This window comes from Arachis hypogaea, chromosome 20 (genome assembly GCF_003086295.3).
Source record: "Arachis hypogaea cultivar Tifrunner chromosome 20, arahy.Tifrunner.gnm2.J5K5, whole genome shotgun sequence".
NCBI lineage: Eukaryota > Viridiplantae > Streptophyta > Magnoliopsida > Fabales > Fabaceae > Arachis > Arachis hypogaea.
The window spans coordinates 21,330,307-21,402,395 of NC_092055.1; the positions used below are offsets into that span (position 1 = coordinate 21,330,307).

General features: G+C 38.2%; 2 protein-coding genes, 1 non-coding gene and 1 pseudogene across 15 annotated transcripts; 3 read left to right on the top strand and 1 right to left on the bottom strand.

Moving 5' to 3' along the window:
- The first annotated feature begins 12,609 nt into the window (after nt 1-12,609).
- LOC140182993 (glutathione S-transferase T2-like) lies at nt 12,610-13,340 on the top strand. Its single transcript, XM_072230980.1, has 2 exons — nt 12,610-13,077; nt 13,266-13,340. Exons 1-2 carry the CDS (start codon nt 12,610-12,612, stop codon nt 13,338-13,340), a joined length of 543 nt encoding a protein of 180 aa, XP_072087081.1.
- Nucleotides 13,341-29,261: 15,921 nt separating this feature from the next.
- On the top strand, nt 29,262-34,405 carry LOC112782568 (MAG2-interacting protein 2). Of its 13 annotated transcripts, XM_072231736.1 has the most exons (9): nt 29,265-29,503; nt 29,834-30,311; nt 30,463-30,638; nt 31,500-32,142; nt 32,382-32,470; nt 32,697-32,956; nt 33,059-33,490; nt 33,588-33,680; nt 34,027-34,405. In XM_072231736.1, exons 4-6 carry the CDS (start codon nt 31,701-31,703, stop codon nt 32,730-32,732), a joined length of 567 nt encoding a protein of 188 aa, XP_072087837.1. In that variant the 5' UTR covers nt 29,265-29,503; nt 29,834-30,311; nt 30,463-30,638; nt 31,500-31,700; the 3' UTR covers nt 32,733-32,956; nt 33,059-33,490; nt 33,588-33,680; nt 34,027-34,405. The 13 variants fall into 13 exon arrangements, with proteins under 13 accessions (XP_072087830.1, XP_072087837.1, XP_072087831.1 ...); XM_072231730.1 differs by having other exon boundaries at nt 29,265-29,612; nt 32,697-33,490; XM_072231732.1 differs by having other exon boundaries at nt 32,697-33,490.
- A 1,414-nt stretch (nt 34,406-35,819) lies between these two features.
- LOC112787549 (small nucleolar RNA R71) lies at nt 35,820-35,927 on the top strand. Its single transcript, XR_003194956.1, has one exon. It is a non-coding gene; the product is annotated as a small nucleolar RNA R71 (small nucleolar RNA).
- An 11,955-nt stretch (nt 35,928-47,882) lies between these two features.
- Nucleotides 47,883-47,978, bottom strand: LOC112787087 (small nucleolar RNA R71; annotated as a pseudogene).
- Between the last annotated feature and the right edge of the window lie 24,111 nt (nt 47,979-72,089).

Genomic DNA, 72,089 nt, shown 5'->3' on the forward strand with positions numbered 1-72,089 from the left:
TCAAGAGTCTCCAATTACTCAACCAAAGCCAAAAGGAGAGAAATCTACACTAAAATCCAACTAAGCATTTTATCAAACACTTGGAAGGCATAACATAAAAACATAGATAACTAGCAAGGAATATTAAATCCAAAATAACCAATTGCAAACATCAATGACTCACAAATAATAGAAGAAGCAATAAATATGAAATACCTCAAATTGCATTAAATGGAAAATCAAATCTTAACATGAGAATTCATAAACTAAATTGGCAACATAAAGTAATCAACAAGGGAATGAAATAAACTAAAATGCTAAGCCAAATAAAAGTAGAAGAGAAACTAATTAAACTAAGATAGAAATCTAAAATTGAAAATAGCTAAACCTAGGAGTCCTAAAACCTAGAGAGAGTCTCTCTAGAAAACTACATCTAAAACCTAAAATTATGTGAATGAATTGTTGTATTGTGAATGAATTGATTTGATTCCCCCACTCTGCAGCCACTAATCTGTATTTTTTGGGCTTGAAACTGGGCCAAAAATAGCCCAAAAATCGCCCCCAGCGATTTTTGATACGTACAGCACGTGGTTCGGTCACGCGTACGCGTCACTTGTCTGCCGCACCATCCATGCATACGTGTGATGCACACACACGCATTCCTAAACGTCAGGAAACTATGGCAAATTTTATATTATTTCGAAGACCCGGATGTTAGCTTTCCAACGCAACTGGAACCGCCTCATTTGGACCTCTGTAACTCAAGTTATGATCGATTTAGTACGAAGAGGTCAGGCTTGACAACTCAGCAATTCCTTCAATTTCTTGTATTCCTTCCACTTTTGCATGCTTCCTTTCCATCCTCTAAGCCATTTCTGCCCTATAAACCCTGAAATCACTTAACACACATATCAAGGTATCGAATGATAATAAGAGAGGATTAAAATTAGCAAATTTAGGGCCAAAGAAGCATGTTTTCAATCATAGCACAAAATTAGGAAGGAAAATGTAAAACATGCAAATTCAATGAAAAAGTGTGAGAATAGTGGATAAAATCCACTCAATTAAGCACAAGATGTACCACGAAATAGTGGTGCATCAAATCTCCCCACACTTAAACATTAGCATGTCCTCATGCTAAGCTCAGGAGAAGCTACAAAGCAGTGAAGAGGAATGGTAGAAATTATGAAATGCAACCTATCTATATGAATGCAACTAAATGCAAAAATACTTCTACCTACTTGGTTAAAAGTAAACAAATTCTCCAAGACAAACATAAATCAGATTCCACTAATTCAAATTATACAATAAAAGACAAGTAAACTTGTAGGAAGATAGCTCATGAAAGCAGGGAACATAGAATCAAGCATTGAACCCTCACTGGAAGTGTATATGCACTCTAATTGCTCAAGTGTCTAGGGTTAATCCACTCTATTCTTCTCTAGTCATGCTTTCTAAAATTTTGTTCTTCATCTAACCAATTAACAATTATCAAGTGTACAAATACAAATATCATGATGGCTTTTCAATGTTGTAATGGGGCTAAGGTAGGGGTGAGGATATATGTATGGCCAAGTGAGCTATAATTTGAATCTTTGACTAACCTAAGTTCTCACCTAACACACACACACACTCTATATAATTCTAGAATCATGCCTAGCTACCCTTTTGTATATTTCACATACTCATGTATCAAATTTTCTTTAATTTCATCACATATGCATTGATCTTTTTATTGGACTTAACATTGGGGTAATTTTATCCCCTATTCATTCATTTATTTATTTATATTATATATATAATTTTTTTTCTCTTTTTTTTTTAAATAAATGAAAATATAATATATCAATGCATATGGTTTTTCTGATTTCACATGAGTAAGCACCCAAATTCCCAATATTTATCAGTAAAAACACAACACATTTTCATCAACCCAAGTTCCCACATGTCCACACTTAGTTGGCACACAATCTCTATCTTAAGCTAACCAAAGATTCAAATAAGGTAATTAATTGTTTTTCCGCTTAAGGCTAGTGATGTGGTAATATAAAGAACAAAAAAAGGGGGTTAAAAGGCTCAAAGTGGCAAACTTGGTGCACGAAATTGTGATCTCAGGCAACGGCGCCAGAAACTCTGTACGCACGTCTTAATAAATCGTTTTTCATTCACAACTTCGATACAACTAACCAACAAGTGCACTGGGTCGTCCAAGTAATAAACCTTACGTGAGTAAGGGTCGATCCCACGGAGATTGTTGGTATGAAGTAAGCTATGGTCACCTTGTAAATCTCAGTCAGGCGGATATAAAATAGTCATGGAGTTTTCGAACATAAATAATAAATAGATAGAACATAAGGATAGAAACACTTATGTATATCATTGGTGAGAATTTCATATAAGTGTATAGAGATGCTTTCGTTCTTCTAAACCTCTACTTTCCTGCTGTCTTCATCCAATCAGTCTTACTCCTTTCCATGGCTGGCTTTATATAAGGACATCACCGTTGTCAATGGCTACTTTTTATCCTCTCTGGAAAATGGTCCGATGCGCTGTCACTGCATGGCTAATCGTCTGGCGGCTTCACCCTTGTCAATGGCTGCATCCCATCCTCTTGTGAAAATGGTCCAAATGCTCTGTCACAGCACGGCTAATCATCTGAGGTTCTCGATCATACTGGAATAGGATTCACCCTCCTTTTGCGTCTGTCACTACGCCCAGCACTCGTGAGTTTGAAGTTCGTCACAGTCATTCAATCCCAGAGTCCTACTCGGAATACCACAGACAAGGTTTAGACTTTCCGGACTCTCATGAATGCCGCCATCAATCTAGCTTATACCATGAAGATTCTAATTAAGAGATCCAAGAGATACTCATTCAATCTAAGGTGGAACGGAAGTGGTTGTCAGGCACGCGTTCGTGGGGGAATGATGATGATTGTCACGTTCATCACATTCAGGTTGAAGTGCGAATGAATATCTTAGAAGCGGAATAAGTTGAATTGAATAGAAAAACAGTAGTACTTTGCATTAATCTTTGAGGAACAGCAGAGCTCCACACCTTAATCTATGGAGTGCAGAAACTCTACCGTATGAAATTACATAAGTGATAATGGTTTAGGCATGGCCGAATGGCCAGCCCCCATGAAAGTCTAAGATAGCATAAAACTGATCAAAGATGTCTAATACAATAGTAAAAAGTCCTATTTATAATAAACTAGTTACTAGGGTTTACAGAAGTAAGTAATTGATGCATAAATCCACTTCCGGGGCCCACTTGGTGTGTGCTTGGGCTGAGCTTGAATGTTACACGTGTAGAGGTCAATCTTGGAGTTGAACGCCAGTTTATAACGTATTTCTGGCGTTCAACTCTGGCTTGTGACGTGTTTCTGGCGTTTAACTCCAGACAGCAGCGTAGAACTGGCGTTCAACACCCTTTTACGTCGTCTAAACTCGGCCAAAGTATGGACTATTATATATTGCTGGAAAGCCCTGGATTTCTACTTTCCAACGCAATTGGAAGCGCGCCATTTTGAGTTCTGAAGCTCCAGAAAATCCACTTTGAGTGCAGAGAGGTCAGAATCCAACAGCATCAGCAGTCCTTCTTCAACCTCTGAATCTGATTTTTGCTCAAGTCCCTCAATTTCAGCCAGAAAATACCTGAAATCATAGAAAAACACACAAACTCATAGTAAAGTCCAGAAATGTGAATTTAACATAAAAACTAATAAAAACATCCCTAAAAGTAACTAGATCCTACTAAAAACATACTAAAAACAATGCCAAAAAGCGTATAAATTATCCGCTCATCACAAACAAAGACAAATGAAATGGTAGGCTATTTGGGATAAGTGAGCTAATAACAAATGATGGCCTCAATCACATATATGCATGAATATACTAAATAATGGACATATAGAATGGAACAAAGTAAAGATTGTAATCATAGAGAAGAGAACACACAAGAATAAAAATTATGGTTAAATAATGTAACCATATAATTAAGCTCAAAATCTCACAGGTTGTGTGTTCTTAGCTATGGACCATGTTCCAAATTACAATCTTCAAACAAGTTTAACATAAATTTTCAATTTGAATTAGTGAAATGCTATAAAATAATTTCTTGGAAAAGAATTCATCGCTTCAACCAAGCAGTGGTAGAATATGCACAAAATCAAGCAAACATGCAATCAAACATGCAAATGCAACAATTAATTTAAAGAGGAAAATTAAACATTGGTGTTGAAATAGGAAATAACTAACCCACAGAAGTCGGTATCGACCTCCCCACACTTAAAGATTGCACCGTCCTCGGTGCATGCTAAGATGTGCAAGTGGATGTGTTGCTACATTGATACTTTTCTCCAAAGATTGTGCAGATGGACTTATCTGTTGCCCCATTGAGAAGCTTTTCTTTTCCCTTCTTGGTGGCCATCCTGAAAAAAAAAGGGAAAGGAAGAAAAGTAACCCAGAAATAAAGATGGAAAACCAATAAAATATGGTTGGATCAATGCCAAATAATGAGGGTCTCAACTACATGGTAGCTACAACATGCAAGTGAGAAAAACAGTAGAAGCAAATGGCATATCAATAATGCAAAAATTGCAACAATGGGGAAGAGAGAGTGGGTAAGGAAAGACAGTATAAGTGCATATCAATACAAATAGAATACAAGTATGATAAAAATTAGCATTGACTTATAATTAATAACACCCAAAAGTTTAGAACAAGTCACGAAACACCAAAATAATTCAAGAAAAGATGCAACAGTTGAATAAGAACATTTAACACCAATGGTAAAATAGGAAGTTAGAAAAGGAGATAAAAATATGAATAAAATTAAATTCAATGAAAGAAAGTATGCAAATGCAGTATGTAAAAGAGAATGAAAGAGAACAAGGATGAGAAGAAAGTGAGAAAAGAATAAGAGGGAGTAAGAGAGGAGAAAGAAGTAAAAAATGAAAAACAGAGCGCGACGCGCGCACATAGGTTGCGCTTGCACGTGAAAACGGACATGGCCATGCGACGCGTAAGCGTCTAGCACGCGTACGCGTGGGTGGTCTGAAAGCGAAAGGATGCGCACGCGTCAGGGACCCGTACGCGTGGGTGATTTTGTGCCTCTAGCACAGTGCCAGCCCCAGACCAGCACAACTCTCTGTTCAGCACGCTATTTACGCCGATTGCCATATCCACGTGTGCGCGTGCTTGACGCATACGCGTGGATTTCCCAGGTTGCAAGTGACGCGCACGCGTGGGTCGAATTGTGCGCAGAGCATGCTTTCTGCCCCACTCCCGCGCAACTCTCTGTTCAAACTTAATGTTTTTTGCATTCACATATGACGCGTGGGCGTCCTAGATGCTTGCACGTCGAATGCGGTTTTTTTTATGCAGAATGCAGGTGATGATGCAGAAATTATGAATGAACACTGATAAAAATAAAATAAAATAAAACTAAGAATGAAAAAGGAACGATCATACCATGGTAGGTTGTCTCCCACCTATCACTTTTAGTTATTATCCTTAAGTTGGACATTTGGTGAGCTCCTTGTCATGGTGACTTGTGCGTGAACTCATCTTGAAACTGCCACCAATGCTTGGACTTCCAATAAGCTCTAACATTTCCGAATGAGTTCACCAAGCCTTGATGGAGTTTTTCACAAGCTTTGAACTCCCAAAATTGATCCTCTTGTATGCTGGGATCCCAAATCTTGTTTCCACACCCGTCTTCAAGTTGATCATCATGATTCCATCCGGGTGGTTTAGCCTTGGAATTCTCATTTAAGCACCCAAACATCCTCCTAGACCCATTCACTTTGGTTCTATACCAACCATTGTTATCAAATCTTGAGCGTGCAACCATCATGAACCTAGAGTGATGCTTCCAACCACCACACAATTCTCCCTTTCTCTTCAATCCACAGAGAGCTCTAAGTTGACCATCCATTTCAAGCAACCCATACTCAAGTAGAATTAGAAAGCCTAGAGATAAGAGATTTAACAGAGCAAGGTCCACTCCCTTGTGCTTCTCTTTGATGATCTCCACCTCTTGACAAGCTTCTTCAATATTAACCTTGTCTTCAAGTTCAATGGGAGAGGATTCAATTGTGGATAGAAATTTGTTGATTCTTGAATCCATCTCTTGATCAACCTCCTCCAAGTTTTCAACCATGACATGTCTTAGAGGTTGTACACCCTCCTCAACATCAAATTCAAACGTCTTGGAAGGAGGTTCTATGACTTGAGTTTCCCATGGAGGTTCTGCATCTCCTAAGTCCTCGACCACTTCCTCTTCTTCGATAACTTCGGTTTTCTCCACTTGCTCTAGTACAAAATCGAACTCCTCTTTGATAACTTCCACTTCTTGACAACTTTCTTCAATCCCCCCTAATTCTTCAACTACTCCTTCATCTTCAAGGGTCTCTCCTACCTCCACTTTTTGGGCCTCCTCTTGCTTCTCTTGAAGTATGTATGCGTGAAACCGATCCATTACATCCCTAAGATGATCCTTTCTCTCTTGTTCCATGTCACTAGCATAACTGGGATCGTGTTGCTCTTGGATTGATGGATATGGATGTTCTTTCATAGAGGATGGTGGTGTACTAGAGCTTGAGGGTTGAGTATTCGAGGTAGAGGCTTGATCCATGCGGGATATAAAAGCTTGGATAGTAGAGGTTAGACTAGTGAAAGCAAAGGTAAGTGTGGTTTGAAGCTCTATTTGCCCTTGGCGAATAACATTAAGGGTGTTGTCATCCAGTGGAGGTTGGGGTGGATAGGAGGGTTCATTTGTTGGGAGAAAAGGCTCATAATACGGAGGTGGTTCTTCTTGATAAGGGTATGGAGATGGTGTATATTGAGGTGGTGGTTCTGGGTATGGTTCATATGGTTCGTATTGTGGTTGGTATGGTGGATAAGGGTTAGGGTTATATGGAGGTGAATGGTGAAAAGGGGCTTGTGAGTATGGTGGTTCATAACTATGTTGAGGAGGGGGTTCATAGGCATATGGTGGGCCTTGTTGGTAACTACAAGGGGGTTCACCATATCCATTAGATTGGTATGCATTAGGATTGGAGTTATACCTATATGAGACTGGAGGAGGTTGCTGCCAAGAAGGTTGATCAAATCCTTGTGGCTCCTTTCATCTTTGATTGTCCCAACCTTGATGCATGTTCTCATTGTAATCTCCACTTCCTGCTACATGATTGTAACCACACTCATAGCCAAAGGGGTGAGAATTCATAGTAACAAAAGAAAATAAAAACAAAAACTAATAAGAAAATAATGAGAGTAAACTCCTAAAACTAGAAACAACTAACAAAGAAACGAAAAAGCAAAATTATTCAAAATATTTACAATAACCAATAATAAGGCACACGTTTGAAATTCCCCAGCAACGGCGTCATTTTGATAAACAGATTTTTGCTGGTAAAGAATTCACAATAAATTCTCGTTGCTAGTATAGTTTCTAAACTAACAAAGAATTCTTTCATACAAAAGTTTGGTTGTCACAAGTAACAAACCCCTAAAAATAATAACAGAAGTATTCAAACCTCGGGTCGTCTCTCAAGGAATTGCAGGGAAGTGTTCTTGTTATTGGTTATAGGATTGTATCTTTTTGGGATTTTTGAAATAAGGAACAAGGAAAGTAAATGGCAAGAAAGTAAACTAACAGCTAAGAAAGCTCTTGGCAAGGTATGAGAATTAGAAGTCCTATCCTCATTATCTTCCTCAATTGTGACATCAATTGTCCATTGCTCCCACTTAGTTAATCTCTAACTATGAAGGAAAGTCAAGTGGACAAATCAATTCGATTCCTCAAGTCCTAGTCAACTCTTAAGGAAAGACTAGATTTAGAGGGATTCAAATCAACTAGCAACTTTCAATTATCAATCAACAAGGGAGTTTGATAACTCAAGAGTCTCCAATTACTTAACTAAACCCTGTTTTGGGAAGATAATTGGGTTCAAGGCGGCCTCTGAAAGCGAGTTTTCCAAGACTCTTCTCCATCTCAAACCAACAAGGTGGGGTGATACGGGATTGTGGATTCTGGGATGGGTTAGAGTGGATTTGGAATTTTCATTGGAGGAGGAAATTGTTCCAATGGGAACTGGAACTAGTCCATCAACTTCATGATAGGTTAAGGCCAATTAAGCTATCAACGGATCGGGAGGATAATGTTGTGTGGAAGTTTGATAAGAAGGGTGTCTTTTCTACTAGTTCTTTCTTGCAGGTCATCCAATTGGAAACTCTAACGGATGAGATCACAAGTTATAGTTTTACCAGTGTGATTTGGAGAAGCGTGGTGCCTCCGAGAGTGGAGTTATTTGGATGGTTTGTGCTAGTTGGTAGGGTTAATACCAAGGAGCGGTTGAGCTGGTTGGGTGTTCTTCCTAATAGTGATAATGTTTGTGTTCTGTGTAAAAAGGAGATAGAATCTGTGCAGCATTTGTTTCTCCTGTGTGAGGTTACATGGCAGATATGGTGCACTTGGTTGAGTTATTTTCGTACAGATTGGGCTGTTCTTGGTACCATGAAAGGGCTGTTTGAAAGTTGGACTGGAATACACAATAGAAAACAAGAACAGAGGAAGTGGCTGACTGGGTTCTTTGCAGTATCTGGAACATCTGGTAGGAACAGAATGATAGGATATTCAAAAATAAAGAAGCAGGTGTTGAGAAAATACAAAGTAGGACGGTTTTGAGCTACCAAGAATGGACCTCAAGTGATCCTTTTGGGTGTTGATGGCAATACTGGGATGCCAATGGAATGGATAACTCTTGTGTAGACTTCTTTTATTTTTGGGTTATTTATGCTCCACTCTATTGTATTGAGCTTCTTTTGTTTCAAAAAAAATAAATATAGACATATTAAAACTCCCAACAATAATTTTGACATAGATACAAGTATTTTGAACAGAACTTTTTCAGCGCACGCAATATTTATTGGCAGAAGAGTTGGCATAAAAATAAAATAAAGAGAAGCAAAGTCAATCAAATATTTCCCATAGTCGACGAAGGAGGATGATCAAAGGTCTCCCAGTTGGTTGTAACAACAACATGCTTTATTCTTGCATTAGATATCTTAAGTGCATCCAATGTTTCAACACATTTCTGCACTTTCTTTTCCTAAAAATATGTAACCATCAAATTTAGCATATAACTCATCATTCCTCTTGAACTTGTGTGATAATAAAGAATGGAATTAAATACCTAAACACTTTCTTGTGCAGAAACATCTTCTCTAGAAATGCTTTTTAATTTGATTGCTTGTCTTATAAACATCTCAATTAGTGTCAAAATCTGAATTTCAGGTGCTGTGTCCCCATTCGAAATGGACTTGTCAATTGCAGACATCTATAGATCAGGGAAACAGAAACAAATTCAATTATATGTGTGTTCATTATGCATTAATGAGAGGAGCTTATTATAGGGGGTTGTTCTCTCTATAAATTTTAATATGGCCTAATCAAATCAAAATAAACATACAATGAAGAGCATTAAACGTCTTAACCTACATAATTTGTGAGCATAATTCAACTGCCCTGTGTCCACCAAATTACGAAAGAGTTGCATAGGTATGTACCTGTTGTGCGAGGTGGTCGAGTTGGAGGATAATATCGTTGATTGCACCAATCGCAGTCTGAATCTAAGCGTTCCTATGCATCTATATGAATTTGCGTTGGATGCTCGAAAGGTCTTCAATCAGAACCAAGTTTGATCTGTCTTTCACTCTGCAAATGTCTAAGTACTCTCCGTTCTCTATCTCTCTCTCTCCCTTCCTCTGTACACCAAGCTCTGTTCATCAACCTGCAACCCCATTTCCACACTCAGAACCTTCTTCACCTCGAGGAAGCTGCTCATGCAACTCACGCTGATCTCATACCTCAATCCACCATAACCAATTGGTTCAGCCATCAATTTACTAAGTTTAGCTTTTGTTTTTCTTCATTGACCGAGCTTGTTCCCTAAGATTGTGTTGGAGTTCTAACACTGTTAGTATGTCAAATTAGTTCATGATTACTTCAATTTATACTATTTAATTAATCTTTGATTTAGCTTTATAATATGATGACTAGTTGAACTGTTTATGTAGCCTTATATTAAAATGAAAGTGAGGAAGTTTTGTCTAGTTGGTCTAAACAGAACAAAGCAAAGTTCATTCTCTTACTGTGCCTTCATTCTTAATCCACTAAGTTATACATAATATTTTACTGATTAATTGTTTTTTTCCCTGGACAAGTCATATTCATTGTTCTATTATTCTAAATTTGTCATGAATTGAATCTTGCATGATTGAAATAGTTAGTAAGAAAAGTCAATCCGGAAGATAGATATCTCTGAAACCTTAACTGTTTTCTCCATATATTTCACAAACAATTTACTGCTTGCTTTCTGATTCTTTGAATTACTGTTTGATGCATTTGAACTCTCAACACTCTTTTCTGTTTGTCTAACTAAGTTAATCAACCGTTATTTCTTTGTCCATCAATCCTCGTGGGATCGACCCTCATTCACTTGAGGTACTACTTGGTACGATCTGGCGCACTTGCCGGTTAGTTTGTGGACTTTAAATTCTGCACCAAATTTTTTGTGCCGTTGCCGGAGATTGACTGTGATTGGCAACTATTAGTTGTCTGATTGCTTAGATTAGGCATTTTAGTTTAATTCTATTTAATTCTTGCTTTACAATTTTCGAAAATTAGTACTATTGTTTTTCCTTAATTTCTGAAAGTTTGGTGTTACCTAGTTAATTTTATTTTTATTTCCTGTTTAATTTTCTTATTAAATTTCGAACTTCCTAGCTTGATTTTGGTCATTATTTTTGAAAATTTTAGCCTTAATTAGTAAGTATTTTTTTATTTATTTTTTTACACAGGTTACCTCATTGGGAATTCTCTACACTCTGACGTAAAGAATCTCATTTTTCTTGTCTTCTGCCTGTTTATGAGCTGGAACAGGGACAAGAAACCTCTTATAGAATTTGATCCTAAACCTGAAAGGACCTTGAGGCGGTGCTTGCAACAAGCTAGACTTTACAAGGCTAGTGAAACTCTTGAAAGGAAAGCTGTAGAGTCCACCATGGATCAGAATCGTGCTGTGAATGCCAATATGGCAAATCTGAATGAGAATGAGCAACCTAGAAGAGTGCTTGGCTCATACACTGCTCCCAATGCAGATCTTTATGGCAAAAGTATTGTGGTGCTTCCTATAGCTGCAAACAACTTTGAGCTGAAGCCACAGCTAGTCACTCTTGTGCAACAAAATTGTCAGTATCACGGACTCCCTTAGAGCATCTCCAACGGTAAAGAAATAAAGGACCCATTCACTATAGGTCTGACAAAAGATGAAGACCAACTGTTGGAGCAACATAAACATGAGTCCCAGCACATTTTTCAAAGCAAGCAAGGCCCTGCTCAGAGGGACTTAGTTTGTTTTCATTGTAATCAATGATATTTTAACATGTGGCACTTAAATTAAAAAAAAATTAAATAATATGATATTAATATAATAACTAACGTTGCATAATATGTTATCAATAAACGGTTGGTGTTCATCTTATTATATACCAATTTATTTAACTTTACGTATATAATTAAATATTATAATTATTTATAAATTAAATATGATTTAAGTATTTAATTTAGTTATTTAAAAAATTATATTAAATAATTAAATTATATTTAATTTATTAATAATTATAATAATTAATTATAATTCTATTTAATTAATAATTTATATTAATTATTTAAATCATAATTAATATAAGTAATTAAATTAATATTGAATATTAATTATATTATTATATTAAATTAGTCGTTGTAAAACTAGCCGTTGCAAAATTAGCTGTTGGAAACTACCCGTTACTATGTTACCATTATCATTAACAAATTAATATTTTGTTACTCTATATATATCACTTAGATACACTTCTATTCTCACAATTTCTACTACTCTTCTTCATCTTCTTCCAAGTTTACAAAATCAAAGTTCTGCTAATATTATTTTTTGTTCGAAAGAATGGATCCAAACCAACTCAACTCTTTCTTCAATTACTTACAAAATTCTTCTCAAATTCCAAATACCCAACAATCTCAAACCGCAAACTCTCAAGTTCTAAATTAAAACTTCACACTACCGAATACATTTCAAAATCCAAATCCACAAAATCTTTCTAATTTCAATTTTCAAGCTCCTTATAATAATCAATTTCCTATATTCCAACCGTAAAATCAAAATTCACAAACACCACATTTTCTATTTTCATCCATATTTAACCCCTCTATCAGAAATGTTACTCCAACTTTCTTGCCGTTTCCAACTCAATTCAATGCATCCAGACATAACTCATCTGGTATTGGTGGCTCTTCTAACCCATCCTCTCAAACTCCTATACAATCTAGTGCAAATTCGCAATATTCAGAATTTATCAACCCTCGTGGATTAGATGCTATCGCCTCAATGATGATGATATTGAAGATCGGAGGCAAGATAGTATTCAACACTGGCATTGAAAAGAGGATGAGATGCTGATCAGTGCATGGTTAAATGTTTCAACTGACCCTATAGTTGGTACCGATCAAAAGGGGAAAACATTTTGGAGTTGAATTTATAGCTACTAAGTAGAATTTTGCTCCGACATGACAAGGGAGGTTGTTGCATGTAAGAAACGATGGTATAAGATCAACAAGACTATTGCACAATTTGCTGGTTGCTACGATCAAGCTAGTCAAAATATAAGGAGTGGTTCAAATGCTGATGATATAAAGGAGTTGGCCTATAAATTTTATTCCATAAATTATGGTAAAAAATTCACTTTTGAGAGGTATTGGAACATGCTTCGGTTGGAGCAAAAATGGAAAAGCCAACTACCTACACAGAGTGGCGGCTCGAAGAGAACCAAGGTTAGTGCAACTGGAGCATACTCATCCTCATCAAACCCAGAAACACCGTTGGCTGACGAACCCGGTGTGGACTCTCCCATTTTCCCACAAGGATCAAAGAAGAGCAAGCGAAAAGGTAAGGGAAAAGCACAAATGTCTGAAAATTTTAACGAAAAGAAATCATCGGTTGTTAAAAAATTATCTCTCATGGAAGAAATTAAGAATGTTAGAGAAAAGGAACTAATGGATAGGGAAAAAAAAGAGAAGAGGAGAGGATATATAGAGCAAAGATTATGGCAATCAAAGAGAAGGAGTTACAAATTCAAGCGGCAATGAAAGAACAAGAATTACAAGCTCAAGCGGCAATGAAAGAACAAGAATTACAAACTCAGAGGTATATTAAAGAAATGCAGATAAATGCAAAAGAAAGGGAAATGGAAAGGATGGCCAAGGAAACGGAAATGGATATTGGTAGTGGGAAATCGTGATTCACACTTTTCACAACTTCGCACAACTAACCAGCAAGTGCACTGGGTCGTCCAAGTAATAAACCTTACGTGAGTAAGGGTCGATCCCACGGAGATTGTCGGCTTGAAGCAAGCTATGGTCATCTTGTAAATCTCAGTCAGGCGGATTCAAATGGTTATGAGGTTTTGATAATTAAAATATAAATAAAATATAAAATAAAATAAAGTTACTTATGTAATTCATTGGTGGGAATTTCAAATAAGCGTCTGGAGATGCTTTGTTGCTTCTGAACCTCTGCTTTCCTATTGCCTTCTTCCAACCATGCGTTACTTCCTTCCATGGTAAGCTATAAGATCCTCTCAGTGAAAATGGTCCTCTACGGTTTCTGCACGGCTAATCAACTGTCAGATTTCTCGTCTCGGATGAAAAATACCAGGTATAGCTACCGCATGGCTAATCATCTGTCGGTTCCAACTAGCGTCGGAATAGAATCCATTGATCCTTTTGCACACTGTCTCTTGCGCCCAACATTCACAGGTTTGAAGCTCGTCACAGTCATCCCTTCCCAAATCCTACTCAGAATACCACAGACAAAGTTTAGACTTTTCGGATCCCAGGAATGCTGCCAATAATTCTAGCCTATACCACGAAGATACTAATCTCACGGACTCGGTCCGTGTATTAGATATCCAAGAGAATATACTCCGGATGTCGTCCAATGACTACGTTGAACATCATGTAGACCGCTTTGTGGTTGTCAGGCACGCGGATCTTGGCTAAGCGACTAACGAAGATTGGGTGATTGTCACGGGTCACCCCTTCATTCTGACTTAACTGAATTAAGTACGAGAGTATATCTTGGAGAAGAAGTAGGCATGAATTGAATAGAAAAACAATAGTACTTGCATTAATTCATGAAGAACAGCAGAGCTCCACACCTTAATCTATGGGGTGTAGAAACTCCACCGTTGAAAATACATAAGTGAAAAAGGTCTAGGCATGGCCGTGAGGCCAGCCCCCAAACGTGTACAATGGTCTATGATAGCATAAAACTGATCAAAGATCAATAGTGATCAAAAGATATAAAATAAATCTCTAAAAGTAGTTTTTATACTAAACTAGTAACCTAGGTTTACAGAAAATGAATAACTAAGTGCAGATAGTGCAGAAATCCACTTCCGGGGCCCACTTTGTGTGTGCTTGGGCTGAGAATTGAGGTTTTCACGTGCATAGGCTATTTCGGGAGTTAAACGCCAGCTTGGGTGCCAGTTTGGGCGTTTAACTCCAATTCTGGTGCCAGTTTGGGCGTTTTATGCCAGAAAGTTTTAGGCTGGGTTTGGACGCCAGCTTGGGCCATCAAATCTCGAGAAAAGTATGGACTATTATATATTGTTGGAAAGCCCAGAATGTCTACTTTCCAACGCAATTGAGAGCGCGCCAATTGGGCTTTTGTAGCTCTAGAAAATCTACTTCGAGTGAAGGAGGGTCAGAATCCAACAGCATCTGCAGTCCTTTTTCAGCCTCTGAATCAGATTTTTGCTCATGTCCCTCAATTTCAGCCAGAAAATACCTGAAATCACAGAAAAACACACAAACTCATAGTAAAGTCCAAAAATATGATTTTTGCATAAAAACTAATAAAAATATAATAAAAAGTAACTAAAACATACTAAAAACTAAGTAAAAATAATGCCAAAAAGGGTATAAATTATCCGCTCATCACAACACCAAACTTAAATTGTTGCTTGTCCCCAAGCAACTAAAAACAAAATAGGATAAAAAGAAGAGAAAATACAATAAACCTCAAAAATATCAATGAAGATTAGCTTCAATTAGATGAGTGGGACTTGTAGCCTTTTTGCTTCTGAATAGTTTTGGCATCTCACTTTATCTTTTGAAGTTCAGAATGATTGGCATCCATAGGAACTCAAAATTCAGATAGTGTTATTGATTCTCCTAGTTCAGTATGTTGATTCTTGAACACAGCTACTTTCTGAGTCTTGGCCGTGACCCTAAGCATTTTGTTTTCCAGTATTACCACCGGATACATAAATGCCACAAACACATAACTGGGTGAACCTTTTCAGATTGTGACTCAGCTTTGCTAGAGTCCTCAGTTAGAGAGTCCTAGAGCTCTTAAGCACACTCTTTTTGCTTTGGACCATGACTTTAACCACTCAGTCTCAAGCTTTTCACTTGACACCTTCACGCCACAAGCACATGGTTAGGGACAGCTTGATTTAGCCGCTTAGGCCAGGATTTTATTCCTTTGGGCCCTCCTATCCATTAATGCTCAAAGCCTTGGATCCTTTTTTACTCTTGCCTTTTGATTTAAAGGGCTATTGGCTTTTTCTGCTTGCTTTTTCTTTTTCTTTCCTTTTTCCTTATTTTTTCGCCATTTTTTTTCATATTTTTTTCAGAAGCTTTTGAATTTCACTGTTTTTTCTTGCTTCAAGAATCAATTTTATGATTTTTCAAATTATCAATAATATTTCTCTTTTTCTTTATTCTTTCAAGAGCCAAAAATTTTAACATTCATAAACAACAAATTCAAAAATATGCACTGTTCAAGCATTCATTCAGAAAATAAAAAGTATTGCCACCACATCAAAATAATTAAGCTAATTTCAAGATAAAATTCGAAATCCATGTACCTCTTGTTCTTTTGTAATTAAAAACATTTTTCATTTAAGAAAGGTGAAGGATTCATAGGACATTCATAGCTTTAAGACATAGACACTAGACACTAATGATCATGTAGTAAAGACAAAAACATAAAGCATATAATTCGAACAATAGAAAAATAAAAATAAGGAAATTAAAGAACGGGTCCACCTTAGTGATGGCGGCTAGTTCTTCCTCTTGAAGATCTTATGGAGTGCTTGAGCTCCTCTATGTCTCTTCCTTGTCTTTGTTGCTCCTCCCTCATGGCTCTTTGGTCCTCTCTGATTTCATTGAGGATAATGGAGTGCTCTTGGTGCTCCATCCTTAGTTGCCCCATGTTGGAACTCAATTCTCCTAAGGAGGTGTTGATTTGCTCCCAATAGTTTTGTGGAGGAAAGTGCATCCCTTGAGGTATCTCAGGAATTTCTTGATGAGGAATTTCCTCATGCTCTTATTGAGGTCCATGAGTGGGCTCTCTTGTTTGCTCCATCTTCTTCTTAGTGATGGCCTTGTCTCCTTCAATGAAGATGTCTTCCTCTATGACAATTCCAGTTGAATTGCATAGGGTACAGATGAGATGAGGGAAGGCTAACCTTGCCAAAGTAAAAGGCTTGTCCGCCACCTTGTAGAGTTCTAGAGGTATGATCTCATGAACTTCTACTTCCTCTCCAATCATGATGCTGTGGATCATGATAGCCCGGTCTATTGTAACTTCAGACCAGTTGCTAGTAGGAATGATAGAGCGTTGGATGAACTCCAACCATCCCCTAACCACGGGCTTGAGGTCAAGCCTTCTTAGTTGAACCGGCTTGCCTCTTGAGTCTCTCTTCCATTGAGCTCCTTCCACACAAATGTCTCTAAGGACTTGGTCCAACCTTTGATCAAAGTTGGCCCTTCTAGCGAAAGGATGAGGATCTCCTCTCATCATTGGCAAATTAAATGCCAACCTCACATTTTTCGGACTGAAATCCAAGTAATTCCCCCGAACCATTGTGAGCCAATTCTTTGGGTTCGGGTTCATACTTTGATCATGGTTCCTAGTGATCCATGCATTAGCATAGAACTCTTGAACCATTAAGATTCCGACTTGTTGGATTGGGTTGGTGAGAGCTTTCCAACCTATTCTTTGAATCTCACGCCGGATCTCCGGATATTCACCCTTTTTGAGCTGGAAAGGGACTTCGGAAATCACTTTTTTCTTGGCCACAACTTCATAGAAGTGGTCTTGATGGACCTTTGAGATGAATCTCTCCATCTCCCATGACTCGGAGGTGGAAGCAATTGCCTTCCCTTTCCTCTTTCTAGAGGTTTCTTCGACTTTAGGTGCCATTGATGGTTATGGAAAACAAAAAAGCAGGGCTTTTTCCACACCAAACTTAAAAGGTTTGCTTGTCCTCGAGCAAAAGAAGGAAGAAAGGAGTAGAAGGAAGAAAGGAGTAGAAGAAGAAGAAATAGAGGAGATGGAGGGTATTATTGGTTTCGGCCAAGGTGGGTAGGAGTGTGTATGATGTGTGAAATTGAAGGTGGTAACGAGAGGTATTTATAGGGTAGGGGAGAGAGGGAATTCGTGTGAGAATGGGTGGGTTTGGGAGGGAAATGGTTTGAATTTGAATGGTGAGGTAGGTGGGGTTTATGATGGATGGATGTGAGTGGTGAAGAGAATATGGGGAAGAGGGTAGGATTTGATTGGTCAAGGGTATTTAAGGAAGAGTTAATGATGGGATTGGTCAATGGTATTTGGGGAAGAGTGTTATGGAAAGGTGTGAAGAGGAGAGAAGAAGAGGTGGGGTAGGTGGGGATTCTGTGGGGTCCACAGATCCTGAGGTGTCAAGGAATTCTGCTCCCTGCACCATTCTGGCGTTCAAACACCCTCAGTGTGCCAATTCTGGCGTTAAACGGCTCTGCTACCTTTCCTGGCGTTAAACGCCAGTCTGCTGCCTATTTCTGGCATTAAACGCCAATATGTCTGCCATTTCTTGCGTTTAACGCCAGCCAGACGCCAGATAGCCTTTTCTGGCGTTAAGCACCCAGAGTGTTATCCATTCTGGCGTTTAACGCCCAGAATGCTGCTAGGCTGGGCGTTAAACGCCCATTCTGCTATCCTTACTGGCGTTTAAACGCCAGTAAGCCTGTCCTCCAGGGTATGCTATTTTTGATGCTATTTTTCATTTTGCTTTAATTTTGCAGTTATTTTTATGACTTCACATGATCATCAACCTAAAGAAAACATAAAATAACAATGGAAAATAAATAAATATAATTAAATAACATTCGGTTGCCTCCCAACAAGTGTTTTTTTAATGTCAATAGCTTGATAGTGGGCTCTTAGAGAGCTTCACAGAGACTCAGAGCTTAATGGTGGCCTCCCAACACCAAACTTAGAAGTTTAGTGTGGGGGCTTTGTTTGACTCTGTATTGAGAGAAGCTTTTCATGCTTCCTCTCCATGGTTACAGAAGAAGATCCTTGAGCCTTAAACACAAGGTAGTCCTCATTCAATTGAAGGACTAACTCTCCTCTGTCCACATCAATCACAGCTCTTGCTGTGGCTAGGAAGGGTCTTCCAAGGATGATGGATTCATCTTCATCCTTTCTAGTATCTAGGATTACGAAGTCAGCAAGGATGTAATAGCCTTCAACCTTCACTAAGACATCCTCTACAAGTCCATAAGTTTGTTTCCTTGAATTGTCTGCCATCTCTAGTGAGATTCTTGCAGCTTGTACCTCAAAGATCCCTAGTTTCTCCATTACAGAGAGTGGCATGAGGTTTATACTTGAACGAAGGTCACACAGAGCGTTCTTAAAGGTCATGGTGCCTATGATGCAAGGTATTAAGAACTTTTTTGGGATCCTGTTTCTTCTGAGGTAATTTCTGTTGAACCAAGGTATTTAGTTCATTGATGAGCAATGGAGGTTCATCCTCCCAAGTCTCATTACCAAATAACTTGGCATTCAGCTTCATGATTGCTCCTAGATATTGAGCAACTTGCTCTTCAGTAATATCTTCATCCTCTTTAGAGGAAGAATACTCATCAGAGCTCATGAATGGCAACAGTAAGTTCAGTGGAATCTCTATGGTCTCTGTATGAGCCTCAGATTCCTTTGGTTCCTCAATAGGGAACTCCATAGTGGCCAGTAGACATCCATTGAGGTCTTCCTCAGTGGAAATCACTGTCTTTCCCTCCTCTACAGGTTCGGTCATTTTGGACATATTGATGGCCTTGCACTCTCTCTTTGGATTCTCTTCTGTATTGCTTGGGAGAGTACTAGGAGAGATTTCAGTAACTCTTTTACTCAGCTGACCCACTTGTGCCTCCAAATTTCTAATGGAGGACCTTGTTTCAGTCATGAAACTGTGAGTGGTCTTACTTAGATCAGAGATTATGGTTGTTAAGTCAGAGAAGCTCTGCTTAGAATTTTCTGTCTGTTGCTTAGAAGATGATGGAAAAGGCTTGCTATTGCCAAACCTATTTCTTCCACCATTATTATTATTGAAGCCTTGATTAGGCTTCTGTTGATCCTTCCATGAGAAATTTGGATGATTTCTCCATGAAGGATTATAGGTGTTTCCGTAGGATTCTCCCATGTAATTCACCTCTTCCATTGCAGGATTCTCAGGGTCATAAGCTTCTTCTTCAGAGGAAGCTTCTTTAGTACTGCCGGATGCAGCTTGCATTCTAGTCAGACTCTGAGAAATCATATTGACTTGCTGAGTTAATATTTTATTCTGAGCCAATATTACATTCAGAGTATCAATCTCAAAAACTCCTTTCTTTTGAGTTGTCCCATTATTCACAGGATTTCTTTCAGAAGTGTACATGAATTGGTTATTTGCAACCATTTCAATGAGTTCCTGGGCTTCTGCAGGCGTCTTCTTCAGATGAAGAGATCCACCAGCAGAGTGGTCCAATGACATCTTGGACAATTCAGATAGACCATCATAGAATATACATAAGATGCTCCATTCTGAAAGCATGTCAGAAGGACACCTTCTGATCAATTGCTTGTATCTTTCCCAAGCTTCATAGAGGGACTCGCCTTCCTTCTGTCTGAAGGTTTGGACTTCCACTCTAAGCTTGCTTAACTTTTGAGGTGGAAAGAATTTGGCCAAGAAAGCATTGACCAACTTTTCCCAAGAGTTCAGACTCTCTTTAGGTTGTGAGTCCAACCATGTTCTAGTTCTATCTCTTACAGCAAAGGGGAAAAGCATAAGTCTGTAGACCTTAAGATTAACCCCATTGGTCTTAACAGTGTCACAGATTTGTAAGAATTCAGCTAGGAACTGATGAGGATCTTCCAATGGAAGTCCATGAAACTTGCAATTCTGCTGCATTAGAGAAACTAATTGAGGCTTAAGCTCAAAGTTGTTTGCTCCAATTGCAGGAATTGAGATGCTTCTTCCATAGAAGTCAGAAGTGGGTGCAGTAAAGTCACCAAGCATCTTCCTTGCATCTCCACCATTGTTGTTATTTTTGGCTGCCATAACTACTTCTTTTTCGAAAATTTCTGTTAGGTCCTCTCCAGAGTGTTGTGCTTTAGCTTCTCTTAGTTTCCTCTTTAGAGTCCTTTCAGGTTCAGGATCAACTTCAACAAGAATGTTCTTATCCTTGCTCCTGCTCATATGAAAAAGAAGAGAACAGAAAAGAATAGGAATCCTCTATGTCACATTATAGAGATTCCTTTATGTGAGTAGAAGAATATAAGAATAGAATGAAGAAGGAAGAAGAAGGAGAATTCGAACACAGAGAGAGGGAGAGGGTTCGAATTATAAGAAGAAGAGAAGTGTTAGTAAATAAATAAATAAATAGAAAGAGATGAGAAAGAGAAGAAATTTGAATATTAATTTAAAAGAAAAGAAAAATATTTTTATTTTTATTTTAATTATTAGTTAGAATTCGAATTTAAGAAGGAAAATAAAATAAAATTAGAATTTAAAACAATTAGTTAATTAAAAAGAATTTTGAAAAAGGGGTTAGTGATTTTCGAAAACCAGAGAGAGAAAAGTAGTTAGGTGGTTTTGAAAAAGATAAAAAATAGTAACTTTTAAAATCAAACAAAAAGTCAAGTAGTTAATTGAAAAAGATTTGAAAATCAATTTTGAAAAGATAAGAAGTTAGAAAAATATTTTGAAATTAAGTTTTGACAAAGATATGATTGAAATTTATTTTGAAAAAGATTTGAAAAGGAAATTAAAAAGATTTGATTTTTGAAATTAAAGTTGATTACTTGACTAACAAGAAACTAAAAGATATGATTCTAGAATTTAAAGATTGATCCTTTCTTAATAGGCAAGTAACAACTTGAAAATTTTTTACTCAAAACATTAATTGTTAGCATTAATTTCGAAAATATGAAATAAAAATAGGAAAAAGATTTTGAAAGTAAATTTTAAAATTTTTGAAAATATTGAGAAGAAAAATGAAAAGGATTTGATTTTTGAAAAATATTTGCAAAGATAGAATTTTTAAATTGAAATTTTGACTTGACTAATAAGAAACAACCAAATTTTGAAAAGTTTTGACTAAATCAATCTAAAATTTCGAAAATTATGAGCAAAATAAGGGAAAGATATTTTATTGATTTTTTAATTTTTAATAAGGAGAGAGAAAAATACCAAAATGAAACAAAACATAAGAAATTAAAATCAAAAGGACTAATGCATGCAAGAACACTTTGAATGTCAAGATGAACACCAAGAACACTTTGAAGATCATGATGAACATCAAGAACATATTTTTGAAAATTTTTAAGAAAAGAAAGTCATGCAAGACACCAAACTTAAAAATTTTTAATGTTTAGACACTATGAAATTGAAAATGCATATGAAAAACAAGGAAAGACACAAAACAAGAAAAATCAAAGATCAAACAAGGAAAATCATCAAGAACAATTTGAAGATCAAAGAAGAACACATGATGAATTTTTGAAAATTTAAAGAAAAATTAAAAAGATGCAATTGACACCAAACTTAAAATTTGACACTAGACTCAAACAAGAAACGCAAAATATTTTTGGTTTTATGATTTTATTAAATTTTTTTGTATTTTTTGAAAATTATTTGGAAAAAGAAAATAAAGGGATACAAAATTTTTAATAAGAATCCCAGGAATCATGCAATGTTAGTCTAAAGCTCCAGTCCAAAAGATTTAGACATGGCCAATGGCCAGCCAAGCTTTAGTGAAAGCTTCGGTCCAAAAAAATTAGACATGGCCAAATAGCCAGCCAAGCTTTAGCATAAAACATACAAGCATGTCAATGAGAAGTGGAAGCCTCAGTCCAAAAGATTAGACATGGCTTCACAGCCAGCCAGGCTTCAACATATCTCATGAAACTCTAGAATTCATTATTAAAAATTCTGAAGAACACAAAATTTTTTGGATTTTTCGAAAATAAAAATGAAAAGCGTAAACATAAAATAAAATTACCCAATCTAAGCAACAAGATGAATCATCAGTTGTCCAAACTCGAACAATCCCCGACAATGGTGCCAAAAACTTGGTAGTGGGAAATCGTGATTCACACTTTTCACAACTCCGCACAACTAACCAGCAAGTGCACTGGGTCGTCCAAGTAATAAACCTTACGTGAGTAAGGGTCGATCCCACGGAGATTGTCGGCTTGAAGCAAGCTATGGTCATCTTGTAAATCTCAGTCAGGCGGATTCAAATGGTTATGAGATTTTGATAATTAAAATATAAATAAAATATAAAATAAAATAAAGTTACTTATGTAATTCATTGGTGGGAATTTCAGATAAGCGTCTGGAGATGCCTTGTTGCTTCTGAACCTCTGCTTTCCTATTGCCTTCTTCCAACCATGCGTTACTTCCTTCCATGGCAAGCTGTAAGATCCTCTCAGTGAAAATGGTCCTCTACGGTTTCTACACGGCTAATCAACTGTCGGATTTCTTGTCTCAGATGAAAAATACCAGGTATAGCTACCGCATGGCTAATCATCTGTCGGTTCCCGCTAGCGTCGGAATAGAATCCATTGATCCTTTTGCACACTGTCACTTGCACCCAACATTCGCAGGTTTGAAGCTCGTCACAGTCATCCCTTCCCGAATCCTACTCGGAATACCACAGACAAGGTTTAAACTTTCCGGATCCCAGGAATGCTGCCAATAATTCTAGCCTATACCACGAAGATACTAATCTCATGGACTCGGTCCGTGTATTAGATATTCAAGGGAATATACTCCGGCTGTCGTCCAATGACTACGTTGAACATCATGTAGACCGCTTTGTGGTTGTCAGGCACGCGGATCTTGGCTAAGCGAGTAACGAAGATTGGGTGATTGTCACGGGTCACCCCTTCATTCTGACTTAACTGAATTAAGTACGAGAGTATATCTTGGAGAATAAGTAGGCGTGAATTGAATAGAAAAACAATAGTACTTGCATTAATTCATGAAGAACAGCTTGTGCACGAAATCGTGATCGTTCATTCCTTGGTAACGGCGCCAAAAACTTAATACGCACGTTCATAATCTTAATTCTTTGTCACAACTTCGCACAACTAACCAGCAAGTGCACTGGGTCGTCCAAGTAATAAACCTTACGTCAGTAAGGGTCGATCCCACGGCGATTGTCGGTTTGAAGCAAGCTATGGTCACCTTGTAAATCTCAATCAGGCGGATTCAATTGGTTATGGATATTTGATAATTAAAATATAATTAAAATATAAAATAGGATAGAAATACTTATGTAATTCATTGGTGAGAATTTCAGATAAGCGTATGGAGATGCTTTTATTCCTTCTGAACCTCTGCTTTCCTACTGCTTTCATCCAATCATTCATACTCCTTTCCATGGCAAGCTGTATATTGGGCATCACCGTTGTCAATGGCTACATCCCGTCCTCTTAGTGAAAATGGTCCAAATGCGCTGTCACCACACGGCTAATCATCTGTCGGTTCTCGATCATGCTAGAATAGGATTCAATAATCCTTTTGCGTCTGTCACTACGCCCAGCACTCGCGAGTTTGAAGCTCGTCACAGCCATCCCTTCCTAGATCCTACTCAGAATACCACAGACAAGATTTAGACTTTCCGGATTTCAAGAATGGCCGCCAATAATTCTATCCTATACCACGAAGACTCTGATCGTAGATCAGGAGGCTAAGAGATATGCATTCAAGCTTGCTTTCATGTAGAATGGAAGTATTTGTCAGGCACGCGTTCATAAGTGAGAATGGTGATGAGCGTCACATAATCATCACATTCATCATGTTCTTGTGTGTGAATGAATATCTTAGAGAAGAAATAGGCTTGAGTTGAATAGAAAAATAATAGTACTTTGCATTAATTCATGAGGAACAGCAGAGCTCCATACCTTAATCTATGATGTGTAGAAACTCTACCGTTGAAAATACATAAGAACAAGGTCCAGGCATGGCCGAATGGCCAGCCCCCTAAACGTGATCTCAGAACATAAAATTATTCAAAGACTAACCAGATATGATCAAAAGATGTAAATACAATAGTAAAAAGTCCTATTTATACTAAACTAGTTACTAGGGTTTACAGAGATAAGTAAATGATGCAGAAATCCACTTCCGGGCCCACTTGGTGTGTGCTTGGACTGAGCATTGAAGCTTTCACGTGTAGAGGTCTTCCTTGGAGTTGAACACTAGTTTGTAACTTATTTCTGGCGTTTAACTCTGCTTTGCAACTTGTTTCTGGCGTTTAACGCCAGAATAGGGCAGAAAGCTGGCGTTGAACGCCAGTTTGCGTCATCTAAACTTGGGCAAAGTATGGACTATTATATATTGCTGAAAAGCCCTGAATGTCTACTTTCCAACGCAATTAAGAGCGCACCATTTGGATTTTTGTAGCTCCAGAAAATCCACTTTGAGTGCAGGGAGGTCAGAATCCAACAACATCTGCAGTCCTTCTTCAGCCTCTGAATCAGATTTTTGCTCAAGTCCTTCAATTTCAGTCAGAAATACCTGAAATCACAGAAAAACACACAAACTTCTAGTAAAGTCCAGAAATGTGATTTTTAATTAAAAACTAATAAAAATATACTAAAAACTAATCAAATCATACTAAAAACTATGTAAAAACAATGCCAAAAAGCGTATAAATTATCCGCTCATCACAACACCAAACTTAAATTGTTGCTTGTCCCCAAGCAACTGAAAATCAAATAGGATAAAAAGAAGAGAATATACTATAAATTCCAAATATCAATGAAACTTAGCTCCAATTAGATGAGCGGGACTAGTAGCTTTTTGCCTTTGAACAGTTTTGGCATCTCACTTTATCCTTTGAAGTTCAGAATTATTGGCATCTATGGGAACTCAGAATTTAGATAGTGTTATTGATTCTCCTAGTTCAGTGTGTTGATTCTTGAACACAGCTACTTTATGAGTCTTGGCCGTGGGCCTAAGCACTTTGTTTTCCAGTATTACCACCGAATACATAAATGCCACAGACACATAATTGGGTGAACCTTTTCAGATTGTAACTCAGCGTTGCTAAAGTCCCCAATTAGAGGTGTCCAGAGTTCTTAAGCACACTCTGTTTTTGCTTTGGACCTCGACTTTTACCACTCAGTCTCAAGCTTTTCACTTGACACCTTCACGCCACAAGCACATAGTTAGGGACAGCTTGGTTTAGCCGCTTAGACCAGGATTTTATTCCTTTGGGCCCTCCTATCCACTGATGCTCAAAGCCTTGGATCCTTTTTATTACCCTTGCCTTTTGGTTTTAAGGGCTATTGACTTTTTCTGCTTGCTTCTTTTTTCCTTTTCTTTCTTTTTTTTCGCCTCCTGCATTTTTTTTCTCAAGCTTTTCTCTATTCACTGCTTTTTCTTGCTTCAAGAATCATTTTTATGATTTTTCAGATCATCAATAACATTTCTCCTTTTGCATCATTCTTTCAAGAGCCAACAATTTTAACATTCATAGACAACAAATTCAAAAGACATATGCACTGTTCAAGCATTCATTCAGAAAATAAAAATTATTATCACCACATCAAAATAATTAAACTAATTTCAAGGATGAATTCGAAATCATGTACTTCTTGTTCTTTTATTTTTAGAACATTTTTCAATTAAGAGAGGTGATGGATTCATAGGACATTCATAGCTTTAAGACATAGACACTTAAACACTAATGATTATATAGTAAAGACACAAACATAAATAAAACATAAGGCTCAAGAACCGAAAAACAGGAAAATAAGAACAAGGAGATTAAGGAACGGGTCCACCTTAGTGAGGGTGGCGTCTTCCTCTTCTTGAAGAACCAATGGTGCTCTTGAGCTCCTCTATGTCTCTTTCTTGTCTTTGTTGCTCCTCCCTCATAGCTCTTTGATCTTCTCTAATCTCATGGAGAATGATGGAGTGCTCTTGGTGTTCCATCCTTAGTTGTCCCATGTTGGAACTTAATTCTCCTAGGGAGGTGTTGATTTGCTCCCAATAGTTTTGTGGAGGGAAGTGCATCCCTTGAGGCATCTCAGGGATTTCATGGTGAGGAATTTCCTCATTCTCTTGTTGAGGTCCATGATCTCTTGTTTGCTCCATCCTTTTCTTAGTGATGGGCTTGTCCTTATCAATGAGGATATCTCCCTCTATGTCAATTCCAGCCAAATTGCAGAGGTGGCAAATGAGGGGAGGAAAGGCTAACCTTGCCAAAGTGGATGACTTGTCACCCACCTTGTAGAGTTCTTGAGGTATAATCTCATGAACTTCCACTTCCTCCCCAATCATGATACTATGGATCATGATGGCCCGGTCTACAGTAACTTCAGACCGGTTTCTAGTAGGAATAATTGAGTGTTGGATAAACTCCAACCATCCTCTAGCTACAGGCTTAAGGTCCGGTCTTCTCAATTGAACCGGCTTGCCTCTTGAGTCAACTTTCCATTGAGCTCCTTCCACACATATGTCCATGAGGACTTGGTCCAACCTTTGATCAAAGTTGACCCTTCTAGTGTAGGGGCGTGCATTTTCTTGCATCATTGGCAAGTTGAACGCCAACCTTACATTTTTTGGACTGAAATCTAAGTATTTCCCCCGAACCATTATAAACCAATTCTTTGTATTCGGGTTCCTACTTTGATCATGGTTCCTAGTGATCCATGTGTTTGCATAGAACTCTTGAACCATTAAGATCCCGACTTGTTGAATAGGATTAGAGAGAACTTCCCATCCTCTTCTTCTAATCTCTTGTCGGATCTCTGGATATTCACTCTTTTTGAGCTTAAAAGGGACCTCAGAGATCACCTTTTTCTTGGCCACAACTTCATAGAAGTGGTCTTGATGGACCTTTGAGATGAATCTCTCCATCTCCCATGGCTCAGAGGTGGAAGCAATTTCCTTTCCTTTCCTCTTTCTTGAGGTTTCTCTGGCCTTAGGTGCCATTAATGGTTATGGAAAAACAAAAAGCAATGCTTTTACCACACAAAACTTAAAAAGTTTGCTCGTCCCCGAGCAAAAGAAGAAAGAAAGTAGTAGAAGAAGAAGAAAATGGAGGAGATGAAGGGAGAAGGTGTATTCGGCCAAGGGGAAGAAGTGGTGGTTGTAATGTGTGAAAATGGAGTAGTGTTGAGGGGTTTATATATGGGTGGGGTGGAGGGTAGGTTTCGGCCATTAGGGTTGGGTTTGGGAGGGAAAAGAATTTGAATTTTGGAGGTAGGTGGGGTTTATGGGGAAGAGTGGATGGATGTGAGTGGTTAAGGGTATTTAGGGAAGAGGTATGGAGGTGATTGGTGAAGGGTATTTGGGGAAGAGAGGTATGAAAAGGTGTGAAGAGGAGAGAAGAAGAGGTGGGTAGGTGGGGATCCTGTGGGGTCCACAGATCCAGAGGGATCAAGGACTTAACATCCCTGCTCTATTTAGGCGTGCAAACGCCCTTAGAATGCATGTTTGGCGTTTAAACGCCAGCTTGCTGCTTGTTCCTGGTGTTTAACGCCAATTCCATGCTCTGTTCTGGCGTTAAACGCCAGTTTGGTGCTTATTTCTGGCGTTTAACGCCAGCTTGATGCTTCTTTTTGGCGTTAAACGCTAGTTTGATACTTCTTACTGGCGTTTAAATGCCAGTAAGCTCTTCCTCTAGGGTGAGCTATTTTTAATGCTATTTTTCATTCTGTTTTTGAATTTTCAGTAGTTTTTGTGACTTCACATGATCATCAACCTAAAGAAAACATAAAATAGCAATGGAAAATAAATAGATATAATTAAATAACATTGGGTTGCCTCCCAACAAGCGCTTCTTTAATGTCAATAGCTTGATAGTGAGCTCTCATGGAGCCTCACAGATGTTCAGAGCATTGTTGGGACCTCCCAACACCAAACTTAGAGTTTGGTTGTGGCCTCCCAATGCCAAACTTAGAGTTTGACTATGGGGGCTTTAGTTGACTCTGCAGTGAGAGAAGCTTTTCATGCTTCTTCTCCATGGTTACAGAAAGAGAACCTTGAGTCTTAAATACAAGGTAGTACTCATTCAGTTGAAGGACCAACTCTCCTCTGTCCACATCAATCACAACTTTTTCTGTGGCTAGGAAGGGTCTTCCAAGGATGATGGATTCATCCTCATCCTTTTCAGTGTCTAGGATTATGAAATCAGTAGGGATCTAAAGGCCTTCAACCTTTACTAACAAGTCCTCTATTAATCTATAAGCCTGTTTCATTGATTTGTCTGCCATCTCTAGTGAGATTCTTGCAGCTTGTACCTCATAGATTCCCAGTTTCTCTATTACAGAGAGTGGCATGAGGTTTATCCCTGACCCAAGGTCACACAGAGCCTTCTCAAAGGTCATGGTGCCTATGGTACAAGGTATGAAGAACTTTTCGGGATCCGGTTTCTTCTGAGGCAATGTCTGACTTATCAATGCACTTAGTTCATTAGTGAACAAAGAGGGTTCATCCTCCCAAGTATCATTACCAAATAAACTGGCATTCAACTTCATGATGGCTCCTAGATATTTAGCAACCTGCTCTTCAATGATGTCTTCATCCTCTTCAGAGGAAAAATAGTCATCAGAGCTCATGAATGGTAAAAGGAGGTTCAATGGAATCTCTATGGTCTCTAGATGAGCCTCAGATTCCTTTGGTTCCTCAAAGGAAAACTCCTTACACTACAAAAATAGAAGTTTAAAATGGCATTTATATTACGGCGGTTTCAAAGAACCGCCGTAATATTTAGATAGTATGGCACTTTTGGTCGCTGCCAGTAATAAATTTGTATTTGATGGCGATTTCGATCATTATGGCGGTTTTGAACCGCCGTTATCACTTGTATATAAAAACACAAATTGAACATCCCTCGTTCCAGAAACACTTGGTTGAAAGTTGAAGCTCGTGTACGATGCTACTGCAGTGACCTCTCTCTCTTGTGTTCTCTGACGATCTCCTCCAACGAAGATCTTCTCCGGTGACATCTCCTCCAGCGACAGCTTTCCCAACGGCGATCTCCTCCGGTGACGTCCCCTCTAGCTTCCTCTCCTTGCCATACCCTGCGTCTTCTCCGCCAAAATCTCAGCGCCTCCCTTTCGTTCTGGATCAGAAAGGTTGGCTTACCTCTTTTAAGTAGTTTTCGAGGATTCATCGCGAGTGGTTCCACTGTTTGCGCAGCAAGATCAACAGCAACAGCAAGAATAAGATGTGTGGTTGAATCTGGTTTATGCCTTTTTGTAAACTTGTAATTGCGGTTTTAGATTGCTATTGATGTGATTATGATTATGATTGAGCTACTGTTATTGCAATTGAAATAAGAACCCTAGGTTTTTGGCAAGCATTTGCACCTAATTGTGACTAGACAATACGTGATTGAACGAGAATGCATTTGAATATTAGTGTTTTGATTTCTCGTAATTTATATGCTGTATTTTGCATTTCAGTTACAGTTGATTGAAGAACAGGGATTTTGGTAAGGATGTTTAAACTTGAAACATGGAAATGGACCCCTGACTCATTAAGATTTTGGAATGATGAGTTCTATTTTCATTTCTTTTAGTGCAACTCAAAGTTCAGAGTTGTTTTCAGTTGATATTTGTTGTGACTAGCTCTTACAATTTCTTGCAATTTCTTGTCCATAAGGTATGTTATTGTCTTTGAGTCTAATATTTCTTTTGAGAAGCTTATGCTTTATGTATTTTTTGTGCTTGGGTCATCATTCATTCACTTTTGCTTTGTTGATATGATTGAGATGGATTGTTTCTAAGCCATAGAGGAAGTATCTAAAAGAACAGTGGCGTTAATTGACTGCTTTTGAAATGATTTCTCTAGTAATCTTTGTCATCAGTTGAGTTTGAAAATATCTTCACCAATTGTTGGCCTATCTTTTGAAAATGAGTCAGATGAGCACAAGTCTTACATGTAAGTTCTAACATTTCTGTGTTCCTTGCTTTTAATATTCTGTAGAAAAATTGAAGTGTGACTACTTGAACACTTTCTCGGGTAATGTTGGGAACTAAATAAGCCAATGGAAAGCCAATATGAACATGTTTTGCTCTCTCTTTTGATGTAGGTTCTCTGTCATTACATCTGATGGTTCACTTCAACAAATTGAGCTCAGTTATGGACAAAGTGGATATACCTTTCCCAATTATACTTCTTATCACAGGAAAAATCTCTGCAGCAATATTTTCTGCTTTGACCGTCATCATGAACTTAACTTTTTGGTGGCTGTTCACAAGAACTCTGGTACGATTTTGGTTATTTTCTGTTATATATGATTTGTTCTGTTTTAAGAAATACATTATACTATTTAAATAGATGAATTTTGGCTATCACTTTTATTAATTCCATAAGCAAACTTTTCACCTGATTGGTTTCAGTCTTTCTTTCTTAACAATTCAAATAAAGCTAAGAAAAGGACATTTAATACATACTTCTGAAATCTGAATAAAGTTTCTCTGGGTTACAAACATTTGTGTGCTAAAAATTACCTTTTGGTTCAATTGTTTAAAAGCTGCATTAAACTCACTTCCGTTCTCTGTTTTTGGTTTAAATAAGCTTTTTATGATTAAACTACATATTGTTGTTGTCTTCTCTGTATATATTTGATATCCTTTCTTTCAATTTTTTGGAAAAAAATATATAGTTCTTATTTTGATCCTTTGAGCGTAAGAAAAGGGAATTTTTTGTTTTATTCGCCTCCCTCCTTTTTTTAACATATATGCAGTAAAATATGTGTTATGTCACACATGTTTGTAAAGGGGAAGGCCAATGTATTCTTAAGTACTCACTCGTATTGTTTTATTTTAAATTTCAAATTATTTTTTTTTTATTTTTGGTAATCAATTTTCATTGATTTCATGCCTTTGAAATCCCCCCCCCCCTCTTTTTTTTCTGGTTCACAAAAATGAATTAATTCATCACTGAACTTTATGCCTTATCCTCTTATCTTGAGTTTGTTGATATCCCTAGTACTATTTCTTTTCTAGTAACACAAGTTATTGGAAATGGAGAAGAGGCAATTGAATTATTATTTTTTTACATGTCTTGATCTACAACTGGTGTTTGACAAAGTTCTTCACTAATTAGTTATGCATTTATCTCTAGGGTCTTGCCATCTTTCTCTTTGGCATACAAATTCAAGTAGAGAACTGGAGCAGTTGTCCTCTTTGCAGTTTAAGGGATTATATGTAAAGCCATGACATTCAAATCCAAGTCAAAACTGAACCACTTGTTAAACATTTTCTTGGAACTTTTTGGCCATCAATTGATGAGCTCACCAATTGGTATAAAACAAGAGCTAGATTCATGGATGATTTCAGTGGGCAGCTGGATAATTGTTTAAGCTTTCTTGAGTTTGCTCTTCACAAAGGTTTATCTGAGTTGCAGCAATTCCATCAGGATGTCCTATACTTGTATCAAATTATTTATTCTGATGACAGTGATGGCGAAACAAGCTCCAATATGAGTCTTGCCAAGTGGGGAGAGTTGTCGGACTATGATAAATTTAAATTTATGCTTAAGGGAGTCAAAGAGGAGAATGTAAATGAAAGACTACGCAATAGAGCTATTCCTTTTATGCATGGAAAGCTTCACATGGTATCTCTAAGCGGAGATATTAGTCTTCTTGATTCTGCAAATCAAAATATAGAGAAATCATTTCTGGTGAGATGGTTGACAGAAACTGCTTTGGTGAATAATTTGAACATATGCTTGGTGGTTATTGAGGAAGGGTGCAGAAACTTCCAAAGTAATGCCTATTTCAAATAGAGAACCTTTTAGTTTATATTTGATTGTGATATCATTGTGTTCTTAAGCTGGGTACTTATCCTTTGGATCCCAAAACTTAACAAGTTCCAAGACATTTCTATTCATATCTTATATCTATATGTGCATGTGCTAGTATGTGCCATTGAGTGAATTCTTGCAGATATGATTTGGTATCTAATATTAATCATTGGTTACATTAAAATATGTATTCTTGCGTAGGTACTACAATTCAAATAGTGAACCTTGAGAGAAGACTTAGACTTGCTGAAGGTCATATTGAAGCTGGGAGACTTTTGGCATTCTACCAGGTTGGTAGTTTCTCCTTTCTCGCTATGTAACTCCAAACTGGCATACTTTATGGTTATTTGTATGTCAATGGAAATGTGTATGTCAACATGGTCCGGATTACGAAATTGTTGCTTGGTACTGTTTTTGCCACTTAACTATTTGGCAACATGGTTATAAAGTTCAATATATTGTTTTAGCCATATGTTATGTACTTATTTTATTGTGTTGTCTTTTGTATCGATACAGGTCCCAAAAGCCATTAAACTTTTTTGTGGAGGCTGAATCAGATGAGAAGGGTGTCAAACAGATCATTCGCCTTATTTTATCTAAATTTATTCGCCGTCAACCTAGCCGATCTGATAGTGAATGGGCCACTATGTGGCGTGATATGCAATACTTGAGGGAAAAAGCATTTCCTTTCCTGGACCTGGAGTATATTTTGGTTGAATTTTGCAGAGGGCTACTCAAAGCTGGGAAGTTCTCTCTTGCAGGAAATTACTTGAAGGGTACGAGTTCAGTTTCTTTGGCATCGGAGAAGGCAGAAAGCCTTGTCATTCAAGATTTCAACTGCATGAATTGGTTAATTACGGTGCTGTAAATTGTTCCAGATCTGGAATGCTAGAGAATGCCTTAACCTATATCCAAATAGTGCAAATGTCAAGGCAGAGGCAGATATTATTGATGCACTTACAGTTAAGCTTCCCAACCTTGGGGTGAACATTCTACCCATGCAGTTCAGGCAAATAAAAGATCCTATGGAGATTGTGAAAATGGCAATCACAAGTCCAACTGGAGCATATTTTCTTGTTGATGAACTTATTGAAGTTGCTAGACTTCTTGGCCTGAGGTCTGCAGATGAAATAGCAGCTGTTGAGGAAGCTATTGCTAGAGAAGCTGCAGCTTCAGGTGATTTGCAATTGGCATTTGATCTTTGTCTTGGCCCGCAAGGGGCATGGTTACGTATGGGATTTATGTGCTGCAATTGCAAGAGGTCCTGCTCTTGAAAATATGGATGTAGACTCTAAAAAGCTCTTAATTTGGTCAGTTATTATTATTATTATTATTATTATTATTATTATTATTATTATTATTCTTATTATTATTATTATTATTAATTTGATTTGCTTTGTTTTACAGCGTTCTCAAATATGATATGCAGAATCTAGAGGTTCCAACCATTTCTTTCCTAGGAACACTAGTTAATTCTGGTATTAGAGTTCTAGTATACAGGTAGGTAAAACTTTCCTTTATTTTCTATAATAATCATGTTAAGTAGTTTAATTAATTAATTAATTATATCATCATACATTACACCTACCACTAGTCCACTAGTCCAGTTACTGGTTACATGGAGCGCGGTTCAAGCTTCCCATGATTCCTGCTTGTGGACCCCAGAATTTAATATATATATATATATATATATATATCTTAATTATTTTTTTTTGCTTTCCACATGTCATTCATATCCATATATAATTAGAGCGTATTTCATCTTTTTTGTATACATATACACTTAATATATGATCGTTTTCTGAACTTGAGTCATTTTCTATCTAAGATTTTTTTTATATGATAGAACAAGAAACAAAAATGCTGGAACAAATTCTCGGGATGAAACTCACACAAGAGACCAAGAAATTAAGGCAGGCTTGTTTTAAAGTTAATTACAAAAGGAGGAAACTTTTGGCCTCCAAATCTTATTCATCATCACTTAGCTAAGTTAAGCTACTTGTCTTGTATATTCATATTCTAAGTAGTAAAAACAGCACCTATTAGATGATTTAAATACATTATTAGATATTAACATACTTTAGTGAACTGGATGGTAGATTTGACTAATTAGTGTTTATTGCAAATTTGCAATGCTTGTATTTTGGTAAGTTTAGTAAGACAAGGTTTTGTATAGGAGTTATTACTTTTGATTTTCAATAATAAAAAATTATATATTATATTAATATTTTGTTTATGAGTTATATAATATTTCATTTATGGATTATGATTTTTTGCTATTGTGAAATTTTAATCACAAAATTATTTATTTAACGCGATAAAAATAACAGTAAAAATTATTTTTTTAAACGATAAAAAATGTCACTGTCAGGGTAAAATGGCGATTCATGTCAGGGTAAAAATGGCAGTTCAAAAATGTCGTTTTAACCAATCAAAACGTTATTGTCAGAGTAATAATGGCGGTTCAAACCGCCGTTTTAACCTATCCAAAAACTGCCATTTTAACCCTGGAAATAACGACGGTTTGAATTGCCGTTTTAACCAACCAAAACGCCACTCTGTCAGGGTAATAATGGCGGTTCAAACCGCCGTTTTAACCTATCCAAGAACCGCCATTTTAACCCTAGAAATAACGGCGGTTTTGAACCGCCGTTTTAACCTATTCAAAAACCGCCGTAATAACCAGAATGGCACCCAGAATTACGTCGCTTTACGAAACCGCCATTATTGGTAATAATGGCGGTTCAAACCGCCGTAAATACAAAAAAAACCGCCGTTTTTACCAGAATTTTTTGTAGTGTTATTGGTCAATGAACGTCCTAGGAGGTCTTCCTCACTAGGATTCACGTCCTTCTCCTCCTCTCTGGGTTCGGCCACACCAAGTAAGGTTATGGCCTTGCACTCTCTTTTTGGATTCTCTTCTGTATTGCTTGGGAGAGTACTAGGAGGAGTTTCAGTGACTCTTTTACTCAGCTGGCCTACTTGTGCCTCCAAATTTCTAATGGAGGACCTTGTTTCATTCATGAAGCTTAGAGTGGCTTTAGATAGATCAGAGACTATATTTGCTAAGCTAGATGGATTCTGCTCAGAATTCTCTGTCTGTTGCTGAGAGGATGATGGAAAAGGCTTGCTATTGCTAAACCTGTTTCTTCCACCATTATTAAAGCCTTGTTGAGGCGTTTGTTGATCCTTCCATGAGAAATTTGGATGATTTCTCCATGAGGGATTATAGCTGTTTCCATAGGGTTCTCCCATGTAATTCACCTATGCTATTGCAGGGTTCTTAGGATCATAAGCTTCTTCTTCAGAAGATGCTTCTTTAGTACTGTTGGATGCAGCTTGCAATCCATTCAGACTCTGAGAAATCATATTGACTTGCTGAGTCAATATTTTATTCTGAGCCAATATGGCATTCAGAGTATCAATTTCAAGAACTCCCTTCCTCTGAGGCGTCACATTACTCACAGGATTCCTTTCAGAAGTGTACATGAACTGGTTATTTGTAACCATGTCAATGAGTTCCTGAGCTTCTGCAGACGTTTTCTTTAGGTGAATGGATCCTCCTGCAGAATGGTCCAATGACATTTTTGACAACTCAGACAGACCATCATAGAATATACTTATGATGCTCCATTCTAGAAGCATGTTAGTAGGACACCTTTTGATCAGTTGCTTGTATCTTTCCCAAGCTTCATAGAGGGATTCTCCTTCCTTCTGTCTGAAGGTTTGGATTTCTACTCTAAGCTTGCTCATCTTTTGAGGTGGAAAGAATTTGGCCAGGAAAGCACTGACCAACTTATCCCAAGAGTTTAGGCTATCTTTAGGTTAAGAGTCCAACCATATTCTAGCTCTGTCTCTTACAACAAACGGGAAAAGCATAAGCCTGTAGACCTCGGGATCAACCCCATTGGTCTTAACAGTATCACAGATTTGTAAGAATTCAGTTAAGAACTGAAAAGGATCTTCTGATGAAAGTCCATGAAACTTGCAATTCTGTTGCATCAGAGAAACTAATTGAGGCTTTAGCTCAAAATTGTTTGCTCCAATGGCAGAAATTGAGATGCTTCTTCCATGTAAGTTGGAATTTGGTGCAGTAAAGTCACCAAGCATCTTCCTTGCATCTCCACCATTGTTATTATTTTCGGCCATGTCTCCTTCTTTTTCAAAAATTTCTGTCAGATTTTCTCCAGAGAGTTGTGCTTTAGCTTCCCTTAACTTCCTCTTCAGAGTCCTTTCAGGTTTAGGATCGGCTTCAACAAGAATGTTCTTATCCTTGTTCCTGCTCATATGAAAAAGAAGAGAACAGAAAAGAAAATATGGAATTCTCTATGTCACAGTATAGAGATTCCTTATGTGAGTATAAGAGGAGAAGAATAGAAGGAGGAGAAGAGAAAAACTCGAACACAGAGAAGAAGATAGGGTTTGAATTATGAGTAGAAGAGAAGTGTTAGTAGATAAATAAATAAATAGAAGGAAATAAGAGAGGAGGGAGAAAATTCGAATTTAATTTAAAAATAAAAGAAAAATATTTTTGTTTTTATTTTAAAATGCAGGTAGAGTTCGAAAATTAAAAGAAGGATTAAAATTAAAATAAAAAATTAAAACAATTAGTTAATTAGAAAAAATTTTGAAAAAGTGGATAGGAGTTTTCGAAAATTAGAGAGAGAAAATTAGTTAGGTGGTTTTGAAAAAGATACGATTGAAATAGAAAACCTTTAAAAATAAACCAAAAAGTCAAGAAGTTAATTGAAAAAGATTTGAAAATCAAATTTGAAAGGGTGAGAAGTTAGAAAAGATTTTGAAATTGATTTTGAAAAAGATATGATTGAAAATCATTTTGAAAAAGATTTGAATTGGAAATTAAAAATATTTGATTTTTGAAAATTGAAATTGATTACTTGACTAACAAGAAACTAAAAGATATGATTTTAAAATTTAAAGATTGAACCTTTCTTAATAGGCAAGTAACAAACTCAAAAAATTTTTGAATCAATCACATTAATTGTTAGTAAAGATTTTGAAAAATATGGAATAAAATAAGAAAAATATTTTTGAAAATCAATTTAAATTTTCGAAAATATGAAAGAAAAATGAAAAAGATTTGATTTTAAAAAAAATTGAAAAGATAGGATTTTTAAATTGAAAATTTGACTTGACTCATAAGAAACAACTAAATTTTAAAAAGTTTTGAAAAAGTCAACTCAAATTTTTGAAAATTTATGAGAGAATAAGGGAAAGATATTTTTTTTATTTTTGAATTTTTATGAAGAGGGAGAAAAACAACAAAAAGACTCAAAACATGAAAATTATAAATCAAAACACACAATGCATGCAAGAACACTTTGAATGTCAAGATGAATACCAAGAACACTTTGAATGTCAAGATGAACACCAAGAACACTTTGAAGATCAAGATGAATACCAAGAACTTATTTTTGAAAATTTTTTAGAAAAGAAAAACATGCAAGACACCAAACTTAAAAAATTTTACTCCATAGACACTAATAATTCTAAAATGCATATGAAAAACAAGAAAAGACACCAAACAAGAAAAATTTAGAGATCAAACAAAGAAATTCATCAAGAACAACTTGAAGATCATGAATAACAAATGCATGACTTTTCGAAAATTTTAATGAAACATTAAAGATTAAAAAGATGCAATTGACACCAAACTTAAAAATTGACACTAGACTCAAGCAAGAAACATCAAATTTTGGTTTTTTTTTATTTTATTAATTTTTTTTTTTGGATTTTTCGAAAATTAATTTGAAAAAGAAAAATAAGGATTTCAAAATTTCTAATGAGAATTCCAGGAATCATGCAATGTTAGTCTAAAATTCCGGTCCAAGAATTAGACATGGCTTACTAGCCAGCCAAGTTTTCAGTGAAAGCTCCGGTCCAAAAGCTAAATTGCTAAGACAAGCTTTAGCAGATCATTACATACAAAAGCTAAATTGCTGAGAAAGACAAAGAAGCTCTTCTAATGATAGTTGAAACCTCGGTCCAAAGGATTGGACATGGCTTCACAGCCAGCCAGACTTCAACAGATCATCGTGAAAAACTCTAGAATTCATTCTTAAAAATTCTGAAGCCATAGATAATAATAATAATAATAATAATAATAATAATAATAATAATAATAATAATAATAATAATATTATTATTATTATTATTATTATTATTATTATTATTATTATTATTATTGTTATTGTTATTGTTATTGTTATTGTTATTGTTATTGTTATTGTTGTTATTATTATTATTATTATTATTATTATTATTATTATTAAAAAATTTTCGAAAATAAAAAGAATAAAAACAAAAACTTAAAATTAAAATAAAATTACCTAATCTGAGCAACAAGATAAACCGTCAGTTGTCCAAACTCGAACAATCCCCGGCAACGGCGCCAAAAACTTGGTGCACGAAATCGTGATCGTTCATTTCTTGGTAACGGCGCCAAAAACTTAATATGCACGTTCATAATCTTAATTCTTTGTCACAACTTTGCACAACTAACCAGCAAGTGCACTGGGTCGTCCAAGTAATAAACCTTACGTGAGTAAGGTCGATCCCACGGAGATTGTCGGTTTGAAGCAAGCTATGGTCACCTTGTAAATCTCAGTCAGGCGGATTCAATTGGTTATGGAGATTTGATAATTAAAATATAATTAAAATATAAAATAGGATAGAAATACTTATGTAATTCATTGGTGAGAATTTCAGATAAGCGTATGGAGATTGCTTTTATTCCTTCTGAACCTCTGCTTTCCTACTGCTTTCATCCAATCATTCATACTCCTTTCCATGGCAAGCTGTATATTAGGCGTCACCGTTGTCAATGGCTACATCCCGTCCTCTCAGTGAAAATGGTCCAAATGCGCTGTCACCGCACGGCTAATGTAATACCCTAATATTCAAATCCTTATGCTCGAGTCATAAGTTAATGATATTACGGTGGTACGACTCTCAGGTGGATTTTTAATAAATAAATATAGGTAATTTCGAAAGGAGTATTAATCGAGAAGCCTAAAAAGAGTAGAAATAAAATCGCGAAGACGTATCACTCACGTTTCGACAACAAAAGATAAACCGTGAAGCCAAAAACGATATACGGACAAGGCATAGAGGAGATTGAGAGATAGATAACAGATAGATATTTATAACATAAGTAAATAGCCACTAGTCGCGACCCGCGAAGTTTAGGCCGGCTAGGGTATAGTATGATAGTAGTTGAAAACAGTATATCATAATCTCTCCCAAAGGAAACATGAGAGCCTCTATAGGCAATTCAAAAGAGTTCAATACATAATATAATCTTTCCAAAACAAAGGTGGAGAGATTCTAAGCAAAACACCAAGTAGAGAAAATAAAGATCTTCGACGTCTCTCAGACGACCCACAACTCACTTCTGAGCACCTGGACCTGTATCTGAAAAACAAGAGATATATACGGAATGAGAACCCCGGGCCCATGGGTTCCCAGTACGGTAAAAGTGCCAAATAAATTCAATGTACTGCAATAAAAACTCACTAAGCATCCTAAACTTCTTTGCCAATTATTCATCCTAGGTTCTCGCTAACCCATGAATAGGCAACTGTCATAAGGGAGTGCTAAATTTAATTCATGTTTCACATGTTTCCTAACTCGCTGACTCTTCCACGAATCAGACTCAGAATCATAAGCAAAACCATCACCAGTTGTTCTGCCTCAGCAATTCTATATCAATACATCATACCCTCGCCTGGAGCTAGTGAAACCACATCACTGCGTCTACCCAGGGAGCTCTAATTATCTTATTCAATAATCATCATCATCATGCAATCGCATCATCAATTCATCTCCTCAAGAACAGCCCTCAACACCCACCGACATCAGCATGAGGGGCCTCTCAATTGCACAAACACAAGCAATACAGGCAAGTAATACACAAATATGGTACAAGTAGAACAAGTAGCATATAGTCAGGTAACATGGCATATATGATGTAGAAATCCAAAACAAAGAGGCAAACCCAAACAATTCAAACATATGCAAATGATGAATGCCTGCCCTATGGCCGATGATATCATCTGTCGGTTATATAGCCAACCCGACATGTCCTGGTAGCTAACCATTGGACAGAAACACCCATCGTGGAGCAAGTAGGTTTGAGCTACAACCCCATTGCTACTACCCACTCAACCCAGAGCCAGTGGAATAACCACTACTGCGGCTACTACCCAGGCGGGTGTTTAAAAGCTCAACCTGGAGCGAGTGGATTCACCACTACTGCCGCTACTACCCAGGCGTCACAATCTCTGACCTGGAGCAAGTGGGACGAACCACAACCCTTGCTACTACCCAGGATCTCAAAACATACATTCATTCAGTTTAGAAACAATCATCACTGTTATCAAATCTCAAACATTAACCTGGAGCAAGCGGGATGAACCACCACCCTTACTACTACCCAGGTATCGCAAATACACATTTATTCAAAACTCCATAATTAAACTCATTTATCATAAACATCCTTTCCCGTCTCATACCCGGAGCAAGTGGACAACGCCACTGCCTACTACCCGGGGTCACACATCACATTTCAACATTTTTCATTATTATCCATTTAACACATTCATTCATTAATCATATATGCATTATACTCAGCCATAAACAATAATGGCTTTACCGTAACCCGGCAATAACTCAGCCATTCGGCTCATGGTTCAATCAAGAACCGGCCATTTATCAATAAATATAGCCCTTCGGCTCATGGCATACACGGTACTTCCACCGTCATCCTCCATATCTCATATAATCATTTTTGATCATCATTGATCATAACCTTTCCCCTTGCTTCACTCGCAAGTTACTACATCCCCTAGCTCCTTTCTCATTGCTAGGCATATCATAATGATTTAATACATAAGGGGTAAGATTGGAGGCTTAGAAGTATGAGATTTGGCTTTGAAAACTCAAAAATCAACTTTGGCATGAAAACAGGGCCACGCGTACGCGCACTCCACGCGCACGCGTGGATGGCCACAAAACTCATCAACGCGCAAGCGTCATACGCATGGACGCGCGGGTTGCAAAATAGCCAAACGATGTACACGCGTCAACCACGCGTACGCGCGGATACCTTTGTGCCCCAGGCACAAAACTGGCACAACTCTCGGGAAAATGGCTGGGCATTTGGTGCAGCGCATCGACGCGCCTGCGCACACCACGCACACGCGTGGATGGTGCTTTCTTGAAGAACGGCACGTACGCGCCAAGTGCGCCTACGCGCGGAAGGTCGTTCTGCTAAAAATTTTCTAAGTTAAAAGCTGCAGAATTTACAGATTCAACCCCCAATCTTCCGACGGACATAACTCTCTCATTTTAAATCGTTTTTCACCCGTTCTTCGAACGGCATGGACATCCCGGATCCAATTTCATTTCTAAACAAATTTGGCACAAAACAGAGATCCGTAGTCCAAGTTATGTCCCATCAAAATATGCCCAAAAACCATATTTTCATACAAAACCACAAGGTGCCATTTTCAAAACAAGTCATTTTCAACTATTTTCAAAATCAACCAAAACATGCCAATTTCAACCCTTTTTGAAATCAAACAAAATGTACCAAAATCAACATCGAGCCATCCTCAACTCACACATTGACACTTTACCAAAATTTCCAAAAACCACATCCAACCATTTTAACACTTCTCAATCAAATGGCTAAAGGACAAACACAATATCATGTCATACATCCTTCCTCATCCCAATTTCCAATAATACCATTTCCAATCAACCATCATTATACATAATCAATATTATACTCACTATCACGTGGTTTCATCCACAAATCAACCTTAATCATTCCTCAAGCATATATCACAACATACATATCTCTAATGCATCATCATACCATCAAGGCATCAATAATCATAATCACATATATGATCACATAATATATCTCAACCAAACCAAACATACCTCATCTACATAATTTCACCCAAAATTACCAAATTCCACACTTCAACTCATCAAACCTTATTATTCAATAACCAACCTAATCATTCATATATTCATTATCTGAAATTCATCCAATCACTTGTGCCATCATACAATGCACACATCGACTTACCTTTCTTACCTCTTTCCGGCCTCCGGCCCAAAATTCACGGCCTCCGGCCCAATATTCACAATTTAAATGCATAAACCACAAATCAATACTCATTACCCAGTACATCAAATTCTCAATACACCAAGCATACAAGGCCACACAATTTTCAACCCAATTATTAATTCACATTACATACCAACTATGCATATTAGTACCAACCATTTACACAATCCAAACTTAATCCTAAAGGCATCTAGCCTAGGAATTCTCATTACAACACACGGTACTTAAATGAAACTTAAACCGTACCTCTTGTAGCCAAACCAATTGAGCCTCTTCTTTGGAAGTCTTCACCAACCTTAGCTCCAAGCCTCACCAAAGCTCCTCAAGCAATACCAATCTCCCAATTGAGCACCAACATCACCAAATACACTAACACAACCAATATCACATACATACATCAACCTAGGGCTCATAAAAATGACAAATCACAAGGTTTTGAGCACTTCTTACCTCAGCCCATATGAAGTAGGGATAGAACCCGCTTAGAATCCATGTTGGAGTATCCCTAAACACCCAAAATCACAAGATTTCAATACTAACTACCCAAAAACGTGTAACAGTAGAGAATTTCGAAAAGTGGGCAGAGATGAATGGAATACTCACCACAAAACTTAGATAGAATTGTAGAGGATGAGAAGAGCGACGCGTGGCCGCAAACGGCTTGCCAATCGGAGCTCCGTAGCTCAAGTTATGGTGGTTTGAAGATCAAAGGGAGTTAGGTTTTCTCTCTTCTCTTCTCTCTTCTCAATTTCAGCGCCCCAACCCTTCTTTTTAGGATAAAATGAGCTGAAATGCTCATAACTAATGTATATATATGTTGGGTCTTGGGCCCACTTAGGCCCGGTTCACTTATTTTTGTCCGTTGGCCCAACTTTGGGCCAAAACCTTTAAGATTAGCGCACTAAATCGAACTTTAAATATTTCTACCTTCCCTAATTATAATTTCTCATTTCTTAATCTTATTTACTCATAATCAATTTTCTCAGCTGTAGTACCAGACAGATCTCAGCCGGTACTGCCGGTCAAAATTCCACTACGCACTTTTACGCAGAAAACTATGTTTTTCGACTCGGAAAAATTCACTGAATCCAAATATCATATTTAAATTATCAAATTCCAATTGCCAAATCTTCCAACCATATTCGCTCCTATTTAACTTATTATTTAATTAATTTTCGGTTAGATCGGGTATTACAGCTAATCATCTGTCGGTTCTCGATCATGCTAGAATAGAATTCAGTAATCCTTTTGCGTCTGTCACTACGCCCAGCACTCGCGAGTTTGAAGCTCGTCACAGCCATCCCTTCCCAGATCCTACTCGGAATACCACAGACAAGGTTTAGACTTTTCGGATCTCAAGAATGGCCGCCAATAATTCTAGCCTATACCACGAAGACTCTGATCGTAGATCAGGAGGCTAAGAGATATGCATTCAAGCTTGCTTTCATGTAGAACGGAAGTGTTTGTCAGGCACGCGTTCATAAGTGAGAATGGTGATAAGCATTACATAATCATCACATTCATCATGTTCTTGTGTGCGAATGAATATCTTAGAGAAGAAATAGGCTTGAGTTGAATAGAAAAATAATAGTACTTTCCATTAATTCATGAGGAACAGCAGAGCTCCACACCTTAATCTATGATGTGTAGAAACTTTACCGTTGAAAATACATAAGAACAAGGTCCAGGCATGGCCGAATGGCCAGCCCCCTAAACGTGATCTCAAAACATAAAATTAGTCAAAGACTAACCAGAGATGATCAAAAGATGTAAATACAATAGTAAAAAGTCCTATTTATACTAAACTAGTTACTAGGGTTTACAGAGATAAGTAAATGATGCAAAAATCCACTTCCGGGCCCACTTGGTGTGTGCTTGGGCTGAGCATTGAAGCTTTCACGTGTAGAGGTCTTCCTTGGATTTGAACGCCAGTTTGTAACTTGTTTCTGGCGTTTAACTCTGCTTTGCAACTTGTTTCTGGCGTTTAACGCCAGAATAGAGCAGAAAGCTGGCGTTGAACGCCAGTTTGCGTCGTCTAAACTTGGGATAAGTATGGACTATTATATATTGCTGGAAAGCCCTAGATGTCTACTTTCCAACGCAATTGAGAGCGCGCCATTTGGGTTTCTGTAGCTCCAGAAAATCCACTTTGAGTTCAGGGAGGTCAGAATCCAACAGCATCTGCAGTCCTTCTTCAGCCTCTAAATCAGATTTTTGCTCAAGTCCTTCAATTTCAGTCAGAAAATACCTGAAATCACAGAAAAACACACAAACTCCTAGTAAAGTACAGAAATGTGATTTTTAATTAAAAACTAATAAAAATATACTAAAAAGTAATCAAATCATACTAAAAACTATGTAAAAATAATGCCAAAAAGCGTATAAATTATCCGCTCATCAACAGCAGAGCTCCACACCTTAATCTATGGGGTGTAGAAACTCCACCGTTGAAAATACATACGTGAAAAAGGTCTAGGCATGGCCGTGAGGCCAGCCCCCAAACGTGTACAATGGTCTATGATAGCATAAAACTGATCAAAGATCAATAGTGATCAAAAGATATAAAATAAATCTCTAAAAGTAGTTTTTATACTAAACTAGTAACCTAGGTTTACAGAAAATGAATAACTAAGTGCAGATAGTGCAGAAATCCACTTTCGGGACCCACTTTGTGTGTGCTTGGGCTGAGCATTGAGGCTTTCACGTGCATAGGCTGTTCTTGGAGTTAAACGCCAGCTTGGGTGCCAGTTTGGGCATTTAACTCCAATTCTGGTGCCAGTTTGGGCGTTTTACGCCAGAAAGTTTTAGGCTGGCTTTGGACGCTAGCTTGGGCCATCAAATCTCGGGCAAAGTATGGACTATTATATATTGCGGGAAATCCCAGGATGTCTACTTTCCAACGCAATTAAGAGCGTGGCAATTGGGCTTCTGTAGCTCCAGAAAATCCACTTCGAGTGTAGAAGGGTCAGAATCCAATAGCATCTGCAGTCCTTTTTCAGCCTCTGAATCAGATTTTTGCTCAGGTCCCTCAATTTCAGCCAGAAAATACCTGAAATCATAGAAAAACACACAAACTCATAGTAAAGTCTAGAAATGTAATTTTTGCATAAAAACTAATAAAAATATAATAAAAAGTAACTAAAACATACTAAAAACTAAGTAAAAATAATGCCAAAAAGGGTATAAATTATCCGCTCATCAGATATGCAAATACTTAATGCTGACACATCTACAATGAGTGAAAAAATGACAAGCTCTTCATGAGATTGCATGTGAGAAAATAATCGCCAAGTGGTTTACTTAATGGTTCCTTGTATTCGTAGAGTTATGTAGTATGTTCTTATTTTTATTGCATATTACTGGTATGTGATGTAGTTTGTTTTATTTATTTCCGATGTAATTTTTTAAATTAGTCAATATTATTGTGCCGTTATTGTTCATGAAAGTGACCATTGCAAAATTAGTCGTTGCAAAACTAGCCGTTAAGTAGCCGTTGTAAACCTAGCCGTTGAGGAGTAGGTACTTATTGTAGACACACTTATAAATATCAACTATCAAGGACTTTGCAACTCCACTTCAACTCTTTTTTCTCACCTCGAAAGAGAACTAAAAATTACATTTCTAGATATGGCTAGAAATTTTGATGATATGTTTAATGAGGCTTTGTATGGCAAAAAAAGACGGCAAGATAACACACTCATAGATAGTTGGATCGATGAGTATTTACTTGAAGATTCAGATGAAGAAGATCTCGATAGAAGCTCTATCCCAACTCCTCATAGATGGATCAACAAAGATCGAGAAGTAGGACATGATCGCCTTTTTCAAGATTACTTTGCAGATGAACCGATGTATAATGCTAACATTTTCCGACAGATATTTCGAATGAGAAGACATGTGTTCCTTCGGATACTAAACACTCTCTCAAACGTCTATCGGTATTTCCCACAGAGAGTTGATGCAACTGGAAGAAGAGGCTTGTCACCACTCCATAAATGTACCGCTGCGATACGAATGTTAGCATATGGCGCAGCAGCTGATGCTGTTGATGATTATGTGCGCATAGGCGAGAGCACTACAATTGAATGCTTGGAAAAATTTGTTGAAGGTGTCATTTCGGTGTTCGAGGATGAATACTTGCGAAAACCAAATCCAAATGACGTTCGACGCCTGCTACAAATGGCGGAGGGTCGTGGCTTTCCTGGCATGTTGGGTAGCATTGAGTGCATGCATTTGCAATGGAAAAATTGTCCAAAGGCGTGGAAAGGTATGTACATGAGTGGTTATCGTGGAGTTGCAACCATAGTACTTGAGGTTGTAGCATCTTCAGACCTTTGGATATGGCATGCGTTCTTTAGAGTTTCTGGTTCAAATAACGATATCAACGTGTTAGATCGTTCTCCAGTGTTCGATGATATTCTAAATGACCGTGCTCCGAAGGTAAATTATACTATTAATGGTAACAATTACACTATGTGATACTATTTAGCAGACGGTATTTATCCTGAATGGGTCACATTTGTCAAATCAATCTCAAATCCACAAGGGGAGAAACGCAAGTTATTTGCACAATACCAAGAAGGGCAAAGAAAAGATGTGGAGCGAGCATTCGGAGTGTTGCAAGCACGCTTTGCAATTATACGTGGTCCAAATCGCTTTTGGAAAAAGAAGAAACTGCCAACATAATGATTATATTGCATAATATGATTGTTGAGGATGAAAGAGACACTTATGCAAGAAATTTTTCTCAAGGCTTAGAGTATGATGATGTCGAAAATGGCTTATCACAACCTCAGCTGGGAGAAGAAGATTTTGCACCATACCATCAATTTCTCCAAAGAAATGCCCATCTTCGAAATAGGCAGCAGCATAGATAATTGAAAGAGGACTTAATTGAACACATATGGCAATTTCACAATGCTTGTCGTCAACTATAGAGCTTAATTATGTTTTTCTTTTTATTAAGTAATTTTACAAATTAGTGTAATCCCGAATTATATATTGTGTATTATTGTTATATATGAATTTATTTAATATTAATATCTTTTAATAGTGAATTATTTTTAAATTTATAAATTTAAATTATATTATTGAAAAAAATTAATTACATTTATTTTAAGTATTTTAATTAATTAATTAAGTGAGACCACAACAGAGACTAAAGTTAGTTCCTCCTAATGGAGAAGAGAGAGATACTTTGAGTTCTTATTTACTGTTTATGATGCAAAAGTCGATGTGGAGTTACTTTTTATGACAGGTGGGCCATAAACAGGAACTGGGATGAGTTCCCTACTGGAGATGGTCTTAGGAAGATTTAAATCAGCTTATTTCTAATTTTTTGCAGATTTGTGATACTGTGAAGACTAATGGAGTGAATCCTGAGGTATACAAACTCATGATCTTCCCATTTGCTGTGAGGGATAGAGCAAAATTGTGGTTAGATTCTCAACTCAAAGAGAGTCTGGATACTTAGGATAAGGTGGTCACTGGATTTCTGACTAAATTTTTCCCACCACAAAATCTGACTAAGTTGAAGGTGTAGGTTCAGACTTTCAAGTAGAAAGATGGTGAAACCCTTTATGAAGCTTGGGAGAGATTCAAGTTACTGATTAGGCAATGCCCTCCGGACATGTTTTCTAAATGGACTCAGCTGGATATCTTTTATGAGGGCTTATGTGAAATGTCCAAGATGTGTTTAGATAATTCTGCAGGTAGTTTATTGCACATGAAGAAGATACCAGAGGAGACTACTGAGCTTATTAAGTGGATTACTAACAACCAATATTTATACTCATCAAACTGGAATCTTGTAAACTCTGGGACTCCTCAGAAGAAAGGTGTTTTGGAGCTTTTGATGCTCTTCTTGCTCAGAACAAATTTTTGTCTCAGCAGATGAATTTAATTACTCAACAATTGAGTGGGATGCAGGTTTCAGCTGTCAACACTCAGACTGCACCTCAAGAGGCCCCTTATGACATGACTGGTAGCTCTATGCAAGGTGAGAATTATGATTATGCTCAATCTTCTACTGAACAGGTCAATTATATGGGGAATGCTCCTAGAAACTCCAATAATGATCCATACTCTAAGACCTATGATCAGGGGTGGAGAAATCACCCAAATTTTGGGTGGAGAGAGCAACCTCAGAGATCCCATGATTTTAACAATAATTTTTCAGGGTGGTTTTCAACAGAACAATCCGAATAACAACCAATTTCAGTCTCATCAGCAACAACCACCTCAGCAGGCAAATTTTCAGCCCCAGAAGAACACTGATTGGGAAGCACTACTAAATAATTTTATGCAGAAAACTAGAGCTTCCATTAGAAATTTGGAGGTGTAAGTGGGCTAGTTGAGCAAGTAAATACCTGAGAGGCTTCCAAGTACATTTCCTGATGATATAGTGGTGAACCCAAGAGAAGACTGCAAGGCCATTCAATTGAGAAGTGGTAAAGTGACTGGTTCTGAGACTAAGGTCAATGTAGGGGTGGCAACGGGGCGGGTAGGGGCGGGTTTTTGCTCTACCTGACCCCGCCCCGCCCTACAGAAAACCCGCATCAAACCCGCCCCGCCCTACCCACGGGTTGTAAAATGTTAAACCCTAACCCGCCCCTGCGGGTACCCGCTCCGCCCCTACCCGCCCCTATAATTATTAAATCCAACAAATAAAATTAAATTTTAAAAATTATATAACCACCATTTACATACATAATATAAATTAAAGTAAAAATTTATATATGATATAATATTATTAATCATTTTACTAATTATTTTATATATGTTACGTATATTATATATTAAAAATATATATATTTACATATATATTATATATACCGGGGCGGGTAGGGGCGGGTTCAACCTAAACCCGACCCCGCCCCGCCCCGCACAAGAACCCGCCCCGTTAAAACCCGCCCCGGTGCGGGGGCGGGTAATTACCCGCCCCGAGCGGGTAGGGGCGGGGTGGGTACCCGCGGGTTCGGGTAGTGTTGCCACCCCTAGGTCAATGAGGAGCTAGTTGAATAAGAAGCTCCAGAGGAGATGAAAGAAGAGGTGGGGCAAGTCCCTCCTAGGCGTGCAGATAACCCATTCCTAGTCTCTCTTGATACTTATCCTACATTGCCAAAGTCTCTTGAGTACAAGCCTAAAATGCCATATCCTCAGAGGCTTCAGAAGGCTTCCAAAGACAAGCAATTTTCTAGATTTTTAGAAGTCTTCAAGAAGCTACAGATCAACATCCCTTTTGCTGAGGCGCTTGAGCAAATGCCTCTCTATGCTAAATTCATGAAAGAACTATTAACTAACAAGAGAAATTGGAAGGAAAAAGAGACAGTGGTGTTAACTAAGGAATGTAGTGCTATTATTCAACATAACCTTCCTGAGAAGATGCAGGATCCAGGGAGCTTTGTAATTCCTTGCACCATTGGAGATGTCACTATTCAAAGAGCCTTGTGTGATCTTGGAGCTAGCATCAATCTCATGCCACTTTCAGTTATGAAAAAGCTCCAAATTGAGGAGGTAAAACCCACTCGTATTTCTCTTCAACTTGCTTATCTTTCTATTAAATTTCATGTGGGGGTTGTCGAGGATTTACTTGTGAAAGTAGGGCCATTTATTTTTCCTGCTGATTTTGTTATATTGGATATGGAAGAGGATAAAAAGTCCTCTATTATTCTTGGAAGACCCTTTTTAGCTATAGGTAGAGCTCTGATTAGTGTGCAAAAGGGTGAATTAACCCTGAGGGTCAATGAAGAACAGGTGGTCCTTAATGTATTTGAAGCCCTCAAACACCCTAATGATTCTGAAGGGTGTATGAGAGTTGATGTTTTTGAACTACTTGTTCAAGAAGTACTAGAAGTTGAGGTACTTGATGATATTCTGGATCTCCTTTCTGACTATAAATTACTTGAGATTGATTATTCACCAACCCAGAAAGACATGGTGAGCACGCCTAAAGTGGAGGAAGAAGTCCCCAAGCTTGAGCTAAAACCTTTGTCTCCTTCTTTGAAATATGTGTTTTTAGGTAAAAATGATTCCTATCCATTGATTGTTAGCTCTTCCTTGAAACCTGGTGAGGAAGAGGCGCTTATTACAGTGCTCAGGAGCAATAAAACAGCTCTTGGGTGGACCATTGGTGATTTAAAGGGGATTAGTCTAACTAAGTGTATGCACAAGTGGTGCACAAAATTGTTACTCTCTTACAATTTCGCACACATGACCAGCAAGTGCACTGGGTCGTCCAAGTAATACCTTACGTGAGTAAGGGTCGAATCCCACGGAGATTGTTGGTTTGAAGCAATCTATGGTTATCTTGTAAATCTTAGTCAGGAAGTCAATTATGTTTATCAATTGAATTGTGAGTAACCAGTAGAGCATAAATTAAAAGTTACTTGTTGTGCAGTAATGGAGAATATGTTGGAGTTTTGGAGATGCTTTGTCTTCTGAATCTCTGCTTTCCTCTGTCTTCTTGTTCACGCACGCACGTCCCCCTATGGCAAGCTGTGTGTTGGTGGATCACCGTTGTCAATGGCTACCTTCCATCCTTCCAGTGAAAACTACGCTCACGTGCTCTGTCACAGCACGGCTAATCACCAGTTGGTTCTCGATCCGGTTGGAATAGGATTTACTATCCTTTTGCATCTGTCACTAACGCCCAGCCTTCAGGAGTTTGAAGCTCGTCACAGTCATTCAATCCTTGAATCCTACTCGGAATACCACAGACAAGGTTTAGACTTTCCGGATTCTCATGAATGCTGCCATCAGTTCTAGCTTATACCACGGAGATTCTGATTAAAGAATCTAAGAGATACTCATTCAATCGGATATAGAACGGAGGTGGTTGTCAGGCACACGTTCATGGTTTGAAGAAGGTGATGAATGTCACAGATCATCACCTTCATCACAGTTAATCACGAATGAACATCTTAGATAGAAACAAGCGTGTTTGAATGGAAAACAGAAATACTTGCATTAATTCATCGAGACACAGCAGAGCTCCTCACCCCCAACAATGGGGTTTAGAGACTCATGCCGTCAGAGAATACAAAGTTTAGATCTGAAAATGTCATGAGATACAAAATAAGTCTCTAAAAGTTGTTTAAATACTAAACCAGTAGCCTAGGGTTACAAAATATGAGTGGACTATGATGGATGATGCAGAGATCCACTTCTGGGGCCCACTTGGTGTGCTGGGGCCCACTTGGTGTGTGCTGGGGCTGAGACTTTAAGCAATTCACGTGCAGAGGTCATTTGTGGAGTTGAACGCCAGTTTTTGTGCCAGTTTGGGCGTTCAACTCCAGTTTTTTATCCTTTTCTGGCGCTGGACGCCAGAATTGGGCAGAGGACTGGCGTTGAACGCCAGTTTACGTCGTCTATTCTTGTGCAAAGTATGGACTATTATACATTTCTGAAAAGCCCTGGATGTCTACTTTCCAACGCAATTGGAAGCACGCCATTTCGAGTTCTGTAGCTCCAGAAAATCCACTTTGAGTGCAGGGAGGTCAGAATCCAACAGCATCAGCAGTCCTTTTTCAGCCTGAATCAGATTTTTGCTCAGCTCCTTCAATTTCAGCCAGAAAAATACCTGAAATTACAGAAAAACACACAACTCATAGTAAAGTCCAGAAATATGAATTTTTCCTAAAAACTACTGGAAATAAACTAAAAACTAACTAAAACATACTCAAAACTATATGAAATTATCCCCAAAAAGCGTATAAAATATCCGCTCATCACAACACCAAACTTAAACTGTTGCTTTTCCTCAAGCAACTAGACAAATAAAATAGAAGACTAATAGGTTGAGAAGCAATAATATCTCAGAGTTTTTGATTGAAGCTCAGATCCTAATTAGATGAGCGGGACTAGTAGCTTTTTGCTTCTGAACAGTTTCGGCATCTCACTTTATCCATTGAAGCTCAGAGTGATTGGCATCTATAGGAACTCAGAATTCAGATAGTGTTATTGATTCTCTTAGTTCAGTGTGATGATTCTTGAACACAGCTTCTTTATGAGTCTTGGCCGTGGCCCTAAGCACCTTGTTTTCCAGTATTACTACCGGATACATAAATGCCACAGACACATAACTGGGTGAACCTTTTCAGATTGTGACTCAGCTTTGCTAAAGTCCCCAATTAGAGGTGTCCAGAGTTCTTAAGCACACTCTTCTTTTTGCTTTGGACCTTGACTTTAACCGCTCAGTCTCAAATTTTCACTTGACACCTTCACGCCACAAGCACATGGTTAGGGACAGCTTGGTTTAGCCGCTTAGACCAGGATTTTAGTCCTTTAGGCCCTCCTATCCACTGATGCTCAAAGCCTTGGGATCCTTTTTATTTGCCCTTGCCTTTTGGTTTTAAGAGCTTTTGGCTTTTTCTGCTTGCTTTTCTCTTTTTTTTTTTTTCTGCAAGCTTTGTTCTTTGCTGCTTTTTCTTGCTTCAAGAATCATTTTTATGATTTTCAGATTATCAATAACATGTCTCATGTTCATCATTCTTTCAAGAGCCAACATATTTAACAGTCTTAAACAACAAATTCAAAAGACATATGCACTGTTCAAGCATTCATTCAGAAGACAGAAAGCATTGCCACCACATTTAACCAATTAGAATTTCTTTTATTAAACTCGAAATTTTATTGCTTCTTATTCAAAAGATCTACTATTTTATTCATGTTTAATGATGATGAGAAAAATAAACTATAGCTTAATTGGAGATAAAATCAAATAGATACTAATTACTATTATATGACTTCTAAGGTAAACTTTTTATAAGGACACTGTCACAGAGTTAAGGCAGAAATTGGAAATTAACAACCTTTATTCTGGGGGTATGGGAGTTCCTCTGATCCTTGGGAGGCTTGGTATTACAGAAGACTTTTGGCGCTTCAGTTCCCTTAAGTCACGTCCCTGCTCCTCTTGTTCTTTAAACATATGGGTCAGCATTTGACTGTGTTCCTTCTGTTGTTTTATTATTTGCTCCATAGCTTCTTGTATCTTGGTGATAGACGTCTCAAGATATTCCCAATATTCTGCTTGAGGAATCTCTGGAAGGAATTCCTGTGCTCTCTTCTTGATAGGATCCTCCTGTGCTTGTTGTCTCTCCATTGATGCCTTGGTGATAGACTTTTCAATTAGGATATATTCAGTTATTCCCATCTTGACTCCAGCGTCCTTGCAGAGCAGAGAAATCACGCTTGGATAAGCCAACCTGGCCTCTCTTGAATTTTTATTAGCTATCTTGTAGAGTTCAGTGGAAATCAGCTGATGAACCTCCACTTCCTTCCCAGTCATGATGCAATGAATCATCACTGCTCTTTTAACTGTGACTTCAGAACGGTTGCTAGTGGGCAACAGAGAACGCCCAATGAAGTCCAGCCATCCTCTGGCAACTGGTTTGAGATCCTCCCTCTTGAGTTGATTTGGGACGCCCTTTGTGTTGGTGGTCCACCTGGCTCCAGGGATACATATGTCTTCTAGAATCTTATCCAGGCCAATGTCTGCTCTCATCATCCTCCTATTGAAGGAGTCTGGATCATCCTTTAACTGAGGTAGCTTTAATATCTCTCTGATCTTGTCAGGGGAGGTATGAACAATCTTTCCCCTGACCATGGTCCGAAATTCGTAGCATGCAGTTCCAGATAGTCTTTGCTTGTCAGTCTGCCACATGTTAGCATAGAACTCCTGGACCATGTTCCTTCCTACTTTCGTTTCAGGATTAGCTAGGACTTCCCAGTTCCTGATTCGAATTTGCTCCTGGATCTCCGGATATTCATCTTCTTTCAGATCGAATCTCACTTCCGGGATCACTGATCTCAGACCCATTACTTTAAGATAATGGTCTGAATGTTCTTTAGATAAGAACTTCCCTTGATTCCAAAGTGATTTTGGAACGCTCTCTTTCTTGCCTCTTGGAGTGGATTGTTTCCCTTTGGGAGCCATGATCTTAGTAGTGATCTCGGATAAACACACCAAACTTAGAGGTTTGCTTGTCCTCAAGCAAAAGGAAAGAAAGGAGAGGGAGAGAAGGAGATCGAGGTGCACTTGTTGATGGAGGAGGGGGGGAGGCCGAACCCAAATTTAAAGGGGTGGGGGTGGATTTTCGAAAGATTGGAAGAGATAAGATAAAAAGATTGAGTTGAAAAAGATAAGATAGAAGATATAGTTTGATTTTGAAAAGATAGGATAGATTTTTGAAAAAGATAAATCTGGGTTTTTGAAAAAGATAATATGAAAAAGATATTGAAAAGATTTTAGAGTGAAAAGATAGATTTGTTTTTGGAAAAGATTTGAAAAGAGTTGGATTGATTTTGCAAAGAGGGTGTGTGCTTATGAATTAAGATACATTTGATATTTTGAGGGTAGGATTTTTTTGAAATCAGGGTTCTTGACATGTTTATGTAAATAAAATCATGTATTTAATCATAAAATTTTAAATTAAAATGGAAATACGTGTGGGATAACTGGATTTGGCTCCTCCCTGTCCTCCTGGCGTTTGAATGCCCAAACACTGCCTGTTTTGGGCGTTCAGCGCCCAAATGCTGATCTCCTGGGCGTTCAGCGCCCAGTTGCTGCCATTCCTGGCGTTCAACGCCCAGTGGGTGGCCATTTCTGGCGTTGAACGCCCAAATGCTGCCATTACTGGCGTTCAGCGCCCAGTGGATGCCCATTTTGGGCGCTGAACGCCCAAAATGCCCTTTACTGGCGTTTTCTTGCCATTGAGCTCTTTTACTCTGTTTTGTGTGCCGAGGTCTTCTGTAAATGATTATTTACCTTGTTGTCAATGAACTCTATATAAAAAATAAAGATAGAAATAGGGCAAAATGCTTAGAGGATTGTTGCCCCATGGCTGGGTTGCCTCCCAGCAAGCGCTTCTTTATTGTCTTTAGCTGGACCTTGCTGAGCTTTTAATCTAGCTTCAGCCTTGAGCATTCTTGCTCAGTGTTGCCTTCAAGATAATGCTTGATTCTCTGTCCATTGACAATGAACTTCTTATCAGAATCAATATCTTGAAGCTCCACATAACCATATGGTGACACACTTGTAATCACGTATGGTCCCCTCCACCGGGATTTCAGTTTCCCGGGGAATAGCCTGAGTCTAGAGTTAAACAACAGGACTTTTTGTCCTGGTTCAAAGATTCTAGATGACATCTTTCTGTCATGCCATTTTTTTTATTTTTCTTTATAAAGCTTGGCATTTTCGAAAGCTGTGAATCTGAATTCCTCTAGCTCATTTAGCTGGAGCAATCGTTTTTCTCCAGCTAATTTGGCATCAAAGTTTAGGAATCTGGTTGCCCAGTAGGCCTTATGTTCCAGTTTCACGGGCAGGTGACATGCCTTACCATACACCAGTTGGTATGGAGAGGTCCCTATAGGGGTCTTGAATGCTGTTCTGTAGGCCCACAGAGCATCATCCAAGCTCCGTGCCCAATCCTTTCTACGGGTATTTACTGTCCGTTCCAGGATTCTCTTTAATTCTCTATTAGAGACTTCAGCTTGCCCATTGGTTTGTGAATGATATGGAGTGGCCACCTTGTGGCGAATTCCATACCGAACCATGGCAGAGTAAAGCTGTTTATTGCAGAAGTGAGTGCCCCCATCACTGATTAGTACTCTAGGGACACCAAACCTGCTAAAAATATGTTTCTGGAGGAACTTCAGCACCGTTTTAGTATCATTGTTGGGTGTGGCAATAGCCTCAACCCATTTTGATACATAATCCACTGCCACCAGAATATAAGTGTTTGAGTATGATGGTGGGAAAGGTCCCATGAAGTCAATTCCCCATACATCAAACAACTCTATTTCCAAGATCCCTTGTTGAGGCATGGCGTAACCATGAGGCAGGTTACCAGCTCTTTGGCAACTGTCACAATTACGTACAAACTCTCGGGAATCTTTATAGAGTGTGGGCCAATAGAAGCCACATTGGAGGACCTTGGTGGCTGTTCGCTCACCTCCGAAATGGCCTCCATATTGAGATCCGTGGCAATGCCATAGGATTCTCTGTGCTTCCTCTCTGGGGACACACCTACGGATAATTCCGTCTGCACATCTCTTAAAGAGATAGGGTTCATCCCACAAGTAGTACTTTGCATCAGTAACTAATTTCTTCTTTTGTATTCTATTGTACTCCTTGGGTATGAACCTTGCAGCTTTATAGTTTGCAATATCGGCAAACCATGGTGCTTCCTGAATGGCAAATAGATGCTCATCAGGGAACGTCTCAGAGATTTCAAGAAAGGGGAGGGACGTCCCTTCCACTGGCTCTATCCGGGACAGATGATCAGCCACTTGGTTCTCTGTCCCTTTTCTGTCTCTTATTTCTATATCAAACTCTTGCAGAAGCAATACCCATCTGATGAGCCTGGGTTTTAAATCCTGCTTTGTGAGTAGATACTTAAGAGCAGCATGGTCAGTGTACACAATCACCTTTGATCCTACTAAGTAGGATCTGAACTTGTCAATGGCGTAAACCACTGCAAGTAATTCCTTTTCTGTGGTTGTGTAATTTTTCTGGGCATCATTTAAAACGCGACTGGCATAATAAATGACATGCAGAAGCTTGTCATGCCTCTGTCCCAATACTGCACCAATGGCATGGTCACTGGCATCACACATTAGCTCAAATGGTAATGTCCAGTCTGGTGCAGAAATGACTGGTGCTGTGACCAGCTTAGCTTTCAGCGTTTCGAATGCCTGCAGGCACTCTGTGTCAAACACAAATGGCGTGTCAGCAGCTAGCAGATTGCTTAGAGGTTTTGCGATTTTTGAAAAATCCTTTATAAACCTCCTATAGAATCCTGCATGCCCCAGAAAGCTTCTGATTGCCTTAACATTGGCAGGTGGTGGTAATTTTTCAATTACCTCTATTTTTGCTTGATCCACCTCTATTCCCTTGTTTGAGATTTTATGCCCAAGAACAATTCCTTCAGTCACCATGAAGTGACACTTTTCCCAGTTTAAAACTAGGTTGGTTTCTTGGCATCTTCTCAAAACAAGTTTCAGGTGATCAAGACAGGAGCTGAATGAGTCTCCATATACTGAGAAGTCATCCATGAAGACTTCCAGAAATTTTTCCACCATGTCAGAGAAAATAGAGAGCATGCATCTCTGGAAGGTTGCAGGCGCATTACATAGCACAAATGGCATCCTTCTATAAGCAAACACTCTGGATGGACATGTGAATGCTGTTTTCTCTTGATCCTGGGGATCTACTGCAATCTGGTTATAGCCTGAATAGCCATCCAAAAAGCAGTAATAATCATGACCTGCTAGTCTCTCTAGCATCTGGTCTATGAATGGTAAAGGAAAATGATCCTTTCTGGTGGCTGTATTGAGTCTTCTATAGTCAATACACATGCGCCACCCTGTAACTGTTCTTGTAGGAACCAGTTCATTTTTTTCATTATGAATCACTGTCATGCCTCCCTTTTTTGGGACGACTTGAACAGGGCTCACCCAGGGGCTATCGGAAATAGGATAAATAATCCCAGCCTCTAGTAACTTGGTGACCTCTTTCTGCACCACTTCCTTCATGGCAGGATTTAGCCGTCTCTGTGGTTGAACCACTGGTTTGGCATTATCCTCCAATAGGATTTTGTGCATGCATCTAGCTGGGCTTATGCCCTTAAGGTCACCTATGGACCACCCAAGAGCTGTCTTGTGTGTCCTTAGCACTTGAATAAGTGCTTCCTCTTCCTGTGAATTTAAAGCAGAGATTATGATCATTGGAAAAGTGTTACCTTCTCCCAGAAATGCATATTTCAAGGATGGTGGTAGTGGCTTGAGCTCGGGTTTAGGAGGTTTTTCCTCTTTCAGAAGAAAGTTCAGAGGCTCTTTCATGTCCTCTGAATCCTCCAAATCAGGCTGAACATCTTTAAAGATGTCTTCCAACTCTGATTCGAGACTCTCAGCCATGTTGATCTCTTCTACCAAAGAGTCAATGAGATCAACTTTCATGCAGTCTGTTGATGTGTCTGGATGCTGCATGGCTTTAACAGCGTTCAACTTAAACTCATCATCATTGACTCTCAGGGTTATTTCCCCCTGTTGGACATCAATGAGGGATCGTCCAGTTGCTAGGAAGGGTCTTCCTAGAATGAGAGTAGCACTCTTGTGCTCCTCCATTTCCAGCACAACAAAGTCAGTAGGAAAGGCGAATGGCCCAACTCTGACAATCATGTCCTCAATTACGCCTGATGGGTATTTAGTGGAACCATCAGCAAGTTGGAGACATATCCGGGTTGGTTTAACTTTATCAGTTAAGCCAAGCTTCCTGATAGTGGATGCAGGTATCAGGTTGATGCTTGCCCCAAGATCGCATAAAGCTGTCTTGGTGCAATCACCTTCTAATATGCATGGTATCAGAAAACTCCCAGGGTCTTTAAGCTTTTCAGGAAAGCTTTTCAGAATGACTGCACTGCATTCTTCAGTGAGGAGAACTCTTTCTGTTTCTCTCCACTCCTTTTTATGACTCAAGATCTCTTTCATGAACTTGGCATAAGAAGGTATTTGCTCAAGTGCCTCTGCAAATGGAATCTTTATTTCAAGAGTCCTTAGATAATCTGCAAAGCGAGCAAATTGCTTATCCTGCTCCTCTTTCCGGAGTTTTTGAGGATAAGGTATCTTGGCTTTATAATCCTCAACCTTAGTGGTTAAAGAAGCCTTTTTAGAGGGGTTGTTATCAGCACTTGTGCGTGTCTGATCCCTCACTGGCAATTGAGTGCCAGAGTCAGAAGCTGGAGTGACGTTAGACGTCAGCTCACTGTCTGTTCCTGGCGCCTGAACGCCAGAAATGTGCCCATTTTGGGCGTTCAACGCTGGATTCTGCCCCATTTGGGCGTTCAACGCCAGATTCTTGCCCATTTCTGGCGTTGAACGCCAATCCTGCCTTGTTTCTGGCGCTGAACGCCAGTTTTGGGCATGGTCTGGGCGTTCAGCGCCAGCCTTCCACCCATTTTCTGGCGTTTTAGTGCCAGAATTATTTTTCCCTGGGCTCTTACTGTCCTCAGGGGAATCTTTGGTGGGTCGCTCATTTCTTGAATTTTTGATGCCTTGAGGTGGGGTATTTAATGTTTTCCCACTTCTTAATTGAACTGCTTGGCATTCTTCTGCTATTTGCTTTGATAGCTGCTGCTTTGTTTGCTTAAACTGTTCGTCCATATGTATATTAGCTATCCTTGTCTCCTGTAACCTGTCTTTGAATTCAGCTAGCTGCTTTGTTAGAAAATCTAATTGCTGATTGAATTCAGCAGCTTGTTTTACAGTACTGAATTCAGCAGTTACTGTTTTAACCTCTTCATTCATGGAAGGGTTGCTGCTTAGATACAGATGCTGATTCCTGGCAACTGTATCAATGAGCTCTTGAGCTTCTTCAATTGTCTTTCTCATATGGATAGATCCACCAGCTGAGTAATCTAAAGACATCTGAGCTCCTTCTGCAAGCCCATAGTAGAAGATGTCTAACTGAACCCACTCTGAAAACATTTCAGAGGGGCATTTTCGTAGCATCTCTATGTATCTCTCCCAGGCATCATAAAGAGATTCATTATCTCCTTGTTTAAAGCCTTGGATGTCCAGCCTTAGCTGTGTCATCCTTTTTGGAGGGAAATATTGATTCAGGAATTTTTCTGTCAGCTGTTTCCATGTTCTTATGCTGGCCTTAGGTTGGTTATTTAACCACCTCTTGGCTTGATCTTTTACAGCAAATGGAAACAGTAATAGTCTGTAGACATCCTGATCTATTTCCTTATCATGTACTGTGTCAGCAATTTGTAAAAATTGTGCCAGAAACTCTGTAGGTTCTTCCTGTGGAAGACCGGAATACTGGCAACTTTGCTGCACCATGATAATGAGCTGAGGATTCAACTCAAAGCTACTGACTCCAATGAAGGGTATGCAGATGCTACTTCCATATGAAGCAGTAGAGGGGCTAGAATATGACCCCAGAGTCCTCCTGGACTGTTCATTTCCACTTATGTCCATGATGGATCTATGGATATAACTTGGACTGATTTACCTTTCTATTTATTTTATTTTATAAGAAGTAAATACTTAAATAAAATAAAATAACTAAAAAGAATTTGAATTTTGAAGTTAAAAAAAAAATTTTTTTTCGTTTATAAAAAAAAGAAATTAATTAGTTAATAAAAAAAAGAAATTTTTGAAAAAGAGGGAAGATATTTTCGAAAATTAGAGAGAGGGAGAGTTAGTTAGGTAGTTTTGAAAAAGTTAAGAAACAAACAAAAAGTTAGTTAGTTAGTTGAAACAAATTTTGAAAAGATAAGAAGTTAGGAAGTTAGAAGAGATATTTTGAAAAGATATTTTTGAATTTAGTGAGGAGAGAGAAAAACAATAAGATAGTACAAGATTTAAAATTTTTAGATCTAATGCTCCTTGTTTTCGAAAAATTTGGAGGGAAAACACCAAGGAACACCAAACTTAAAAAATTTTAAGATCAAGACACAAGGAAAACTCAAGAACACTTTGAAGATTCACAAGAACACAAGAACATGAAGAAAGAACACCAAACTTAAAATTTTTTTAGAAAACCAAACCAAAATTTTCGAAAACCAAAGGGAATTCAACAAGAAAACACCAAACTTAAAGTTTGGCACAGGATTTAATAGAAAAATTATTTTTGAAAAAGGTTTTAAAAATATGATAGCCAATTATCATGAACATAAACACCACGTTCTAAATAGCTGAGCTATAAGTTTAAAGTATGTTAACAAGGGATAAATAATAAAAGACTCTAAACCAAAAAAGAAAGATTTTTCCTAATCTAAGCAACAAAATAATCCGTCAGTTGTTCAAACACGAACAATCTCCGGCAACGGCGCCAAAAACTTGGTGCACAAAATTGTTACTCTCTTACAATTTCGCACACATGACCAGCAAGTGCACTGGGTCGTCCAAGTAATACCTTACGTGAGTAAGGGTCGAATCCCACGGAGATTGTTGGTTTGAAGCAATCTATGGTTATCTTGTAAATCTTAGTCAGGAAGTCAATTATGTTTATCAATTGAATTGTGAGTAACCAGTAGAGCATAAATTAAAAGTTACTTGTTGTGCAGTAATGGAGAATATGTTGGAGTTTTGGAGATGCTATGTCTTCTGAATCTCTGCTTTCCTCTGTCTTCTTGTTCATGCACGCACGTCCCCCTATGGCAAGCTGTGTGTTGGTGGATCACCGTTGTCAATGGCTACCTTCCATCCTTCCAGTGAAAACTACGCTCACGTGCTCTGTCACAGCACGGCTAATCACCGGTTGGTTCTCGATCCGGTTGGAATAGGATTTACTATCCTTTTGCATCTGTCACTAACGCCCAGCCTTCAGGAGTTTGAAGCTCGTCACAGTCATTCAATCCTTGAATCCTACTCGGAATACCACAGACAAGGTTTAGACTTTCCGGATTCTCATGAATGCTGCCATCAGTTCTAGCTTATACCACGGAGATTCTGATTAAAGAATCTAAGAGATACTCATTCAATCGGATATAGAACGGAGGTGGTTGTCAGGCACACGTTCATGGTTTGAGGAAGGTGATGAATGTCACAGATCATCACCTTCATCACAGTTAATCGCGAATGAACATCTTAGATAGAAACAAGCGTGTTTGAATGGAAAACAGAAATACTTGCATTAATTCATCAAGACACAGCAGAGCTCCTCACCCCCAACAATGGGGTTTAGAGACTCATGCCGTCAGAGAATACAAAGTTTAGATCTGAAAATGTCATGAGATACAAAATAAGTCTCTAAAAGTTGTTTAAATACTAAACCAGTAGCCTAGGGTTACAAAATATGAGTGGACTATGATGGATGATGCAGAGATCCACTTCTGGGGCCCACTTGGTGTGCTGGGGCCCACTTGGTGTGTGCTGGGGCTGAGACTTTAAGCAATTCACGTGCAGATGCCATTTGTGGAGTTGAACGCCAGTTTTTGTGCCAGTTTGGGCGTTCAACTCCAGTTTTTTATCCTTTTCTGGCGCTGGACGCCAGAATTGGGCAGAGGACTGGCGTTGAACGCCAGTTTACGTCGTCTATTCTTGTGCAAAGTATGGACTATTATACATTTCTGGAAAGCCCTGGATGTCTACTTTCCAATGCAATTGGAAGCACGCCATTTCGAGTTCTGTAGCTCCAGAAAATCCACTTTGAGTGCAGGGAGGTCAGAATCCAACAGCATCAGCAGTCCTTTTTCAGCCTGAATCAGATTTTTGCTCAGCTCCTTCAATTTCAGCCAGAAAAATACCTGAAATTACAGAAAAACACACAACTCATAGTAAAGTCCAGAAATATGAATTTTTCCTAAAAACTACTGGAAATAAACTAAAAACTAACTAAAACATACTCAAAACTATATGAAATTATCCCCAAAAAGCGTATAAAATATCCGCTCATCAACAAGATCCTTCCTGAAGATGATGCTAAACCGGTTGTGCAACCACAAAGGAGACTCAATCCAACTAAGAAAGAGGTGGTCCAAAAAGAGGAAATAAAACTATGGGAAGCAAGCATTATATACCTGAAAGAGTAAAACTCTCGCGCGATCTAGAATTTTCACAATAAATTCGCGTTGTAAGTATAGCTTCTAGACCGACAAGAATTCCTTTCTTACAAAAGTTTTGTTTGTCACTTAAGCAAACCTAATAAAATTGATAACCGAGTATTTAAACCTTGGGTCGTCTTCTCAAGGAATTGCAGGGAGGTATGACTTATTATTAGCTATGGAAAAGGTAGAATTTTGGGTTTTGAAAGGTTTGAACAAGGAAAATAAATTCCAGGAATTAATAAATTAATATCTAATAAAACTCTTGGCAAGGTATGAAAATTTGGAAGTCCTATCCTAGTTATCCTTATCGATGGTGATGAGAATTGAGTTTTAATCCTACTTAGTTAACCTTTACTAAAGCAAAGAAAAATCAAGTGGACTAATTAGTTTGATCCTCAAGTCCTAGTCAATTCCTAAGAAAGGACTAGAGTTATCAGAATTCAATTCAATTAGCAAAAATAACAATTATCAATTACGATGAGTTTGATAACTCAAGAGTCTCCAATTAATCAATTAAAGCCAAGAATATAAAAAGCTAAATAAGAATCATAAATCTGAAATACCTCAATTTATATTAAATAAAGAAAATCCTAACATGAATGGTTCGTAAACCAATTTGGCAACATAAGTAATCAACAAATAAAAGCATTAAAGTATCTGAAAGTAAAAGAAAAATATAAAGTAAAAGGAATATTGAACCTGTGACTGAAGATGAATTGAACTAAACTAATAGAAATCCTAAAATCCTAAATCCCAAGAGAGAGGAGAGAACCTCTCTCTCTAAAAACTACATCTAAACTATGAAAAGTGAATAACGGAAGACATGTTCATGAATGGATGCATTCCCCCACTTTATAGCCTCTAATCTGTATTTTCTGGGCCGAAAACTGGGTCAAAAACAGTCCAGAAATTTCCCCCAGCATATTCTGGTACGTATAGGTCGCGGGAAAGTGAAGCGGAAGCGTCGTCCACGCGTTTGCATGGATTGCGTTTCTACCAGGTCATGCATCCGCGTGATCCATGCGTTCGCATCGCCTGGCTTTGGGGCAGCTATGGTAAATATATTGTTGCAAAGCCCCGGATGTTAGCTTTCCAACGCAACTAAAATCGCATCATTTGGACCTCTGTAGCTCAAGTTATGGTCAATTTAGTACCAAGAGGTCAGGCTAGACAACTTTAGCAGTTTCTTCAGTTTCTTGTATTCCTTCCACTTTTGCATGCTTCCTTTCCATCCTCTAAGCCATTCCTGCCCTGTAATCCCTGAAATCACTTAACACACATATCAAGGCATCGAATGGTAATAAGAGAGGATTAAAATTAATAAAATTAAGGTCAATGAAACATGTTTTCAATCATAGCACAAAATCAGGAAGGAAAATGTAAAACATGCGATTAGTATGAATAAGTGTGCAAAGACTTGATAAAAACCACTCAATTGAGCACAAGATAAACCATAAAATAATGGTTTATCAACCTCCCCACACTTAAACATTAGCATGTCTTCATGCTAAGCTCAAGAGAAGCTATAAAGGGGTGAAGAGCAATGATAGAATGTATGAAATGCAACCTATCTATATGAATGCAACTACATGCAGAATGTTTCTACCTACTTGGTTAAAAGTAAATAAATCTTCCAAGAACATACATGAACTGGATTTCACTAATTCAAATCATAAAAATGAAGTACAAATAGATTTGCAAGAAGAAGATAGCTCATGAAAGCCAGAAACAAGGAATCGAGCATCGAACCCTCACTGGAAGTGTATACACTCTAATCACTCATGTGTTTAAGGTTCGATTCTCTCAATCCTCTACTAACCTTGCTTTCTAAGGCTTGATTTTCTTCTACCAATCAACACAAATTTGATGCACAAATACACATATCAAGAGGTCTTTTAAGGGTTGTAATGGGGTTAGGGTCAAGGTAGGATTGTATTTGGCCAAGTGGACTAAAATCTGAATCCTTAATTAACTTAAACTTTTCACCTAACTTTAGACAATCCATGTAATCATAATACCAAATCTAACTATCCATTAACCATGTTTTCCACATATTCATGCATTCTAATTTCAAGTACAGTACATATGCATTGCTTTCACCATTTACTTTGGGGCATTTTGTCCCCTTTTTATTATTTGCTCTTTTTCTTTTCTTTTTCTCCTTTATTTTTTTCTTTTTCTTTTTCTCTTTTTTTTATTTTTATTTATTTATTTATTTATTTTTCTCAATGCATATGATTAAATTATTGAATGCATGAATATTGTAACAGCCCAGACCACCCACTAGCACGATATTGTCCGCTTTGGCACACAAGGCCTCACGGTTTTGCTTTTGACGATAGGGATGCTAGCCGAAACCCCCCACACTCACTCGTCAAAACGCGTCATACTAGGGAGAGGTATCCACACCCTTATAAGGCATGCTTCGTTCCCCTCTCCAACCGATGTGGGCCTTACAATCCACCCCCCTAAGGGAGTCCAGCGCCCTCGCTGGCACATCGATCCGGGTTCTGGCTCTGATACCATCTGTAACAGCCCAGACCACCCACTAGCACGATATTGTCTGCTTTGGCACACAAGGCCTCACGGTTTTGCTTTTGACGATAGGGATGCTAGCCGAAACCCCCCACACTCACTCGTCAAAACGCGTCATACTAGGGAGAGGTATCCACACCCATCGGTTGGAGAGGGGAACGAAGCATGCCTTATAAGGGTGTGGATACCTCTTCCTAGTATGATGCGTTTTGACGAGTGAGTGTGGGGGGCTTAGGCTATTATCCCTATCGTCAAAAGCAAAACCGTGAGGCCTTGTGTGCCAAAGCGGACAATATCGTGCTAGCGGGTGGTCTGGGCTGTTACAAATATGTCCTAAACATTTCTTTCACATTTTCATAAAGATATACAATGCCCAATTCTTAAACCAAACGTTTTCAAACCCACTTTTTCCACACTTAAATCATAAGCACTTTCACTAGTCTAAACTAACCAAGGATTCAAATTAAGGACATTATTGTTTTCTGCCTAGAGTTAGTGATGAGCTAAAGTAAAGAACAAAGGGGTAAAATAGGCTCAAAATTGGTTTGCAATGGATAATGAAAAGGTTAAGGCCATATGGGTATGTAAGCTTAGTGAAACAAAGGCCTCAATCATATAAGTGCATGCATACATCAAACCATGGAAATATAGAATCAAGCAAGACAAAGATCACAATTTTAGAGAGAAAAATAAACACCAAAAATAAAATATTGGTTGATAAAATGCAACCAATTAAATAGGCTAAAAAAATCTCACTGGTTTTGTGTATTCGAGCTCTAAACCATGTTCCAGTATAATATTTCTTCAAACAGGTTTAACAAAAATTTTAATTTAAATTAGTGAAATGCTATAAAAAGTTTCTTGAAAAAGAAAATATTACTTTAACCAAGTAGTGGTTAAATGCACAAAATCAAACAAATATGTAATCAAACATGCAACAACTAACTACAAAGAAAATTTAAACATTGGTGTTTGAGAGGAAATAACTAACCCACGGAGATCGGTATCGACCTCCCCACACTTAAAGATTGCACCGTCCTTGGTGCATGCTAAGATGTGCAAGTGGACGGGGGTTGTGGTTCCTCAGCTGGGGCTCTTTTTTTTTTGTTCCTTTCCTTGCCGGTGGTTTGGGAGTAGCTTTCTCTTTACCTTTCTTGGTGGCCATCCTGAAAAGGGAAAAAGAAAGTAACTTTTAAAGCTAAGGGTTAGAGCAAGGAAGAGAGCGGGAAAGGTGGTAATCAATGCACAATAAAGAAGAATGACGTTAACACATGGTCATGACTACATGTGAAAATTTCATCAATGAAAATATAACAAGTGCATGTAATGACAATTAAATGCAATATTTTTAGTGGCATGCTGGCAAAGGCATGAGTAGCATAGATCATGCATTCCATGTCCAAGTTAGATTACCAAGTCTTTCAAACTAACATGTTTGAATAACAATTATATTTAATTAATAAAATATAAAAAGGATTTTGTGAAAAGCAAGCATTTAGAGTAGTAGAATAAAAGAAATCTAAAAATAGTGCACAATGCCATACGGGCGTTTTCACAAATACATAGCATGCATGGTAAATAAGTTATTGAATATATTAAATTGAACATGCAAGCAACCCTTTAAAAAGTAATATATAATTGTCAAACAATTCCTTTTTAATAATCCACAAGCAAAATATAGAAAATAATGACCCAAATAAATTTCTAACACCAATGAAAATAATGCAATGAATGAAAGTATGCAAATAAATTAGATGAAATAGAATGGAAGTGAAGATGGATGAGAAGTTAAAGAGATGAAGAAGAAGAAAGTAAGAAAAGGAAGAAGAAAGAAGAAAAGATAGAAGAAATTTGGATTAGAAAAGAAAAGATAAGATAATTGTCGCTGATCTGGATAAGTTGTGCGGCGCAGGTGACGCGAGCGCGTGGGTTACGCATTCGCGCGGATAGCGCTTCTATGGAGTGACGCGGATGCGTGGGTCACGCGTTCGCGTGGAGTGATTTGTGCCATTAGCGCGAGGACAGCCTCGCGGTCGCGCAACTCTCTGTTTTAAATGAATTTTGCCAAAAATCTGGGGTGACGCGTTCGCGTGGGTGACGCAATTGCGTGGATGACCATATTTGCAAAATGACGCAGATGCGTGGGGCATGCGTTCGCGTGGTAAGGCTTGTGCTTCTAGCACCGTTTCAGCCCCATTCCAGCCTAACTTGCTGCCATACACCCATTTACGTCGATTTCACAGGGCCACGCGTTCGCGTGGGTGACGCGGACGCGTGGGGAGGCTATTTCGCAAACGACGCGAACGCGTCAGCGATGCGGTCACGTGATCATATTTGTGCCTAAGGCACGCCTCCAGCCACGCTTTCGCGTGACTCTCTGTCCAATTCTCTTTTCTTCAAATGCACTGGTGACGCGGACGCGTCAGCGACGCTTACGCGTCGCGTGCGTGTTTTTTTTTATTATATGCAAAAATGCAGAATGCAATGATAATGCGGATGTTATGAATAATTCCAGGTTCAATGAAATAAAATAAAATAAAATTCAAAAACAAACAAAACTAAATAAAATTGAAAATGGAACGATCATACCACGGTGGGTTGTCTCCCACCTAGCACTTTTAGTTAGAGTCCTTAAGTTGGACATTTGGTGAGCTCCCTGTTATGGTGGCTTATGCTTGTATTCATCCAGGAATCCCCACCAATGTTTGTACTTCCAGTAACCTCCGGGATCCCAAACTAGGCGCAGAAAGCCTTCAAGTAAGTTAAAGCAAGTGACAAGGCCCCAAGAGTGTTGATTGCCAGAATGAATTCCGGGGTCCCAAATCTTGCTTTTGCACCCGTCTTCTTGTTGAGCAATATTGTTCCATCCAGGTGGCAAGCAGTCTGAATTCTCACTGAAGCGGCCAAACAACTTCCTAGACCCATTCAGTTGAGCTTTACACCAACCTTTGCACTTTGAGCTTTCCACCATATTGAATCTTGCATGACAACTCCTACCAATAACCATCTCCCGCTTGCTCTTATAGCCACAAAGAGCTCTAAGCTGACCATCTATCTCAAGCAAAGCATATTCAAGTGAGCTAATTAAGGTTAGAGATGAGAGATTTACCCACTTGAATGAAGGGATGGATGGTGATGGCTTTGGAGGAGAGGTCTCCAACAACTTTTGCAAGGTGATTTCTAGCTCCATTCCCTTGAGCTCTTCCTTGACAACTTCCACCTCTTTGCGAGCTTCTTCAATTCCAACCTCTTTCTCTTGGTAGCTTTCTTCCAAATCAAACTCTTCTTTATGGCTTACTAAGGGCATGAGAGGTTGTGCTTCCTCTTCTTTAATCTCCATCTCTTGATCAACCTCTACAAAATCTTCAACCATGATATGCCTTGGAGGTTGTACACCCACTTCAACATCAAATTCAAACTTCTCGGCAGAATCCTGTACAGTTCTCGATTCCCATGGAGGTTCAGCATCTCCTAAATCTTCAACCATTTCTTCCTCTGTAACTATTATGGCTTCCTCCACTTGTTACAATACAAAGCCATGTTCCTCATTGTCTACCGAAGTTTCTAGTGTCTCCTTCATGCTACGCTCTTCTTTTGATTCTCCACATGTAGCCATGGGAGTACTTTGAGTGCTCAGATGTTGAGAAGCTAATTTATTTACTACCTCGGTTAAGGCAGTCGCGAGTTCCAGTACATCCCTTTTGCATCTTTGCTTGCCCTTGAAGAAGACCACGAAGGAAGTCATCCATTGGAGATTGGGGTGCATATGAGGGTTCATTATTTTGGAGAAAGGGTTCATAATAGGAAGGTGGTTCTTCTTGATAAGGATATGGAGATGGTGAATATTGAGGTGGTGGTTCTGGGTGTGGTTCATATGGTGGTTGGTGTGGTGGATACAGGTTAGGGTCATATGGTGGTGTTTGGTGGTAAGGGGCTTGTGAGTATGGTGGTTCAAAGTTGTGTTGAGGAGATGGTTCATAAGCATATGGCGGGGCTTGTTGGTAACTACAAGGGGGTCCACCATAGTCATCATTTTGGTATGCATCACAGAATGGTTGTTGGTTATAGTGTTGGAGGGGGTTGTTGCCAAGAGGGTTTATCAAATCCTTGTGGCTCCTCTCATCTTTGATTATTCCAACCTTGATGCCTATTTTTATTAGGGATAAGTATGATTTTGGTCTCCAACGTAGGGGCTGAAAATTTATTTCGTCCCTTGCCTTTTTTTCGCTCTAAAATGGTCCCCAAAGTTTTAGTTTGTTTTAAAATCGTCCTTTTTACCAATTATATTTTTTTATTACCAAATTACCCTTTATTAAAAAAATTATAAAATAAAATAAATATAAAATAAATAAATAAAAAAAGAAAAAAAGAAGAAAGGGGGGATACAGAAGCGGGGTGGGTGGGGAGAAAGGGGGGAGGGGGAGGGTGGAGGGGGAGAGAAAGGGGACCCATGCCGCCGCACCGCCGCCCCCGCCCGCTGCTTCTTCTTCTTCTTCTTCCCGTCGCCGCACCGCCGCCCGACACCCACCGCCATCCGCCACTTCTTCTTCTTCTTCTTCTTCCCACCGTCGCACCGCACCGCGCCGCCACAACCACCTCCTCCTTCTTCTTCTTCTTCTTCTTCTTCTTCTTCTTCTTCTTCTTCTTCTTCTTCTTCTTCTTCTTCTTCTTCTTCTTCTTCTTCCACCGCACCATCGCCCCTGCCGCACCACCACCATCTTCTTCTTCTTCTTCTTCTTCCGCCTCACCACCGCACCACCAATTCTTCTTCTTCTTCTTTCTTCTTCTTCTGTGAACTTGATTTGTTTGTGAAATTTTTGCATTTTTTTTTTAAATTTGTTGTGGAATATTGTTGTTGTTGAAATTTGTTGTGGAATATTGTTGTGGATTTCTGATGATGATGATGATGATGATAACCATGATGATAATGTGGTGGTGGTGGGTTCTGGTGGTAGTGGTGGTTTTGTTCTGGTGGTTTAGGTGCTGTTCTTCTTCTGATGATGATGATGATGATGATGACCATGATGATAATGTGGTGGTGGTGGTGGGTTCTGGTGGTGGTGGTGGGAGAAAACACAGCGCTGCCGAGACGGGGGGAGGGGGAGAAAGAGAAGCGGGAGGGGGGTGTTGTTTCGGGAAGAGGGGAAAGGGGGAAGGGGGAAGGTCGCCGTCGCAGCAGCTCCACGCCGCCGCCGCTCCACGCCGCTGCTCCTCCTCTGCCTGCATTTGCGATTCTGCTTCTGTTTCTGGTTGAGGAAGAAGATGGGAGGTAGGGAGGGAGGGGTATTTTTGTCCGAAGGACCATTTTACAATAAACTGAAACCTTGGGGACCATTTTGGAGCGAAAAAAAGGTGAGGGACGAAATAAATTTTCAGCCCCTACGTTGGGGACCAAAATCATACTTATCCCTTTTTATTATAGTTTCCATTCTTTACAACAACATTGGAACCAAACTTAAGGCGATGGGGGTGAGAACTCATAATAGCAAATAAAAATTAAAAATGAAAATAAAAACAAATTTAAATTAAAAGGTTATTGAAATTTAAATTTTGAATTTGAAAATTAACTTTTGAATTTTGAATTTTAAATTTTGAAAATTGAAATTTGAAATTTGAATTTTAAAATTTGGATTTTGAAATTTGAAATTTGAAAATTTTTAAATTTGAATTTTTAAATTTTGAATTTTGAATTTTGAAAAAGTCAACAATATAAGATAAAGATTTGAAAAAGATTTAAATTTTGAAAAGGTTTGATTTTTAAAATTTTAAATTTAAATTTTGAAATTTGAATTTTGAACTTTGGAATTTAATTGAAATTTGAAATAAGATAAGATAAGATTTTGAAAAAATATGATTTTTGAAAAAAGATTTGAATTTTGAAATTTAAAACTAAGATAAGATAAGATAAAAAAAATTTAAAATAAAAATCTAAAATTTTTTTTATAACTAAATAAAAACCAATAACCTCTTAATTTACGAAAAAGCAAAAATAAAAATAAAAATAAAAACAAATCAAAAAGCAAATATTTACAATAACCAATAATAAGGCACACGTTTGCAATTCCCCGGCAATGGCGCCATTTTGAAAGAGCAAAACTCTCGCGCGATCTAGAATTTTCATAATAAATTCGCGTTGTAAGTATAGCTTCTAGACCGACAAGAATTCCTTTCTTACAAAAGTTTTGTTTGTCACTTAAGCAAACCCAATAAAATTGATATCGAGTATTTAAACCTCGGGTCGTCTTCTCAAGGAATTGCAGGGAGGTATGACTTATTATTAGCTATGGAAAAGGTAGAATTTTGGGTTTTGAAAGGTTTGAACAAGGAAAAGAAATTGCAGGAATTAATAAATTAATATCTAATAAAACTCTTGGCAATGTATAAAAATTTGGAAGTCCTATCCTAGTTATCCTTATCGATGGTGATGAGAATTGAGTTTTAATCTCACTTAGTTAACCTTTACTAAAGCAAAGAAAAGTCAAGTGGACTAATTAGTTTGATCCTCAAGTCCTAGTCAATTCCTAAGAAAGGACTAGAGTTATCGGAATTCAATTCAATTAGCAAAAATAACAATTATCAATCACGATGAGTTTGATAACTCAAGAGTCTCCAATTAATCAATTAAAGCCAAGAATATAAAAAGCTAAATAAGAATCA

Bases quoted from the DNA above. Each gene is read 5' to 3' on its own strand.
- LOC112782568 (XM_072231729.1), top strand. From the start codon at position 31,701: ATGGATGATTTCAGTGGGCAGCTGGATAATTGTTTAAGCTTTCTTGAG. The intron at 32,143-32,381 runs GTAATGCCTATT...ATTCTTGCGTAG, and splicing joins AGGGTGCAGAAACTTCCAAA to GTACTACAATTCAAATAGTG. The intron at 32,471-32,696 runs GTTGGTAGTTTC...GTATCGATACAG, and splicing joins GACTTTTGGCATTCTACCAG to GTCCCAAAAGCCATTAAACT.
- LOC140182993 (XM_072230980.1), top strand. From the start codon at position 12,610: ATGACAAGGGAGGTTGTTGCATGTAAGAAACGATGGTATAAGATCAAC. The intron at 13,078-13,265 runs GTTAGAGAAAAG...AAAGAAATGCAG, and splicing joins TCATGGAAGAAATTAAGAAT to ATAAATGCAAAAGAAAGGGA.